We start from the raw sequence: 72,089 nt of genomic DNA, 5'->3' as shown, positions 1-72,089 counted from the left end.
CCATATAAGTTTGACATGGTTATGGTAAGATATTGCTTTCTTGTATAATGAACATTTCTAATGTGCTATTTCCATACACATTCCATCAAGGTCTTGGTGTCTGATGTTGGTTCTGGTGGTAGCCTAGTGGGTTAGACACTCGCCTACGAACCAGAAGTCACGGGTTCACAGGGACACAGGTACCATTGTGTCCCTGAGCAAGACATTTAACCTTGAGTGTCTCCAGGGGGACTGTCCCTGTAACTACTGACTGTAAGTCGCTCTGGATAAGGGCGTCTGGTAAATGCTATAAGTATAAATGTAATGTAATAGTGTCATTTATTATGAAACCTTTTAGTTATCTCAACCCCCAGTCTTATTTTTCTATTTTCTACAATAATGTGATAAATATTGTGAACATCTCTGAAAGTGTCAACATATCAAGTTTGTTTAGCCCTTGTGTGTTCATTCTAGTCTGTAATCCCTGTCTCGGCTTTGGCTTTAAACAGCCACCAGATCAAAAACTGCCGAAAGACATACACTGTTTAATACAGACATATTAAACAGTGTGTGGGTGCAGATTATTCAGTCATTCCTGCATGCAAATCTCAAAACATGCATATCATGTTTAAATCATGAGTGGCCTGAACTAATTTTTTTCTCTGGTATAAATGCAGTGGAGAGATGCCATCCAACCATATCTGTTTTCTCAAAGGCCACATTTTTAGATTCACCAGGAAACGTAAGAAGCTCACACTACTGCACGGGAGAAAAGTGGTAAATCCCCTGTAATTACTCAGAACAAAAGGTATACACATATTTCAATAGTACAGCCTCTGTGAATGCTGTTGCCATGGCAACAACGATGTCAGACCTGTTTTTTCTTTCCTTTCCGAATGTGTATGAAACAAAACGTGAATGTGTGTGTTTCACACTGTGTGAATGTACGAGTCTATTCTTTATTTCTAGCTCTTATCGATGCAACATCTGCATAACCCACCTCAGGACTATAGAACAGCTAATTTTCCAGAGCCACCACAGTGTTGGGTTTTGGGATCTTGTTTCTATGAGCTTTTCAGGTTCCTTGTAACTGTAGACTTATTAAGTTAAGTTATTAAGCAAACTATATATTAAATCTGTCTGTCAGCAGAGTTTGGGAGGTGCTCTGGTTCCATGTTCCGGACCGGAATTTTTGTATTGTGTGCGTGTGTCTTCCTAATTACCAAGTGTTTTCACCTTTTCTGCCCGGGATAAAGGGACCTTGTTTTGCCCACGTCTGTGACCTCTGACTGTATGTACCTGTGTATCTATGTGGCAGTGTATTTGTCCAATGTGTTGTGTTTGTAACCTGTGATGTATTAAATCCCCAGTGTTGTGTCCTCCATCTCTGGCATGTAGCCTGCAGTGTGACATTGTAAAATACACTTGCGATCATTTGCAGCCATATTCAGTATAATGAAACTAATAGTTTACAAGACTGAAATCCAAATCACATTCTATATAATAAACTTAATTGTAGATCTTCTGTATCATCATGCCTTGAGAATATTTACAGAAAATGTTTTTGTCAAGTTTCTTGAAGATCTTTGCTCACATTTCCATTTGGTAAAGCTTATAACAATCTATTATTTTACTGCCTGAAACCCACACAGTCTTCAAAGCAGCAGTCAGCTCTAAAGCCATTTAGCTCAAATGTATGTGAAATCTGGCAGTAAACTGCCCTTAATCTTCAAATGCTGCCACAGTTTCACTAACAGGGAACATTTTCATGGTCCACTAACCAAAGACTCCTGCTTTTCCTAGAAAGGTCACATGGTTCTTTCTCCTTGTGTCCTGAGCCCTTGAATAAAAGAACAGCAAACACAAACAGCAGTCAGACAATGGCCTCTGTTCATGTCTGCTACTGGAATCAGCCCACAGATGCATGTCTGTGTGTGAATGTGTGTGTAAGACAGTGTGTGTGTGTGTGTGTGTGTGTGTGTGTGTCTGTGCTAATGGCCACAGATTTCAGAACATGTACATCATGCAGTGCTTGAGAAAATTAGCCAGGACCCTGGTCACCCCAGTAATAGACTTTCAGGCAGGCGGTACTGTAGCATCATCCTGGGCAATCAAACTGAAATAGATATGCAGATACTTAACCACTCACACAACACATGATGCATGTTATTGTAATTTAACTCTGTAAAAAAAATACATTTATATTTCTTTATGTTTAGGTCTGGTCATCCTAATTGTTCATGGTTTGGAACTGCTAATACCACCACCAAATCGATAATGGGTAAAGACACAGGCGCACGACATGCTAAACATAAAGTGGGGTTTTAATAAATTAAAATGAAATGGCTCAGTGGCCAATAAAACCTAAACAAAAAAGGCAACACTCAGCATAACAGTACACATATACATGCAGGTATATGCAAACAATGCTCGACAAGGGAGAGTGAGCATTCCCCTGATTTAAAGGGTCCTAACTGTTGTCCCATATTTTCTTAGGGAAAATCCTTCCAGAACTGGGGTTCTTTAACTGTCTCTTTAACTGACTGCCGGTATAAATCGAGGAAGACTGAATGCTGTAAATATATTTATATATTTTTTCAATAGAATTTTGAACTGATACATTTTGATGAAAATGTTGAATAAAAAAAAAGCTACTATATATTATATATCTCCTTCCAAAATAAAGCTTGTGATAGTGTTTGTGTAATGTGAATGAACTAATTATTAATTATATTAGTAGTAGTAATAGTAATAGTAGAAGTAAATAATATTTACCTGTTTGGGTTGTCAAGTATTCTAATCTCTGTGAGAACATTTAGACCTTCTACCATCATACATCTGCCATCAGCTAAACATGCTCTTCAAGAAGTTACTAAAAGACTCCAACGCATGTTATTGTGTGTTTGTGTGTGTAAAGAGATGGGGCTTTGATTGAGTCTGATTGGGTTATACTCCTCAACCTGATCAGGGCTAAGCCTGATGGCTCCGGAAAGTAAATTGCTGCAGGAGGCAAACACACACACACACACACTTGTAGTAATCGATGTACATACAACACACACATTTTTCATTTGCACACACATTACACACTGTACCTAAAATGTCATATTTGAGCACACACACAGGCAACAAGTTCATTTTGATATAAGACATTTATTCTCGGCATAAATGCATTCAGCAGACAGCTGGTCTGGGAACTGAGGGAGGGAGAGAGGGTCTGTCCATAAAAGCTCAGGGGTCATGTTGCGCTTTTGGAAGTGCTCCAGAAGTCCAACCTCTTGTCCAAATCTGTCCAGTCAAGTGAGCATGTACGGGGTCATACAGGGTGTAGAGACTCCCCCTCCTCCCAGACCCTCTGCCTCTCGTCAGCACTAAAAGGCTTATCTGTGTCACATGCATAAGCAGCGTGGCAGTGTGGGCCTTCCCCGGCGAGTAGGAATCACATCCACTGATTCCTTCTCACCCCACCTTCCGTATTTCCATTTCCCTCTTGTACCTTGGTCTCCTTCACACAGACACAGCGTACTATTTGGTGGCTCTCCTCAAATGGGCACGGTACTTGAGAAGAACTGCTGGAGTTGCAAGATTGCACTAGCGGCCCACACTGCTGTGTATGTCTGAGTGGCAGGAACAAAGGGTCAAAACCCCAAGCCTGACTGAACTCTCCCCTTTGACCTGCATGGCACATACAAGAGCCAAAACAGGCCTTTGTGGGCAGGGGGGAACAATGGCGTACACAGACACACACATTTCATCACTGCCACATGACAGCATTTGAGGACTGAGCTCAATGTCACATTGGCTTTTTCCTTTGCTAGGTATGAACAATCATGAGCTTTTTTTTTTTAGATTTTATATTAGAAGTTAATCAGTTATATGAGATTAAATCCAACCAACGTACCTACAGAATCCTCATTTCCATAAAGAATAATGGCAGACAACGTGAGCAAATAATGGGTCACCACAGATCCCTCCACTGACACTTATGATTTCCAATTCTGGCTGTGTCCTCCTTGTTGATGTAAAAGCAGCATAGAAATGCAGCATTTGTGTCACTGCCACAAATGCCAAGATTCATTGCACACCGGACCCAACAAACAAGATCGTCCAATTGAAGAATATTCAAGGCCACAGTGTCTAAATTAGCTTTTTATACTTACAGTATGAATTTAATTGAGTGCAAATAATGTGTGCAAAAACTGTTTGAATTTGCAAATAGTTATTTATTTGAATCATGATTCAGTAGTTTTCCTGCTCCATCAAGAGGTTTCATACCTGCTATTTTATTAAACATATTTCCAACTAGCTGCACATTTGAACTGGACTCCCCGGATTTTTAGAAATTTTTGCCAGAGACGCATTTGAGACACACTGTTACTTGTGGCAACAAAAAAATGGGACAACACACAACTGTGATTAGCTAGGTTATGAAAATATATGCCTCAGAGGGCACACACATAATATTTCAGAGAAAAAGAAGTCATTTATCATAATTCTTCAAATTTTCCTGCGTGGTAATGACAATTATTTATCTTCAGGCATTTAAATTACAATTATTGCACAGATGCCTTTAACAAACATTTACTACCAGTGCTGTTACAAGAGTGATTCGGAAACTCGAAATGTAAATGTGGAAATGCTGGAAATACAGCCCAAACGTCCCTGCTGTCATGCCCCGACATGCTCCTGCTTTCTCTAGAGTTAAGCACCTGGTCACCCAAACAAACAAATAGCTGGTCACGTGACATGGGGACACACCCAGCCTGCTGAGCACAGTCAGAGAAGTGCGTTTCCAGTTTACCCTCATTCGATGATTGGAGACGCGTGGGACTTTACTCTCATGACTTTAATCTCTTATTGGGCTCCCATCCATTTTGTTGGAATTGCCTGTTGTACGTCACCCACTCAACATCATAAAAAATGTGGACCATGGGTGGTAGTAGCCTAGTGGGTAACACGCTCGTCTGTGAACCAGAAGACCCAGGTTCAAATCCCGCTTACATCCATTGTGTCCCGGAGCAAGACACTTAACCCTACGTTTCTCCAGGGGGGGGGGACTGTCCCTGAACTACTGGTTGTAAGTCGCACTGGATAAGGGCATCTGATAAATGCTGTAAATATAATGTAAATGGACTGAAATGCCTACCTACCTTGTCTTTTCTGCAAGTATGTCTTCACATCTGGGCTCCTTTCAACAACACAAAGACCAATTAACTGGCATTCATCTGTCAGCTACCTGTTTATGGAATAATAAACAGTGCAGAATGCACAGTGGAGGTGGTTAGGTCCTCATTATCTTCACCAGGCCCAGAGCGAAGATGAAAAAAGACCCAAATGAGCCTTTTGAAAGTAATCAGAAGCAGTGTGTTATGAGGTAAATGCATGATTGCAGGGTTAGATCACTCGAGGGAACTGATGAATACTGACTGCACTGAAATGCGCCATCAGATTTTTTTGTGAACTTAGAAGTGTCTGCTTTACAATAGTGCTGGTACATTGCAGCAAGATATAGAACAAAGGACTACTTTAGAATATGTTCCAAGGTTTAATAAATGAATTGGTTGAAGGACCTGATGCTGTTCTTTCTTTCTATTTGGACTACATGGACTTGCTTTAGATCTGCGTTTTTTCAGATGGTTTAGATGATCACATATGTCTGCACGGAGCTGACTCAATAAAAAAATATCTTAAAAAATAGAACACAGTACATCCCATATGTGCTCCATATGGAACACATCTGTTAGTTTCCAAATACTTCATTTTTTATGAGATGGTTGGCAACAACCAGCTAGAAATGTAGCGTAGTAGCTCAGCTTTTTCTTTTTTTTCATCTGCAGACATGACATGATCCAACACATCTTTGGTCTTTTGGTCTATATTTGACTGAAACTGTACAGATGTGTGTTAACAATATGCCAGCATTACAGTACTCGAACCTTTAATCTATAGGATTAAAGGGAAATACCCTAAAAAGTCATTTTAGCCTAAATTGCATGAAGTGGATGGTGTGTACATTTTTTTCTCCTCCTACCTGTTGTTTCCTGAGAGAACAAACTTGGCTTGCTGTGTAACGGTCATGTGTTGGGCAGCAGTGTAATCCTAATTCCCAAAAACCGAGCCCAGACTGATTCTATTTCCTGCCCGTTGCAATGAGAACGTTCAGCCATCAAATATCTTTAATTATATCTGATGCTGTTATGTGGTTTACCAGAAGAATTTATTTTCAGAAGACTTATATCTCAATGTGTGCATGCTGGTTCTTTATCGACGTCCCCAATGTCACAGAAATCCATAGTTGAAACCACAGTCTAACCAGTAAACTCCAGTTGGTAAACTGGAACTGGAATTTCTTCAGTGCTACATTTACCAGTAATTTGTCGGTCATGGCTCTGTGGGCCTCTGTGGCCGTTCCCTCTTCATGCCTGTCTTTGTTCGGACTCCACATCCTGCTTGACGGATCATAACTAAAAGTCTTGACACATACTCTTGCAGGCCTAGACTCACAAACAATTTTATGTTCAAGTTAATATTTCATGCGAGTATAAATAGTGCCTCACAATCTGATGACCATTGTCCTGCAACATACAAAACATAAATCAACAACATGCATTACTTTCGTTCTAGTCTTTCAATTAATTCAATTAAATTAAATTTTAGAAAGGGCCCAGTCATTGGATAACACATTTGAAGGGTGGGTTTGGATTGGATGTTATGTGCCGATTGCACCCAATTCAATATATAGAAATGTATGCATTAAGTGAATTATGTATACAGTTGTCAAGTTGTAATGCAAATTATGTACCATTATAAATGGCTTCACACGGCCAACACAATGCAGGCATGTTGATTGTTCTGGTTGTAGCACGTTTTGTTATACTTTGCAATTTGCAATTCACAAAGCATGCAAATGTTCCTTTCGTTATATAGAAAAAAATTATAAAGAATTTGATTACAGTTAATGCCCAAATAGATTGTGAAGCATTGTTACTAATACTGCATCCCATATAACATAGCAGCAGGCAGAGTGAGAAATGCAAACACAGCAAAAAAATAGGTTAAAACCCGTCAGTTGGGTAACTGCCTCCTGCTCCAGTTTCGACATTTTTTTTTTTTTTTGCGCAATACTGTTTGTGAGAAGCTTGTCGCTGTTTCCCCTCAGCTCACCTCAGCTCTGTAGGTCTCCCGGCCACCCACATGCCATGACATGTCCCTCAACCCCCAGCTGCCAGCAGAAGGCCTTCCTTTACCGCCCATTATAAATAGAGCTCCGAGGGGAGGAGCACTGTGAGGGATGTGATTGCAGTTGGGCCTGGGGGGATTTGGGTGGCTTCTAGTGTTTGGGGAAGCAAAACAAAACCCAACCCCCCCCCCAAAAAAAAATCCCACAAAGCTGTAGTGAAGAACGTCTCCTTTGTGTATAAGGCTAAAGGTTAATCACACAGTGCAAAGGAACGCTAACCCATCTGAGGACGTCACGACTGTGACCAGCTGAAACTGGCTGATATCCAATCAGGAGAGAGAGAGAGAGCGAGAGTTGTGGGTTAGACACTTCCAGGTCCCATTGGACATTTTGTTTGATTTGTTTTCTCATATTGCCACGCGGCAGGGCGTTTAAAGTCGATGCAGCGCTTTGCTTCTTTAAAAGCGCACTGCCCTCCAGCTGAACAAAAAGGCCTGCGCTGTGCACATATCGGCTGATGATAAAACTTTCTCCACCGCTGTAGTTAATGTGTCCGTTCATACCATCTGACGCAGAGGAGAAACACTTTCCGTTTTCTTGCATAAGCAGATACTGCGATTGGTAGGCGGTAACTTGTAAGCTGTTCATTTTGCAATTTGCAGAATATACTGGTTTACATTTACAGCATTTATCAGACGCACTTATCCAGAGCGACTTACAATCAGTAGTTACAGGGACAGTCCCCCTGGAGACACTCAGGGTTAAGTGTCATGCTCAGGGACACAATGGTAGTAAGTGGGGTTTGAACCTGGGACTTCTGGTTCATAGGCGACTGTGTTACCCACTAGGCTACTACCACCTGTTTTATTTTGCAATATACAGAAATGCTTGAGAGAAATATGTAAAAATATGAAGCAATAATATTCATTATTTACATGATAATCATAAAGATATTATTATTAACATTTAACACTTATTTTCAGAAGAATTTGCTGTGAACGAGGTTGTATTTGTGTGTGTGTGTGTGTTGAGTCTGCTTGGTAGGCAGGCATGTACGGGTATTATGTCTCTATGACTTCTCTTCTATCTGGACAGCAGCTGCCTTATCTGTGTGTATACGTGCATGCACATGTGTGTGTGTGTTCATGTAAGAGCCTGTTCAAAGACTCTTGTCATTTGTTCCGCCATGACTCACGTTAGAGCTGTAAATCTTTGCCAAACCAGGTTTGGGCTCAGTTTTTAACATTTGGCTCAGGTCGGGTGTTGCATGTCGTAAATTCTTTTTATTAAACATTCATTTTTAAATAAAATGCTCATTTGATTAGCAATTCTCGGTGACTGTTTTAATCCTAGTGAGAGAGATGTGAAAAGGAGGTTAGCCATCATAGCGCACAGGCTTGGGTCAGGTTGGGCCTAACTTTTGACACTCGAATACAGCTCTAACTCACGTGGTTTTTGTAGATGTATGGTTTTTAGGGTGAAGAAATGGACACACACACACACACACACACACACACACACACAGACATGTACTAGCCAAAGGTTTTGACAAATACTGGTTTCAGTGTTTTTAGATTTTTCTGTCGGTTGTTTCTGTGGTCTATTGAAGTATAATTACAAGCATTTACTCCCCCAGACACTTAGTTCTCACTGTGGCCTTATGGCACACTGCTCCATCATGCTGTAAAAGGCATTGTTCTTCACCAACTGCTCTTTGCTGCCCTTCTTGACCAGGCCATCCTCCAAAGGTCTTCACTGTGTGTGCAGGGGCACTCACTCCTGCCTGCTGCCATTCCTCAGCAAGCTCTGCACTGGTGGCACCCCAATCATGAAGCCCTAGGGCTTGCGGTACTTTCTTGGGCACCTTGAAGCTTCCTTCTTAACACTTTGAAGTTTTTGATGATCTGATAAATGGTTGATTTAGGTGAAATCTTAGTAGCAGCAATATTGTAAGTTTTACTGATTGTAAGTCGCTCTGGGCATCTGATAAATGCTGTAAATATTCTGCCTGTGAAGCCCTTTTTATGCACAATGATGAATGCACGTGTTTCCTTGCTGTCATGATCCGGCCCGGCAGGGGTTGACTCCGGATCCGGAGTCCGGACCGGAGTTTCATGTTTGTCCTGTGTAATGTTCCCTGAACGTGTTCACCTGTTGTCTATTTATATAATTGTATAAAACTATCCTGTTCGTGTCTGTTCGCTGTCGGGTCATTGTGCGTGTTCATGTTCCCCTGTCTCGTGTATTTTGTATTAAACCCCTGTCTGTGAAATCGTGCGAATGCGTCCTCCTTCACCGCCATGTCCAGCCCACCCGTGACACTTGCAGGTAACCATGGTTAACAGAGGACGAACAATGATTTCAAGCATCCAGGCAGCTATTCTACCACAATCAGCATGACAGAATGATCTCCATTTTTGCTCCTCAACACTCTCACTTGTGTTAATGAGAGAATCGCTGAAATAATCTCAGCAGGTCCTTTTGCGGCAGGGCTGAAATGCAGTGGAAATTGATTTTTTTTTGTGATTAAGTTCATTTTCATAGCAAAGAGGGACTTTGCAATTCATCTGATCACTCTTCATAACATTCTGGAGTACATGCAAATAGCATAATAAAAACGGAAGCAAACCACTGGTGAAAACCAGTATTTGTGTCATTCTTTTGGCTACGACTGTTTACACACATACAGACATGTAGTCATGCAGCGTTGAGGAGTGATGCTGTGATGAAATCAGTCGAAGTTTGATTAGCCCATGATTAGTGGGGGGCCCGAGGCCTGTGACGCATAGCCCTGCTTCCTGATTGGTCAGAAAGGGGTGAGGTGATGATGTGGGTCAGTAGTTACCCCTTAATTATATCAATCACACCTGCGCATTACACACACCAAAGTATGGTGTTCACAAGCCCTGCATGAGACACACAAGGTACACTAGACAGATTTTCAACAACAAAAAAAAGAAAACCATATAGCCAAAAAATACAAATAAAAATATAAAAGTGTACAAATTCAACCTTCAAATTTAACAAATGGAGACGCCGACCCAACTTGCATGTTCTTTGATCTAATTTGTTCCTTAGACACATTGTTCGTGGTAAAATATAAAAATGAATTTAAATGGCAATTAATACTAACCATTTAATAGTGATTTTTTAAAAATAAAAACCCTGTTTGGTGCCTGTCCAGTTAGAATCTGGTTCATACCTGGCTGGATGGAGTGACACAGGCTGCAGAACGTGCGGGCGCACCCACCCACCCACAAAATAAATATTTTAGCCTTGAATCAGCAGTGGGATGTGACTGCAACGATGGTCCGTCATGGCAGAGCGTGTTGAGATCATAGCCACTCTCCGGTCTGGGAGCCAAATGTCACCTCTATAAATACTCAACAGGTCCAAGCAAGAGCTTGTATACACACACAGGCACACGTATAAGAATATTTTACAGTGGACACTACATTGACACACTGGCTAAAATACTTTTGCCTCAGAAGGCATCAGCTTTTAGCTGAGAATTCTGCACACCATCACTTTTATATTTAATGTAGCTAAGGCTCATTCTTTGTTGTAGGTATGGCTCTCCCTTAAAAGAGGTTATTGAAATGGCATGTCATTTCACAGATCACAGATCATGAGGCTAGCTCGTTGTTTTATAACATTGTTTTATAACGTATCTATAATATTTAATAGCTTGGTTGTGTTGCCTCATGACGGTTGTTCCACCTGTTCTTGATATGCTTCTCTTCCAGCATGTGCCTTTTGGCACATTCAGATGCACATTCTTACAACCATTAACATTCCAAAGGATTCTTTAAAGCTGAAACATGATTACAGGCACATTTCAATGTCAATTAATTCCAAAAACGTAGGGTTCTATCGCCAGACAAAAGAGGGAACCACATGGAGTAAAAGAGACTTTCCTGAATGGTGTGGGAATGTTCAGGTTTGATCTGGGCAGGTTAGAGCTGGGCCCAAGGTTACGGGACAGTGATGGTCTAGGGGGTAAAGAAGCGGACCCGTAATCGGAAAGTTGCCGGTTCGGATCCCAAACTGCCGTCCCCACACTGCTCTCCGGGCGCCTTTCGTAGCTGCCCGCTGCTCACTGAGGGTGCTGAGTTAAAAGCAGATGAGTGCTGTGGTTTGTCATATGACAACTAATCGGTTTTAGTTTCAGAGCATTTGGCGAATGAAAAGCTTTCGACAAAGATGAGACATTTACATTTACTATTACATTTAAATACAACGTTTACCAGATGCTCTTATCCAGAGTGAGTTACAATCAGGACAGACCCCCTGGAGACACTCAGGGTTGAGTTTCTTGGTAGTGAGTGAGGTTTGAACCTGTGACTTTGTGGTCTTCTGGTTCATAACCGAGCGCATTACCAACTAAGCTACTACCAACCCTCTTCAAGAGGTTCTTTAGGATGAAAGGGGGACGTTCTTATTCTGCTACCCTTTGTTAGCTTGATGAATCATGCCAAGGAACTGCAGATAGGAACATTCTGGATCGGGATTGCCCTGTGTGAAAAGATAGCAGATCCAGCTCTTTCTTCTGACACCTTGACTACACCTTCATTATAAGTATTAATTATGCCAATGAGAAGAGAACCACAGATGAAAGAAACCATTCATCAGTGCGACCAGTTCAGGGATATTATGGGCCACACCCTGTCAACATCTGGAGATGGGCTTTGACCCTCCTACATACACCGCACACGGTCATTTTCTCATGCGCACTCTTTTTCCTCTACCTCTTGCTTATAAAGTATATTTTTTTCCGAAACTCAAGCTATACACAGTGGGCAGCGCTTTTGCTTTCCTTTTTTAACGGGGAATATCCCAACATTCCTACCACAACGAAAGGGAAAGCGAGAAAGAGGAACAAAAACATAAAAAAATGGAATAACATATTTTTATCTCTCACAATTCCAGAAATGGAAGTTTCTAATTCCTGGCAGTAGAAGCCCACCATGCCCATAAACTGTGCGGCTCAGCTCTGTGTCTCCATTCGAACTCTGTTTTCACACACATGCAGACTTTTCACATGTAAAAACCTCTGGATTCCCCTCCACTGACCTTCACCCCTCTGGGCCATCAGCAGCGTTTGATGGCACAACTCTGAGTGATGAGTGAGAAGCCAGCATGTGGCTGATCAGGGAAAGTGGAGGAGCCGGACCATCAGGCCTGGGCCATACTTGATGTTCCCCTTAGATGCTATTCACACACACACACACACACACACACACACACACACACACAAACCTCAGCGCTAATGAAGGAAATCAAGGTCAGCTGCTCTTCATCTTCCTCCACCAAAGTCCTTTTTATGGACAAACAAAACAACTTCAACCTTCTTGATGAACAGGTCCAGCTCTGTGCTCTCCAGATATCTCCCAGGGGATTAAGAATAGTTTTCCTTTTAGTTTCTAACTAAACACTTCAAATATTTGCACATTTAAATTGCTCCAGGTATTATTTATTCATGTCAACATAAGCTGAAAAACACATTTTGTGGTAAAAGAACATCCGAGAGAACCTGCTAGATCTATGTACCTAATTAGACACATTAGACACGATGCATTGGCCTGTGTACCACGCGTGGATTTCTTTAAGACCTATTACTGCAGGCATTAAGGGAGCTATCAATTATTCAAAGCCTCTTTTAACGTTATGATGTCATTGTTGCTTAAAATCGTGTTCCCACGGGGCCACGTTAAGCGTCCATTTTGGTTCGAAACAGTAACAAAATGAACAAATGGGAGCTGAGTGGGGATGTTTTCTCTCTCGTATGCTCTGTTTATTTCAAGAACCGTGACGTCACCAAGACAACGCCTCCTAAGGCAGCGCGCCTCGGATTGGTGCGCTGCTGCCGCTGCCGCTGGTGACGTCATGCCGGGCTGGGCGGAGCCGCTACATAAGCCGATTCCGAGCACAGCTCGTTCCACTGTAGAGGAGGAAGAAGGCGGCTCAGGGTCGGACGCGCCCACCTTCCCCCCTCGAACTATTGACAACAGGGTCCCGCTTGCCCTCGAGTTCCGGACCGGGTCCTCACCTCGACTAATAAATGCCCAGCACCGGCCTGACGGAACCCGAACTCGACAGACACAAGGATCGGCGTCCGCACGCAGGAAGACGCGCCGCCGCGGCACCGCACGGAGCCCCGTCGCCTCCTCGATGCATACCCTCCGCGCACGCGCCACGATGAAGCCAGAGATCAGCGCGGCCGTCGGCTTTCTCTCCCGGTTCCTGCGGGTGAAGGGCCACGTGAACGACAGGCAGCTCCAGACCTTCAGCCAGAGCCTGCAGGACATCCTGGCCGGTACGGTTTTTGTGACCGAAACCCCGCGCTATTGTTTTGAGGGGAAGGGGGGGGGGGGGGGTCCCCGGAGACGCGCGCGGGCTGCATTACGCAATGCGCGCGGCGCGTCCGTAAATACGCGTTATTTCTTACATAACGGAGCCGACACGCACGAACACAAAGGCAAAGACGCCCCAGCTAGCTGCTAGTTAATACCTCCGATATAGGCGTTACAACGCAACGGCGGGTATTAGTCTATTCGTCTAATTAATGGCGTGGTACGGAAAAGAAAACATGGCCAAATCCCCCCCCATAAAGTACGCATTGCTTTATCGATTCTCGAGTGTGGACTTTAATGATGACAAATAATGACACGCAGCCCCCGTCAGAGATAATAGTTCACTTATGAAGACGAACGACCGTGGGCGGTTTCTCCTTCATATTTAATCCAAGAAATGCATCATTTATTCCAGGACAAAATTGGCTTATGCCTTGCCTGGCGCGTCCAGGACTAATTCAAGTGAGTGGAATTTGCGCAAATTGAATCTGTCATCAGCCAGATTTGGCAGATCTGTCGTGGCAGGAAAGAGAAGTAAAAGGCGCGGGTTCTGGCGTCCAGGGCCCGGTGTTTGTAAACAGCCGGCGGGACAGGATGTGGCCGGACGGGGTGGGGGGGTGGGGGCGGAGAAGGAGGGAGAGAGAGAGAGAGAGAGAGATCCCTGCAGGGCCCGCGGCGAAGTAGGCCGGTTCAGGCCCGGCCGGATTATTCACCCGCTCGGGCGGATTAACGGCTGCAAGTGTTGTTTATAAGAACCACGATTAGACGCTGGTGCTGGGACACTGTCTACATCGAAAACATTCACCAGTAATACTTGTATCTGGAATTTAAATGTTTTATCTCTGTTTACCGTTCCACAAAGAGCCTTTGTTGCTAAAAGCGGCCGCCTTTTCAGCCCTCGTTCTGAGTTCAGACGTGCCAAACCCTCCCGGCTGAGACAGAGTCCATTATTTGAGAAGACAGGTGCCCTCCGGGTCCTGCCCTCCCCCCCCGGGCCGTCTCTTGTTTCGCGGTGAAAGGCGAGAGTCGGCCAGTTTTTACCATGACTCACGTCAAGCGGGGCTGACATGGACATTAACGCCCTGCACTCGGCCGGAATTGAGCTGGGCGCCCAGGAAGGATCGGGCACGAACGCTGGCCAGGCTGTGGGACGGGATTTGTTTTGAAGTCCGTGCGCGGTGCAGCGCCGCCGGTCGAGGACTTTGTAACACGGGGCCAGCGGGGGATTGTGCAACCAGCCAGCGCCTCCCCTCCCCCGTCCGGGCACTCTCGCTCTGTCACGTAGTCCCGTACCGACTTTATCTCACAACAGGCCCTCTGGCTTTCTCGCCCTGCTGTCCTCCGGTCTTTCGCGCTTTTTGGGGATTTGCTTTGGTTTATAGTCCCAGAAACCCAAGGTCCAGTTTAAATTCACTCGCACCAAAACAAAGTCATTGTCCAGAAATACCAGTTTGGCAATAGTCTCAATATTTTCCAGGCAACCCTTAAAATTCTAAATCTAAAGGTACCAAACAATTAAGTGAATTGTTAAATGTAGAAAGGAAGCACGGTCACCCTTTCAACTTTTTCCCTTTGATTGCGGAATCTTTCAGAAAACGTAACGGGCCGTATAAAGGTCCTGTAAGCTAAGTCACTTTGCTCCCTCGCCATGCTGGGTAGTGTGACCGGGGGTAACCTGGCATAACCTGAAGTAACCAGCTCGCGTGCTCATCATGTGGCAAAGACGCAGCATGCAACAGCGTGTTTTAATTTGAGCCGTTCCTTCGCAGCTTAAAAACGGTCAAGCACGCCCCTTTTTACCAAATAAACAAGCTTTGTCACTTTTATGGCATGCTAATTAACATATTTATTCATCTGAAGCTATAAAAGGTAAAAGTTTTCTAAGTGGGATAAGTTCCTTGGGTAATAATGCAGTAATAACGGTGTGGACGTTGTTTTAACGTTTGGGGCCACTCTGTTCTCTCTCTCGGCAGAACAATACCAGCACCACTGGTTCCCTGACCGCCCCTTTAAGGGCTCGGGCTACCGCTGCATCCGCATTAACCACAAGATGGACCCCCTGGTGGGCCAGGCCGGCCAGCGCATTGGCCTGACCATCCAGCAGCTCTACCTGCTCCTGCCCAGCGAGCTGACGCTGTGGGTGGACCCCTTCGAGGTGTCTTACCGGATCGGCGAGGACGGCTCCATCTGCGTGCTGTACGAGTCTCAGCCCAGCGCCGCCGCCGGCGGACCGGTCACCGCGGGGACCGGCCATGCCGCCAACTCGCTGGTGGACAGTCACATCAGCTGCAAGGAGGAGCTGCTTCTGGGCCGGACCAGTCCCTCCAAAAGCTACAGCATGATGACTGTGTCCAGCTAAAGCCGAGCGAAGCACAGACAGGCCAGGCGTGGTTTTTTTTTCCAGATAATAATGAAATACAGAAAAGAGAAAAAAAAAACGTAAAAAAAAGAAAAGAAATTAAAATATGAAAAACAGAGGATGTGGCCTATCGTCCAGGTGATGGAAACCTTGTGGGTTTAAATCTCACTTGTCTATTAGGTTGTGTTGGATCTGCCAGAAAGCTCCATTGTGAGGGGCCGTGACGGGATGCACCTTGGGGAGGGGCGGTGTCAGTTTAGACCACGCCCGTCCCACCCCCTAACCCCGCCCAGGAGAAGGGAAACCAGGAACCAGGGTCTTTTTAAAAAGTTTTGATCCATGTTGAATTTGCACTTTTCCCTACACACACACACACACACACTTTTCTTTGGTTTTAAACACCACGGCCACAGCAAACCTCTATAAGTGTCAAAAAGCTACTGTCCCCAAGCTAAAGTATGATTCATCTCAGAAAGAAAAGAAACTATTTTATTTATTGCTATTTTTATTGAGTTTTGGTGAGATCTGGGGTGTGCGAAGTCGAGTTAGCGCCCGTGTCTGTTCCAACCCGGGTCATGTGCCCATCAGCGAACCTCTTAAAAAAAACATTTGCTTGGACCACAGGGCACATTTTAAAATTTTAATTAAAATGTTTTGTTTTCGTTTTTGAGATGTTTTATTGCTCAGGGCTACGAAATTGTCTCCCTCCTGGATTCCGGACAGCTCACAGTAGAGTTGCCCCGCCCCCCGACCGCACGTGTGCCGTCCCGTTAACGAATCACATTAATAGTTGATTGCCGTTTATTTATTCCGACCAGCCCCCTGTAGCACCGCGCTCCTGTCACTGTGACAGGGTGTGAGATGGGTGACCCCGTCAAATGCCGTTGATTGCACACTGACCTTTAACCCTGTATGGTTTCTGTTCTTCACTGGGATCCGCAGCATTCCAACCCATGTGGTGTCAGTAGGGTTTCTGACCATTTCTCTTTTTTTTTTTATAGCTTTTACGGCAACATTTCAAATTTGTTGTTTCGGTGCCATGTAGCTTCCTCGAGGCGTCATTCGAACGTTCCACGTTCTCTGCCGCTCTCCGGAGCAAGCGCAGAGTTTCCTGGTGTGGTCGCCTGAACGCTCAGGGTTCTGAGGAGTGGAGCAGATAGGTACAGGCAGGAGGACTGACCCAATGCCCCCTTCCCAGCACAGGCGCGGGGGGGTCGGGGACCGCAGCCGTCCCACGTCTCTTCCCCTCGTCCGGAGCGTGCAGTGACACATATCACCGTTCCCCCCGGTGGGCAGTGCAGGGGGACGAGCCGGACATCCGGTCCAGGGCAGCTACTCTTTCTCCCCCACAACTCCGGACCCCTCCCTCTGCACGGGACGCCCAGCCGGCGGCGGGGCAAAGCCAGCACACACACACTGAGCACGCTCCGTCCTTAATGAGCCTTACCCAGAGACCTTGTGGAGACGCTGCTGGGACTATTCTGGGATGTCGTTTTTTGGGGAGGACGTGCCGAGAATTTGTTTACATGAGTTTACTTTTTTTTTTTTGAGTGAGGCGATCCAACGTTTTCATCGGGGCAGATTTTAGCGGGTGGGTGTGTGTCCGTGCCAAGGGTGTTTGCGACCGGCCTTTAGCTGATAAGCTGCTGAGCATGGACGTACCAGTCAGAACTATATCTGTGCTAAAGCCTCTCACTCGGAGGATTATGGGTAATGGAGCCAGGCTGCTGTGCTGTTTTTGAGTCCGACAGAGCCGGGATGGCCGTCCGCGGGAGCCAGATGGACAGAGGGAACCCCCCCCCCCCCCCTCTGGCTCTCACCGGTGTAATACACACTGGCGGTCTAACCAAATTCCGAATAGACAAGGTTTTTTTTTTTTTTTTTTTTTTTTTTTTTTTTTTTTTTTTTTTTTAAACCTTCACACTGAAATCGTCCCCTCCCTCCCCAGTACTGGTACCCAGCGCTAGTGCACAAAGGTTTCAGGAGCGTAGCATGGTTTGCAAGCAGCGTGGCGCGATAGCACATAAAATGCACTAAACACGTTCAGAGTTGAAGTTGTGTGACGGGGAGATGTGAGCGTCTCTCCAGGAATGTATTGCCAAACTCAGGCCTCACACATTCGAGTCGAACCCTTACAGAAGAGCCGTGCATGTTGGAATGTGAAACATGGAAGGGAATTAGCCAGTTTTGGTTTTGTCGATTAGGTTTTTGATGAGTTGAAATTATTGCCACTTTCACATTTGGGATGTTTTGTTTTAAAAAAAAAAAAAAAGTTTTTTTTTTTTTTGCATAGTTTTGTAGAATGTACCGTAATTGTTAAACATACATTAGGCTACATGACATGACACATGGGAAGTGCCAATAATTTTTTCTTCTGTGTATTTCTTTTTTGTATTTCATATTTTAACACAGATAACTGTTTCCAAGGTGAAGCCTTTCATGTTGGGAGTGTTGGCAAGGACCAAAGTACTTTTGGTTAAGAAAAATAATAATGAAAAAGATCCGTTTCCATTCTCTGTGCTGATAGACTTCTTTGTTTTTTTTCAATTTTTTTCTTTTCTTTTTTTTCTTTTTCTTATGAAATGGTAAAAAAAAAGCGCTACCCAAGACGAAAACCTGTATCTATCTTGTGATTTCTTGTCAGTACATTTTTATTGTGTTCATTTTCTTTTTCTTGGGTATGTTGTGATGAACTGCTGTAAATTTGTACAGTTCATGTAAATTGATTGTGCGGAAGTTGTACAGATTTCTATATTTTGGAAGAAAAAGTTTTTTTTTTTTCTCTGTAATAAAATATTTCCTATCTTGAAAAGTTCTCCTGTGCACGTTTGCCAGTTTTTTTGTTTGCCGTGAGCCTGCATCTGAGCTGTCGTGTAAAGTGGGACCCCTTGTTTCGGCTGGAGGAAATGCCTGGGCTGGTCCCGTCGCTTAGACTAATCGAGTTGGGCAGAAAAGTTCGGGATTGGGAGGCACTAAGAAGATCATCTGACCAGCCGGCAGCTGTGCGGTGTGGGGACGGATTTAGAGGGCGGATTTGAGCGACGGCGTGGGTGGAGGACAACAGATGCTCATATTCTTATACTTTGGTGAGTGCATCATAAAGTCTCCCGGTGATGGTTAATGTAGTCTTTATAAAATACATCCGTCTCAGATCTGTTACCTACATACGGTAATAATCTTAATATAAATAATAATGTTAAACTAAAAAATTCTTATTGATACAGCGACACATACTATGCAACAAACGTTAGTACATGAGAAAGTACACTGATCTTAATAATATTTAAGTATTTTAAAATATTTGAATATAATTTAATATTGACATATTTAATGATATGTAACAACGCTTCTGTACTATAGTTACTATAATTTGTCATTTTTCTTCTAATGCCAATAAGAAGGTAGCACAAGCTGTGGCAACATGAGGACCAGAAGTGGCGCGTTGTGAGTGAGGGAGAGATTGCAGTTGGCACACAATGTAGTGTCCCTGCAAAGAGCTGACTACAGAGAAACAGACTGATTATAGGAAGCAGTGTTCCCAAACCCCCGCAAATCCTCAGGTTGCCTAGCAGCTCAAAAAAAAAAAAAAAGAGAGAGAGAGAACATCATTTTGCGTTATAATGCAGAAAATGCATCTTCTATTCACTTTGTTACCAGTTTATTTGAAGCTTCAATTTTGAAATGAGACACAGATTGTAGCTGGTCAGACATCTACTACCCTGCTCATCAATGGTCTGTTTCTGACCAAAATCTGTCAGAGACATCTCATTACTGTTTCCAGTTCCACGGCACAGATCAAGACTGGTGGTCCACCATCCATAAATATCCACCCACCGGTCATCCAACATACAATTAGTGAAGGTCTGAAACACACACTACACACTGTAGTCTCTTTACTCTGAACAGACGCTATACACACACCTTTTACAGAGAATACACATGGACCTTATCTAGGCTGAGCCATTCTGATCTGAGTTAATTAACCCATGAAGTAACAGAAATCCATGAATCAACTACATAACGTGGTGCCCATCAGTTATATCGCTGGGCGATAACAAGTACAGAAAAAAATGTGCAGGACTGGTGCCCTCCAGGACCAGGATTGGTGACCCCCTGACCTAGAAGAACCAGCATATGATGCAGCTGGGTGCAGTGAGCAAGTAACTCCCTAACCCAGACACAGCTACAATTCATATAGTTATGAATATTACAGATTTATTTTGTGTTATGTGTATTTTTTGTCTTATTTTTATTGCTGTGCTACCTTTTTATTTTCTCTTTCTCTATTATATTTTTTTACACTGAGGAGTAGTGGGCAGGACCACAATCTTGTTTTACTCTTGTCCTAAGTACAATAAAGTCTTTAATCTTAGCTCTGTCTTCAAAAGGGTTGCTTTTTGTTTCACGGTTGTTACAAGGATGAAGGATTTATACATTTTGTTCTGAAAGTTTTTTTTTACGAAATGCAGACTTTGTGGGATTTGTAACGTTTTGTAATGTACTATTCAGCCATCAGATTACAGCTCAGTTCAGCATAACCTGGTGACTCTGACTTGTTTTCCAGATCACAGCCGTCACAGAGTGTCACGCCAAAGCAAACAGCCATCTGCAAACACCTGTGGCAGGTCAAAGGGCGTGAAAAAAAAAAAAGAGTTCCTCTTTCAGTCATCTGTCCTGGCTAACAGCACTCAGCCCTGTATAACCAGGCCTTATAACCAGGATGGCCGAGAGGTTAAGGCGTGGACTTAAGATCCAATGGACGCATGTATTCGTGGGTTCGAACCCCACTCCTGGTAGCTTTATTATGGGGCAGTGGTGGCCTAGCGGTTAAGGAAGTGTATGTGTGTGTGTGTGTGTGTGTGTGTGTGTGAAAAAACAAACTATTTTTTTTTTTTACATTTTTACTACATTAGACCAGTACAATGAAGCTATAAATATAGTTAATGAAACATAAAAACAGACGAGGGAATTCAATGTTGATTGAGCTCCAAAATGCAGAATTTGTGAGAGACTGTGTTTAAAAAAAATCCACACAATGTCCAGTGGTGGCCTAGCGGTTAAGGAAGCGGCCCCGTAATCAGAAGGTTGCCGGTTCGAATCCCGATCTACCAAGGTGCTGAAATGCCACTGAGCAAAGCACCGTCCCCACACACTGCTCCCCGGGCGCCTGTCATGGCTGCCCACTGCTCACTCAGGGTGATGGGTTAAATGCAGAGGACAAATTTCACTGTGTGCACCGTGTGCTGTGCTGCTGTGTATCACATGTGACAATCACTTCACTTTTTTTTTTTAAGACCTGACAGCAAACCACGCTGCATGTTGTTCACTGTTCCTGAGTATTTAACCCCATCACACTCCCAACTATCCAGAATGCAGACAGCCCATCTTTATTGTTCCATAATTACATGTTAATAACGCAGTAAATATGTAGAATAATCACTTTGATTGCTATGTGTTTGTCAGTCTTCCCCAAAAACTTTCCAGAACATTCTGAACATGCGTGGTTGCACATCTGCATGTGTGTTTCCGTGTGCGTAGTTCTGGATGTGGCTTTGTGTGCTTTCTGTTGAAATAAAAAAAAAAAAGTGTGTTATGAGTCAGTAAACACATGCGCTTGGTGCCAAACAGCCCTTTAAAAAAACCCCAGCTGATGTGGGCGACGCCCACGGCTGCAGGCGAGGCAGGGCTTCCTCTTTCCTGTAACATCTGCTCGGTGTAGCGGTCGTTTCTTCGCCCGCACGCAGAAAAAGAGAGCAGTGGGGGAAAAGCAGTAGGAGTGAAGCGTGTGTGTGGTGTGTGTGTGTGTGCGCCTGTAGGAAATGCATCTTAGTTCTCCGGTTGAAACAGCTGCCGTGTAGGCCATGTGGGCTCTTTGTCTGGCTTTTTTTTTTTTTTTTTTTTAACGTGCCGGCCTACGCGCGGAATAACAGGTGGAGCTCAGAATGCCGGTGGCCGAACAGCATAGCACACATCTCCGGCAGCCGTTGGGCAATCAGACCTACGCCCTGGGCAGGCGGCATGAAGCTCCGTGGAAACCCACAGCCCCAGAGCGAACGATTTTAAACCATAAAAAGAAAACAAGGAAGCAGTAGGCTGTTATATTCCTCGAAGATGTTTTCATGACCATTTAGATTGGTGGATTCTCACTGGAGGCATCAAAACACATGTATGAACACGTGTGGAGTTATGTAATGTAATCGAAGGTAGTAATAGTGGTTTGCAGAATCCCTGTTACTGACCTTGTTATCTCTGGGTTCACACGTGTCTGTCTCGGATGGGTTGTGTTGTCCCCCGAAAGTGTATTTGCGCAAATATTGCAAATGCAAATATTTCTGTGGGTCAAATGGGGAAGTGACCCGTAACGTTAGTAGGTACCGTTCCGCATTGACCCTGTTTATGTATAAATAATGTGCCCCGTGAAGTCGGTTCTACAGAGTGTTCTCAGAATGAATAAAATGCAGTTTACAGCTGAGAGGAACACTAAAACAAGCTCTGAATAAATCTGCCTGATGTTGTCTCGTGCAATTTGTGAGGGAAATTTTGGAGATATCTGTCTGAAACAGATCTTTCTTGGAATATAACATTTGTTCATATTTGATCAATTTCTGGTAATTTAATAAAAGTACTATTTGTGCAGAAAGTCCAAATACAAAACACTCTTTGCGTCTTCAACAGTAAAAACACCAAACATTCCAACAACGTTAAGACGACTAGACGTCACCACAGCTTTCTTGTTTTTGGTGTCTTATCTTTTCCGGAGTGGACTTCAGCTTGATGGGAGCTGGACAATATCAGAGGCAGGCATGTCTCCCTGGAGTGGAGGGGTGTGTTTGTCTGTGTGTGTGTTTGGGTGTGTGTGTCTGATTAAGCCAGGCGCAGTAAGGGTTTGAATGAAAGGAAAAGATTATCGAGTTGCTGTTTGAAACTTCCAGGTGAATAAGAACCGTCCTCTACCAATCTGTTGACCTTCAAAGATGTGGTCAAGCCACTCTGACCTTATTCACACTCTCTTCCAAATATCACATTGGTAAGGTTGTCGTCATTCATGCCATTTACAGCGGTGCACAGTCAATGTACTGCAACACAGGCCTGTGGTGCAATACAAAAATCAGATCATCACACAACTGTGTACAGGACCATACAGTATATATGGCAAAAGCATTTAAGGTCAATTCTAACAACAGTAAATTAGCGTGTTTTGTTAGAGAATTCTAGACATGTCTACGAATCCAGAGTTACAGTGCAATGAAACTGCAATTCCATTTTACAGAGACACTCACTCACATACACACACACACACACACACACTTACACTTCACTTTTACTCTCACTTCAGATACGCAATATGATTTATATCTGAATTACCATAAACTGTTTACAAGTTGCATTATGTAGCTACTTTTATTAAAAATATTTCCAAGCCTATACCTGAGTAATCTAATCTCAGTAACCGAAGGTACTGAAGGTACTGAACTCTTTCAGTGTTTGAAATATTTAGTAAATTTTTAACCTGTGCTATTGGTGGTTTACCAGCAGTGGATGACAGTCAATAATACACAATAGTCTTGTGTCTAACAGTCTACTGTACACTGAAATCAGCATGTGTCCTTGCTGTTATTGAAGTGCCCCGTGTTTCTGTTTTTGTTCAGGACAAGGACAGAAATGCACACAAACACACATGGCTCCTTGGCCCTGATGTCGGAAGGCCACCGGTCTGTGGTGTCTCATCGAGACGCTGGCTCTAGAAACCAAAACGTTCATTTCACTCCAAACATGACGTCAACAGAATTACCCCAAGGTCCCACTCTCTGCTGCGCTCTTGCCCACTGTGAAAGTGTGCAGTTCCACTACACATTGTCCTCTGCAGGGTGTGTATTTCAGCAGGCAGATGTATGCAGTATGCAGGTAAACACACACACACACGCCACATTTAAAGCCCACTGCTTGTAAACACATACCACGTGTCTCTATGTGAAGTGAAGAAAGTGATCTGTCATTTTTTTTCTCTTTCGTTCCTGCTCCTGTTTCTGAGAAATGGTTGCAAACCAACACATGAGTGTGTCAGGCGCGTCAGCTGTTTCCTGTTTTCGGTTTAAAAGAACACCACAAACCTGCAAGAGCACCAAGATAGGCCCGCTGCACAAAGGTGACGACTGAGGCAGCACAAAACTATAAAGTATATGTATATTTTCAAGTGAAATCATACAAAAACCGAAACAATAAGCTCTGAATCCTTAGTGACTCTTCCATATTTGTGTTACTGAGTGAGAACACGACATGTTGACTCTGACACTCAAGTGCAAATATTGTTTTATCTCTAAATTGAAATAGGATTGACTGAACGAATTCAGTGGAAAGAGTTCATTTCTTAATAACCTGCTTGTGTTGATGGCCTTGTTCATGTCCATTTTTTTCCCTCCCTGTGTGGTTTCATATTTTTGTTTTACTGTAATTCTGTGAATTCTATGAATTTGTAAAAGATGTGAAATATTGCACAACCAGCAGACAACAAAGGGTCACTCTGCAGGGGGGATGAACCGAAAATGTCTCAAATATTTCCCCTCTAAATATTAACCTTTGCCTAATTAAGTCCAGAATGGATTAACGCATGGCTTTGTTCTCTGGCGCACTCTGGTTACTCATTGATGCCTGCGGTGCAAATTTGGGTTTGGTAGTTCAGTGATTAGTAAGGACTTGGAGAAATGAAGCATACAAATGATCATGTAAGATGGGACATCACAGGACCATGGCCTTTCTACGCTTTTGTTTTGCATAGCAGCCTTCTGTAAGAAGAGATGTCGCGGAGCCGTGACATTCCTGTGCCTTTGTTGTGCATGAAGATTCAACACCTCCGTTTTACATGTCTTTTGTCGGACGACATTACAACATTTGCCAGTCCTCCCCCGAGCCAAACGTGTGAGGTGCCGGCCATCGGGACCGCCCACTCTCTTTGTCCTCCCCAGGCGGGAGGCACCGGGGGCGTGACGTCAGAAACAACAGGTTCTGATTGGTCTGTGACAGCTTCCTGTAGGCCAGGGGTATAAAGATCTGTCCACATGTGGGGAAGGGAAAAACTTTCTTTCCCAGCTGCCTTTCCATCGAAGCCGGATTTTCCGGTTTTCGAGTCTGCTCTATCGTCTCATTTTTTCTCTCTCTCTCCCTTTACACTTTCTTCTCATTTTTGTTTTCTCTGTAACATTGGTACATTTTACACACAGTATTCACATGTAACTGCAATAATAATTTACCCGTGTTAATAAATTAGAAATTGTTAATTTTTTTACCTCTGTTTCTGCCAGGTAACATCAAGTTGGAGTGGTTTGAATGCAGTGCTTTTGTGTGTATAGAGAGATTTTACTCTGTTCTCACTTTTTACAATCATAATATATTAAAAAAAAGAAAGTGAAGTGACTGCCATTGTGAAACACTGCAGCACAGCACATGGTGAAACAATGAAATGTGTCCTCTGCTTTTAACCATCACCCTTGGTGAGCAGTGGGCAGCCATGTCAGGCGCCCGGGGAGCAGTGTGTGGGGATGGTGCTTTGCTCACTGGCACCTCAATGGCACCTTCGCGGAACAGGATTTGAACCGGCAACCTTCTGATTATGCTTCCTTAACCTTTAGGCAAACCACTGCCCCCCAAACATCACAGGGTCACTCTTGAACACTCTTGCAATGGGCAAATTCCGATTCCCAATGCCTGCCTGACTCACAAATATGAGCAAATATCAAGAATCTGTATGAATGTGCGATCTTCACACAGTTAGAAGCCATGAAGTTGCCGTTATTTTGTGTGACAAATATGTTGGGTTGGGAGGCTGGGAGCTTGTTGTAGGATGTGAGTGTGTGTGTGTGTGTGTGTGTGTGTGTGTGTGTTTTGTGAAGGTGTGTCTGGTATGTTGTACTTTAGTGGGTGTGTCTAATGTTACCATGTGAGTCATTGTATCAAGTTGACACATGGAGAAAATGCAAAAGTATCTGCAGTACTCCACATTGACACACGTATAGTTGAGATACAGACACACACAGACACCTAGTGATACACATACTTACACTGTGTAAATAAAATATTAAGATGTTAACTATTAACTTGTACATAAAAACACTGCACAACACAATGTCTGCCACATTAGTGAAAGTGAAGTGATGGTCATTGTGATACACAGCAGCACAACACATGGTGCACACAGTGAAATTTGTCCTCTGCATTTAACTCATCACCCTGAGTGAGCAGTGGGCAGCCATGACAGGCGCCCGGGGAGCAGTGTGTGGGCACCTCAGTGGCACCTTGGCGGATCGGGATTCGAACCGGCAACCTTCTGATTACGGGGCCGCTTCCTTAACCGCTAGGCCACCACTGGACATTGTGTGGATTTTTTTTAACACAGTCTCTCACAAATTCTGCATTTTGGAGCTCAATCAACATTGAATTCCCTCGTCTGTTTTTATGTTTCATTAACTATATTTATAGCTTCATTGTACTTGTCTAATGTAGTAAAAATGTAAAAAAAAACACATACACACACACACGCACACACACACACACACACACACACACAGATAGAGTTCAGTGCAGATATATTGTGGGAAACACACCATAGCCTGTGGGATTTTGGGCTGAAAATGTTTTTTTTTTTTAAATCTCCCTTTCATCCTGTTCTCTTCCGTCTGAACTTTCTCATCTTCCTCCATGTTCCCGTGGCCGCAGGATTGAGATGCAATATTTCATCCTGGGCTGTGGTGGCTGCAGCTCTGCTTTCTTTTGTAGCCAGGACCACAAAACTACAAAACACAGAGTGCTTTACTCCCAAGAGCACACCGCTCACCCCCCAGGACGGGCCTTGAGCGAAGAGCCTGTCCTTGTGCAGACAGGCCACCTGCTATTTGGTAAAAGTGGGGGATATTTCACTGGTCCAGATAAAAAAAAAAAAACATAATAATACTCTACAATAAATAAAAATGTGTGTATGAAGTAAACACTAGTGCAAGCAGTGTGCACATGTACAGTACAGGCCAAAAGTTTGGACACACCTTAAGTGCATAACTCCACTTTAACTGTATATATGAATAGTTTGTGTACAGCTGCCGTCTAAAAACCCTCTCAAGGACACAACAGAACCGTAGAAGCCAAACAGCGTGTCCTTCATTCAAGAAAAAGAAAACAGAAAAGCGGAAGGGAAATTCTTTTCCTCCGTTTGTTGTTCTGCGGGCCTTCGGACGAGTGTGAGTGTGTGTGTGTTCTGTGTATGTGTGTGGGTGTGTTTGAAATTCCAATCCCACCAGTTGCTGCCAGGATGGGGGGTTGTGAATTACGTTACAAAGGAGGGTGTGAGGCGTTTCTCAGAGAACAGGAGAGGAGAGGAGAGGAGAGGAGAGGAGAGGGGGAGCACGGCAGCCAGATGGCAGACAGACAATGGAGGAGATCCTCAAAATATAGCAGTGTGTCCTTACATCCCCAAAACAACAGCAGATCTCTTCTCTTCTCTCCACTGCACCTTTGCAGCACTGCAGCCGTATTTATGTCTGTCTGTTCATAGTTCATGGCAGCTAATACGCAAAACATAAATGTCTAAAAATGATTCATTAGAGTGCTGGGTTGTGTGTGTGTGTGTGTGTGTGTGTGTTTGTGTGTCTGTCTTCTCTATAGACTCTGGATCTGGAGGCTTGTAAAACTTGAGCAACACTTTCCTCCCTCAAGCTTTCTTTCTGCTTTTTTTTTTGTGAAAAGGACATATTAAAAGTTTGAACACACACACACACACAAACACACACACACACACACACTTTTAGCTCAACAAAACCTTGAGTCAGGAAATGTGTGTATTCTTGTACTTATATCTTATTGAGAACAAGTCTTAGCAAGTATCAGATGTCTACAAACAGACAGGAATACATGACAAGGATACAATTATTATAAATTATTATAGACTAAAAGAAAATAAAAAGAAGTTTAAAAAAGCTGGTTTTAGATTTGAAGATTCTTTTTACTCAGATTCTGTGCATTTACCCTGTTATTACACTGTGTGTGTGTGTGTGTGTGTGTGTGTGCATGTGCACATACGGGTGTGTTTGAACCGAGGAGATCTTCAATTCCCCCACAAATAGTATAATGCATTATTTGTTTCGGATGTCACTGCTTGACTGTTGCCATGTCGACTGTCCTATGCATCATTTACTGAAGTGATGCATTAGCAAGGTTTAACTCAAACAATGAAATGACGTTTGAGACACTCCTTTCTGACGAACTCAGTGACTCCGTGTGTGTGTGTGTGAGTCTTGATGGACGGTTGTTATAGAAGCGCACTGAAATGGTACAACTCTTCCTCTCAGGGAAAGGTCACATGCTCAACAGCATCTGATTATTCATTAGGTGCGAGTGTGTGTGTGTGAGATATATGTGTGTGTTTGGGGTGAATGCAGTAGAAAACGTAGAATACGACTGACTCAGTAGTTGGCAGACATCTGGGTGTGCTTGATGGCGAGTGTCGTGTGTGTGTGTTTTCGAGTCACTTCAGGTCTTATGCAATGCTAGTGTTAAACAATGTATAGATCGCTGTGTGGCCGCCTGTCTCTCCTGCCCTCTGTGTGAACAGCTGTTCAGCTCCACAGAAATAGATTCTCCTGTGAACAGCCAGCACATGCCCCCACATAACAGAGTGGCCAAGTTGGGCAGGGCCGAAGCAACATGCTTGTGTACTACTGGAAACATTGTACTGTGCACATGGATGGTCAAACATTCATTATCTAACAAATCTATCTAATGAGTTTTGGAGAAGTCTTTTTTTTTTAAAGCACATTTCACAGCACAGGTAATGCCTGATCTCGGATAAATAAGACCATCCATTTGACATCTTTTTTTTTTCACGGGGTGTGTCTTCTGGCACGGTTGTTAAACAGAGGTATTAACTGCATCTGATTAAAGATTAAATTGCCTACTGAAACATTTTAATAATTGCAGTAATTATCCAATCAACGCTAAAGTCTATTTAAAGCCACATAGTAGTAATTTTGTGATGGTGGTCAATTACTGTTATTATGCCACATTTGACCTTTTATCTATGGCTATTGCAGTAATAAAGTCTTCAGAAATAGTGTCTCATGGACACCTTATAATATGTCTTCCATGGTGAAATAGTTATCCTCTGATCCAGCTGTTCCTAAGCAACACCGGTGTCCATAAGCAAAAGTCTGCAAATGGAATACAAAATAGTTTCGATCATTTTATAAAATGACCTCAAGAAAACAGGGCAATGCTCAGAATGTTTTGTCTTTATTTATTTCTATATTCATTTATTTTTTGGTTACTACCCGGATCATTTGCTTCTATTGTATGCTGTGTACAGTGATTGATATGACTAACATTAGTATAAATCACTGCCACACGTGTGAGGGTCCATTTAATTTTGTCCCAGAAGATAAATCTAATAGATAAACAGACCGGTGACATCTGTGCATTCACACCAGGCACAACCATTTATAACCAAAGTAGGATTTTTCAGTACGCTGCAGGTTAAAGGGATGCGATGCAAATCACTCACAAAACACCCAACTTAACCGTGTTTCTTTGTTCATGTGTTGATGTTTGGGGTCCTTTTTGTGGAGATTTCAGGAAGTGGTAGAAAATTTTTATGTAAGGTCATCTCCCTTGTTCTGCAAATAATCTCAGACGGGAGTTTTATCACAGCAAAAGCAAAAGTGTCAAACTTGTAATGATTGGCCTCAATAAAGGAAGTAAAGATTCAGGGATATTTGTAACGCTGGGATTAACCCAATGTCACTGTGCCTGTCCCATCTGGATTTCCCTTTAATGGGAAAGAACCTGGTTACAAGCCATGTTGCTCATTACAGTGGGTTTTGTTCGCTAACATGCACATCAGAACTTGAGCCACATGGGCAAAGGTCTTCACAAAGTCAGCAGATCAGATGTCTGTCAATCATTTCTCGCAATGGTGGCAATTCACAAACAACGTAAACTCTTGGCTCATTCATACACCACCACCTGCAAAACACTCATATAATAAATTTGCTGAATAAATGTGTGTAAGTATGCTTTTCAAATTGGTGGATACTTAGCCCCTTGATACAGAACAAGTTTACATAAATTATAATAACGTCGTGGTGCACATAGTGCATTATAGAGTTCAGGGGGCAGGCGATAGAGGAGCCTTCAGGCATGGATCGGCAACAGCGAGGTCCAAAACACAGAAGGGCTGAGCAGAGGTGGCGTTTGTGAGCAAGCAAATGGTCGGTAGCATTGGGATCCAAGACAGACGGCAGACAAGGGCAAATCCAAAAGAGTCGGGTGAACCACAATGAAGAGTGGGCGTGGAATCAACATGGCGGCCAGATGTGTATAGAGGACACTGACCTCTCACACTGACCGTCTACATTCGGGTTGTCAACGTGACATATAATGCTTTAAAACTATTCTGAATACAACTACATTTTTATATACAACAGCACTTTAATGACGATTTTTTAACTTTACTGAAGCCATAGTGCAACTGTAAATATCTTCTATACATCAATAGACTAATACATAATCTTAGAGGAACATCGAAGGCAAAAAAACAGAAGTAGTAATCCACATAACCAACCAGGTGACATAAATCTACATCCAGTAATGATCCCATTAAAAGGCAAACAGCTTGATACCTGCTGTCTTGCTCCTATACGAAAGAGACAAACACATGCCTATGCATTGCTGACATTGTCTTAAATCATTAGAGTGCAGACTGTCCTGTTGGACGGGCCCAACCCAAAATGTAACTGCATTGAAGTAAATTAGCCTCTGTTTAGTAAAATAGCTCAAAATGGCAGCCTTTCTGCTCTACTGTCTCCTTTCGTGCTCAAAACAACGTAACGGGAGGAAGACTAGAGGATGAAGAGGATCTGAGGTTATGGCGTGGTTGTCATGTCTAGAGGAGGTCAGATGAGTGAGGAACTGAGGAGAGCTTGATGAGAGTACCGGAGGTAGGCCAGATGTTTGCTGACATCATGGAAACTTTCCTTTATTTATCTGAGGGAGCTGCTTGCTGCCTTTCCTGGATATGCCCCATTTTCACTGTGTTTTGATTATGAGGGTGGTAGTAGCCTCGTTGATCCAGATCAGTACAAAGTCACAGGTTCCAACCATTGTGTCCCTGAGCAAGACACTTAACCCTGAGTGTCTCCAGGGGGACTGTCCCTGTTACTACTGGTTGTACATAACTCTAGATAAAGATATCTGATAAAGCCCATATATTTAGATATATTGGATATATATTTTATCCTTAAAAATAAAACATAGTTTTAGTGTAATTATCACTGACTCATATTTCTTGTCTGTCAGAGACACATTTACAGTTAAAGAACAATAGCTGGTTGAAGAATGATAACCTTGGGTTGGTTTCCTGTCATTCAGGCTTCTGTATCCTTACATACACAGATAGACACACACACACACACACACACACACACACACACACACATGAATCACAGTGTTTGTTAATAGCATCAGTCAAGATGTAACACATGGCTGACTGATGAGGATGGAAACAATAAGATCTGCCAAGGTGCCACTGAGGGGCCACCGAGCAAAGCACCGTTCCCACACACTGCTCCCCGGGTGCCTGTCAGGGCTGCACGCTGCTCACCAAGAGTGATAGTTAAATACAGAGGACACATTTCGTTGTGTCACGTATGCTGTGCTGTGTATCACAATAACAATTACTTCACTTTCATTAAGGCTCAGACACAAAGAGCCTCTTTGTATTGATGTTTTGGTGACTGTTGAATATTTTTGGAATGTTTACAAAAGATTCTTGTTATGTTGTTAAATTATTTCTGACTATGATCCGATCAATAATCTTGTTAAAAGTAGATAGAGAAAATGTTTGTGTAGGTGTGTGCCTGTGTGTGTGCATCCACTGCTGTTCATGCTATTCAGTGAACACCACTTGTTTTTGATTTACATTTACATTTACAGCATTTATCAGACGCCCTTATCCAGAGCGACTTACAATCAGTAGTTACAGGGACAGTCCCCCCTGGAGCAATTTAGGGTTAAGTGTCTTGCTCAGGGACACAATGGTAGTAAGTGGGATTCGAACCCGGGTCTTCTGGTTCATAGGCGAGTGTGTTACCCACTAGGCTACTACCACCCTTTGATGAACTCAGAACTGAACCAAACCTAAAAAAAAAAAAGATGAACCACCACTCCCATTTAATTTGTTGTAAGTAGACACAGACCCGACCCGTGTCATTTGGCTTATCCGCTCTGCTCATCCTCATTCCAAAATGACCTGGAGCAAATCGGCCATGGGGTGCAGAATGAGAACCGAGTCCTTGCACCAGGTCTGGGCAGCCAGTACAGACTGTGCACTGACACCCTGTATGTCTGACATTCACAATACACACACACCTACTGAATGCAGTTTGTTTGAGCTTTTTGATTCAGTTTAATGTATAAACAAGTGTATTCCCAGCGGAAAAGAGTACTGAGCCATTTATGGACATATGTATAACACTAGTCTGTTCTTTCACAATAAGCATGCGGCCACTATTTCAACACACTCTGACGAAGAGGAAAACACAACAGGGAGTAAATCCTTGCTCTGTGTGGCAGGGGTAACAATACAGGAGTTTGTCTCTCTCCGTTGCTCTCTCTCTCTCTCTCTCTCTCTCTCTCTCTCTCTCTCTCACTGCTGCTCCTTTGTGTGCCCGGGTGTAGACGGGTCCTGTTTCCAAAAGCACTCTTTACCCACGGACACTGGGGGTGGCTGGATCGGCGCCTGAGAAAGAAGGGCCATGTGCTGTGCGCCTGTTTTGAGCTTTTGGGTCCTGTTTACAAGGTCAGCTTGGCAGAGCGTTAATGGTTCTCTGGCCACAGACTGGCTCTCCCCTTCCCCCCAAAATGAGAAAACTCAACATGCTCCGACATATTATCCTCTAGACACCCAACCCCAAAAGGATCATTACTGAAAATATAACAAAATCTTATAATACAATGTAATATAATTTGTGGTTTCAGTCCCCTGCACCTAGTGCACATGGTTTTGGACCTTAAGAGGAAATTAAAGAACTTGGAGGAAGCCCTCTGCAACGTGGGGACAGCATGCAAAAGGTGCAAACACAAGCTGTGTTGCATATTTATAGATTAATAACAGCAATTAGTACATTAATTTTGACAGCCCTTATTAGATTGTATTGTAATATATTTCTTGTGTATGCCAGAGGAGACATGACCTACTGTAGGTGTGTGTGTGCATGTGTTAACATGCCCATGCTGATTTTGCATCTGCCCAGGTTTGTCAATGCCGGTGAATGTGCCAAACTCCTCCTGAGGCTGCTGGTGTGTCTGCCCAGCCCAGCTCAGCTCAGCTCAGCTCAGCTCAGGGGGTGTGTTTAGTAGCATCTCATCCAGGTGGCCAAAAGGAGAGGGACGCAAGCATCAGCAGATTGAAGTGCAACGGAGGTGACAGTCTGTGCCCTGCCAGATTTACACATTACAGTGACCGTGTTGGGTTCATCAGACATATGGGCCTCAGCGTGTCACCTGAGACAAACACACACATACACGCACTGTGTATAAGGCAGAATAGGCGTAGTATAGCACAGTACACAAGTTTTACACACTAGAAATGGTAAGTACAACATGAAATATTCAGACACACACACATTGGGTACATATCTCCCACTGCAGTGCTGTAGAATTGAAGGCACTGGAATTGAAGTTGAGCTTTATTGTCATTTCAGCTATATACATGATAACCAGTACATAGTGGAATGAAGCAACATTTCTCCAGAGCCTGGTCTTACTTGTAACCTTTCAAACAATTAAAGTTACTTACTGACATAAAGTGCACGTGTGCCACACATATAAACTGAGCAACATAAAGTGCAAACAGGGGACACAGGCAGTGTCCCCTGGAATAACATTAAACAAAATGTAGACAACAATGAGACAAACAGCGCTGAACAGGTGAAATTAATAATAAATGTGCGAAGTAAAATAGTGCAAATATTGCTGTGCAAAATGGAACAGTAAATAGATCATAATCATAAATGGATGATATTACAGATAATCATGCAATATAACAGAGGTAGTGTGAGTGTGTGTGTGTGTGTGTGTGTGTGTGTGTGTGTGTGTGTGTGTACGAGTGTGTAGTCCCTGAGTGTTCAGGTGTCTGATGAAGCTGTTGCAGAGTCTGGCAGTGAGGGCCCGAATATCTTTAAGGAGATATGTATGGTCAATAAAGCTTTCTGATTAATCAGGGCTACCATGGTGAGCACTTGTGGATGCCATCTTTATCATCAGTGTAATTTGTCCATGAGTGTAGCAGCAGGTAGCGCTTTGTTAATGGGGCAGCAGCCGGCGGGTGGTGCTGGGCCAGGACAGTAGGCGTACCTGTTGGAGGAATAAACGTCTCTGTCACATGGTGCAAAGAGAGCCAGAAAATCCAGCTGAGCTGCATTACTCAACGAGCTGATAGATGACTCTCCATCTATCAAAACTGACTGAAGATAATGCTTGGGATGGTAGTAGCCTAGTAGGTAACACATTCGCATATGAACCAGGGTGACTGTCCCTGTAACTACTGATTGTAAGTCGCTCTGGATAAGGGCGTCTGATAAATGCTATAAATGTAAATGTAAAAAAGATATGACCTTACACATGTGAAGAGAACACACACACAATGGAATGTATGTGTGTGGATCTTTCTATGGCAATAGCCATAACCTGAGATGACATTTCCTTAAACCCATCACTGATTAATATAATGTGGATTTTTGTAATCAAGTTGTAAAATGTCAAAATGTCAACAACAAAAAAAAGAGCGAGAACAAATAGAAAGTATTAAATGTATTGGAACCTGCATTGAAACTTATCTGCTGATCAAATGTTTAAAATCATAGAAATACACATTTTATTTTGTTAAAAAAATACATCCCCAAATGTTCTCAATGCTATAAGATCAGGGGAACATGCAGGATGGGCCAAAAGAGTGATGCCTGTCACCCGGAAGCTGTGGGCATGAAATGCAGTGTTGTCCTTTTGAAAGACCCAGTCATTACCACAGAGACGAGGGCACTCAGTCAAAAGGGATTCCTGCTGGAACATCATGATATAGCCCATTTGCCATTTGATGCCCCTGCATAACCTGCAGCTCCTCCATGGTGCCATGTAGAAAACATCTCTGGTGGGATCTTCTTGTAACGCCATTAATGACCAACTTGGTCATCATGAAAGCCACTTCATGACATGACATGAAAGCTATTTTTGTAGTTCCCCTCAATTTTAAGATTTTGTTCAACAGTGTATATGTGACTCATTAAGAAGAGTACTGCATGGATGGAAACAGACAGTCACACACACACACACACACACACACACCACACACACACAGGGATCAATCCTATATTTGTGACAAAGCAGCATGCTACTTACTCCCAATTGCATCAGATGTTGTCACACAGCCGTGCCTTACACATTAGCTAATAAGCTGCCATGCGTGTAAGTGTGTGTGCATGTGTGTGTGTGTGTTTGAGCTGTGCTGTGGTTGTTTCATTGTATTATTTATGGTAGAATTGCAGACTAGCTGTGAGCTGTGTGTCTGCTTTGAGTAGATACAACATTGCACACTAATTGTGTGTGTGGCTGTGAATGTGTGTGACAAAGAAATAAGAATGGCCTTAAAATGGGTCTGTATTTACCCCAGTTATTCAGGTGTTTTATTTAAATGTACCGTATTTTGTGCAAATTATGAAGGTGTAATAAGATTTTGAGAAGATGAGATAAGGCTTTTACCCTTAAATGACTTAAATGTTTCTGCTCACACACATACACACTTGTTGTGCCCCGTAGTGCTTTTTGAGGCTTCTGTCTGATCCTCTTCGGAACTTATCTTTACTGTCTCACGTGCTTCTGTCTTGTCAGGTGTTAGACCCCCCCCCCCCATTCACACACAAACACACTCACACACCCCCACAAAAGAACACCCATGGGGTCTATAACACCTGCATCCTACACACCACGGACACACACTATTGACGTTAGTGCTGCCTCTCTTCCTCTCCCCGTCCTTCTCTCCTTGTCTTTTCTCCTCTCCTACGCTTCAATAGGCTTTTGAAGAGCTCCCCTTTTCGAAAAGGTTGTGCTCTTTCTGCAGCTGAGGGCGTCTTTTATCTGTGCCACACATTTGGCTGGCAGACAAAAGGCAGCCCAAATGCCAGGCTGCGAGTGTGTGTTTCCACTGAGAGGATCTTAACACACACACATATATCCAAAAAAAAAAAGGGGGGTTTGACATTCAGTCCTCCATCCCTGGCATAGTGTACAGTGCAGACACTGATAGAAACACACAAAGGAAGCTCAGCTTTCTAGCGTGTAACTTAAGATCCAGGATCCTGACAGGCGCAACTCTCTTAAAATGGCCAATTCATCTATTATATTATGGTGTTGTATAGATGATTCATAATATTCTCTGCATGATCAGGTGAAGTAATGCAATTTTTTTACTACTTAAGAACTACGCGTTGTTTATATGAGTTTAATAGTGTTAGTACTATCATGCTATGTACCTCGTGCATGATCTCACTGTCCTCTAAGGCCACACATTCACAATCATTGTGAGGTTTAACACAGCTGCCATGTTTACCAATGTGTACAGTTTACACAGATGAATATGAATTTTAGTTATTATTGACTGTTAACCACAGCCATAACTGTACTTGAATGAACTGCATGGCATTAAATTACTGACAGTAGAGGCAGATATAAACTTTACTGCATTGAGAATACTACAAAAATGCAGAATGCGAGGATATTGACTTTAATTAATATTTAATAATGAATTATTGATATTTAATCTTTTTCACATTCAACAGTTTGAGAACAAATTCTTGTTTTTGCCTGGGCTGATTTGATGGCCAGTGCTCACCTGCAGACTGAAATCCTGGACAGATGCCTTTTTTGCATTTTCCTCACTCCCGTGTGTCCGGCCCCTACCTTCCACTTATCACAATGATGTAATGCAGATCCACACTTTATCCCTGCCGTCTGGCTCATCCTTGACCTTGTAGGCTGCAAAATATCCCAATGACAAGCGGTCCACAGACGGTTTAAAAAAAAGCCTGACAACAGATTATTAAAATTCCTGTGTGTCGGAAGATAACATTGTGCTAATGCCTTCCTTTGTTAGCACGGCCTATTCGTTCAGTGATTACTGGAAATATATCTTTAATTTTCATGACGTAGCAAATAATGAATTTTGGTCAAAATACCAGCAAAATGTAAAACAATTCAGTTTCTTGTCATGGATTTTCTATAATCTCTTAGATCGGCAGTCGTGTTGGAAATTGCGTTCATGTCCCAATGATTTTAGTAGAGCGCATCAGTTCCAAACACACATTAAAAACAGATAGTGTGTGTGTCTCCCGTCCAGCTGACCAGAGCAGGCAGCTGCGTAGATATCGCATCTCCTGACCTCTGATCTGACTGTAAAATGAGATGTCATCCGGGTTCTCTGCAGCATTGTTCTCTCTCTCTCGTCCCTTTCATCCATCTCTAGTCCTTCCCCCTCCTTGCCGTCTAATTCAAAAGCCCATTTGTGAAAAAGCAGAGGGTCGCTGTTTATTAATAGGAGCCCTTCTGAATAAATCCAAGACACAAAATCAATAGTCCCAGATGAGCGGCAACTCAGCCAGGGCGAATGCTAATGTGCGCCGCGCGCCATGCCACGCGTTGCCACAGTTACCCAAGGGCACCTGAAGGGCGTAGTGCTAGGCTTGCCGTCAAAGCAAATGTATGCTAATGCGAATGGACAAGGGAGCACCTGACAGGGGAGGGGAGAGAGAGAGAGAGAAAGAGAGAGCGAGAGAGAAAGGAGGTGAATTCACAGTGCAGATGGAAGCTGCATGCACACTCGCACACTGTCCCCGAGGAACCGACACAAGCCTTTCAGTCTTTTCTGAAGAGGCTCAGTGTGTGTGTGTGTGTGTGTGTGTGTTAAAAGCTCCCTGACAGCCTGTCCAGAAAGCACGAGTGAGCACAGTCTGATATGCGACGCTGTACGGTTTCAGCTTGAGCAGGCAGGGATTTCAATATTCCTGACATCCCGTAGTAATCTCTCCGCGGCTCATGAGTCCTCCACTCACTCCAAAGAGAGCAGCACACGCTGTGGGTCAAAATAATGCAGCACATCTGGTCCTAAAATTCATTTGTGAATAAGGAGGATAGAGAGATTTTGAATACTGTGGCAGGCCCATTCAACAAATACAGAACCCAGTGGTTCTGTATTTGGTAATTCCACATGATAAGGTATTTATAATAGGGAGACACGTTTAATCTATTAGTTCATTCATACTTGACCTTTCACACCAAGCGCCAGTGCTGATTGACATGGTCAAGTGTTGTTGGACAAAAAAAAAATTGAGGAAAACCATTAATGACCAGGAAAATGACACTGAAGATTTTGACCAACCACACAGAAAAATATAGCACACATTACATTAAGGCTCTTTCGATGCTAACGAACAGCTTAGGAAGATCATTTGATCAAGAAAGATCTAGTCAGTTCCAATAAATGCTGTTCAATTCAGCAGCACACCATTAACATGGCCTAATGTTATTTAGCTCACGCTGTGAGATCTGATCCCAGAACACAGTTATGTTATATCAGTAATGCATGAGTGTCTGATTAGTGTGTGACATAAACGCACACACACACATTCAGAGACAGAGGAGGCAGACTATTCACAGCTCATGGCCTCATTTCTGCATGTGTGTGACTCTCTGTCTAGGCATGATTCTCTCTCATCTTTTTTTTATAAAACCCCACACGTGAAACCTATTCACATACAATGAGATGGCCATTCTGAGATCTGAATTCTGTGTAATCAGTTGACATTTGGCAAAGTACACGCTGCCAAAATAACACAGTAAGATGACTAAAACTGAAACTGAACTACTTCAAACTGAAAAGAAATATATAAACAGATCAGTCACAACATTGAAAGTGACTGCATGATAAGTTTCATGCCACCAGAATAGTTCAGGCTCCCTGAAGAATGAACTCTTCAAGGTTTCTCAGCAGCTTTACACTGTGTCTGTAGGCTTACAGATGTTTTCCTGCACATCAACTTCATCCATGTCACCTGAAAGTGAAAAAAAGTGAAAGTGAAGTGATTGTCATTGCGAAACTCTGCAGCACAGCACACGGTGACACAACGAAATGTGTCCACTGCTTTTAATCCATCACTTTTAGTAAGCAGTGGGCAGCCGTGATGGGCACCCAGGGAACAGTGTGAGGGGCACCTTCCTTTCCCGCTAGGCCACTGCTGCCCCTGTTAGTTGTTTTAATGTTATGGCTGATCATAACAAAACCACAATGTCTGCAATGTCAGGATTTCAAGACAGTTGGAATTAAGATTTAAAAAATGGAGACTCGTTTTTACATTATGAGCTCTGGTTTCTATGGTTCTTCACTATCTTGGCAAGTCCACAGAGCGTGCAGTAATGTGGGACCATCTGACCCTGTGAAACATTCCAACAACCCATTGCTATGCAGTATTTACAGTAGTGTACTACTGTCGGTGGGTGTGTTCTGAATGTATTATGGGTCAGCCAGGCTATCCATATGAGCATGAAGATCTTTGCAAGGCCACAAAAAAACAGAGCATAGCTCCCACCTGCAAGAACTGCTTGTCTTTGTTCTGTTTTGTACCAAAAACAGAACGTCCTCTCTCCACAGCCACTGTGGCCTGAGATTTTTTTGCCCTGTGACGTCCACAGGAGACAAGTCCCGTTTGAGGAATGCTGAAGTCTGTTCCTATCACCCGACCTTCCGTCTCTGCACAACTGGCTGCTCTGAACCGGGCGACACTTGTCTGCGGAGAATGATCGTCTTGACAGCTCGGCTGTCTGGCTATGGATCTTGGTGTGAGACAGTAGGTCAAAGCGGAGCCCCGGGGGTCACCATGCTCCCGCCTCAAGTCACTCAGCAAGCCCTCTCAATGCTACAGATTATATGAGCTGCTCAGGACTAATGTCTTCAGCCTTTTAAGCACTATTGTCTGCAGGGGGCTAATGGCCAGGGTGATTTTCATTTGTATAAAGTCAGAGGAAGCTGTTAATGGTTAATTGCACACCGAGGACCGCATTCATGCGCAAACCCCCTAAACACACGCACTGCACGTCCCTGACAGGCATTCTCTCTCTCAAAAAAAAAAAAAAAACTTTAAAAGCCAACGTATATGAGTGGATTTTAGCCTTGGAGATCACACTGATTCAATTTATTTGTGCACAGCATGACCATTTTTTTTCATGCTAGCTTGAAGCCTCAAATATAAAAAAATAACAAAGGACATGGTCGTAAAAATTTGCAGGCAGCAGGCAAATAAACTGCATGTTGTGCAACCAAGAGAAACTATTACAAATGGAACAAAGTACATACACTAGCAATCAGGTTAGGGTGCACTAACTTTCTGGTGACTAAGATTGAGGCTGATTTTGAAGAGTCCAACACAAGACACATATTTCATATTTGTTGTATCAGGAGAAAGTGAAGTATGTTTGATGAATTTGTGTTTTTACCTTCATTGCCGCTTAGTTCACTGTTGTCATCATCAAAACCTGCTTGATGAAATGTTCATTAACATGAGTGAACGATAAGAAAGTGTTCTGCAAAAACCTTCAGGGCTGTTGGAAACCGTCCCCGTTGTCTAACGGTGAAGAGTGTGCAATGCTGCAATCACAGCAAAAGCGCCCTGCTTTGGAGAGACTTTGTTTGCTATCTGTTTATTACATAACCTATTGTGCATTATTTCATAGTCCCATGTGTTTTGTTTTGTTCTATAATGTAAAAATTATGCAAGTTCCATGAACGAGTAGGTGCAACCAGACCTTTACTGGTGCTGTACATAGAGGGAAGGACCGGAAATAAGGCGTAGCTGAGGATAATGAGCATAATGGGTTCAGACTAAACTGAAGATAACTGAAGGTGATGACCACAAACAAGGTAGTCTCACAATATGAACATAAATTCACCGATGGTGTATTTTCTAAGGCAAGATTCGTAAAATGTTATATAATGTAATATAAGTCTTTTGTTAGGATTTAAAGGATTTACTGTGTCTTGGAGAGGAGGAAATAATATCCCCCTTTATTTTCCCCTGATTTTTTCCCCCCTGTAACATTATCCTCTGTCTTAACATTTAACTTTAGATTTAAGTCTGGCTTTTACAGAAGAAGACCATACACCAGATCCTGCTGTTTGGTGCCAAGGTCATTCTTCTGCCCTATGCAAAGCAGGGCTTGGGTGATCTGAGAGGTGAGAATGAACCCCAGTGCCATGCAGAAACCCCCTGAGGGGATTTGGGGTAATCCAAGCCCTGAAACAACAACCCAGAGAGATTTGAAACAGAGGGGGGGCAAGAGCCGGAGCAACAGAAAAGGTGGAGGAAATCTGAGTGATATTGCTCTGCGTGTGTGTGTGAGAGAGAGAGAGAGAGAGAGAGAGAGAGAGAGAGAGAGACGCATACTAATTCTTCAGGATTATTTCCACACGTACTTGGCATGCGACTGAGCGTGCCCAGCAGAAATGAGCATGTTCTGATTAGCTTTGCCTTTCCCCATCATCTCCTAAAAACTTCCTGTTCTACCTCACCCTTCCCTTCTCGATTGGGGAACAGTGTGTTTAGAGATTAGGCTTTCGAATGTGTCCTTCTGTTAAAAGAGTTATCCACAAATCAGTTTGTAATTATAAACTGGAAAACATGCAATACTTTCCAGATGATCTTAAACCTGATGGTTTAAACACAAGCTACTCTTGTGTTATTTGCATGCGAGCATGGGTTCTCTGCCTGTCATGATTGTAAGATTCAAAATACTGATGCTGGCCTACAAAGCCAAACATGGAGTAGTACCATCCTACCTCACAGCCCTTATTACACCTCGCACTGCACCTCGTATACTCCGAGCCTCCAGTACTGCTCACCTGGTCCCTCCATCTCTGAAGGTACGAGAAAGACATTCATCTAGACTCTTCTCCCTCTTGGCCCCTCGGTGGTGGAATGAACTTCCCTTCAAGGTCAGAACAGCTCAGTCACTGAGCACCTTCAAACAGCAACTCAAGACCTTCCTCTTTAGAGAATATTTAATTAAATTGTAACCTTCATATTGTCTGGCTTATGTGTAGAAACTATAACCGAGTGAATAAAAAAATTGTATTCATAGTTGGGGGTCCTAGTCAACCAGAACTGATCACTTTGATATCACTTTGATTGTAATATGGAAGCACGTTGTAAGTCGCTCTGGATAAGGGCGTCTGCCAAATGCCTTAAATGTAAATGTTGTAAGATTGTAAGATGCTGATTGGACAGTTCATATATGGTTGCTGTATGGATTACTTTGCTGGGGTCATGTAAAAAAGCAATGGCGACAGCTGCTGCTCTTGAGACATGACACTTGTGTGACAGAGGGAAAGCAAGACTGGGCCCAACTCTATTTTCAGAGCCAGGGACTGTTGACGTATGCAGTGGTCATTAACCACTGAATTGCACAATCATGTTGCGCGCGTGTGTGTGTGTGTTCCTTCCTCGGCTTCATAAGGACTCCGAAATGTTTCATCATATGGTTTCAAGCTTCAGCGATTTGATACTGAGTCACTAGAGAAGTGGAAGAGAGTGAACGTTATGTAAAAAGGAAAGAGCGGCAGTAAGTAAACGATAAGAAATGTCTTTCTATTGTGGAAAGCAACAAAACGTTTCAGCAAAAGGATTTCATTGTGCAACTATTATAATTCCGTTTGTCTTTTTGAGGCCTTTTGGTGGGGCTGACCTCAATAGCTTCTCCTCGGATGCAGTCATGTGGTAGGAATTGTGCTAAATCCATCTTAGCGGAAAGCTTTGGAAGTGGAGGTCAGGATTACACAATGGCTGCATTGTGACTTTTCGACCGAGAGGGATGATTTGTATGGAAAATGCAAAGGAGCAAAAATTCATCACAAAATAGTACAGGCTGATCGCAAAACTAAAACAACAAAATATCAACTGGAAATGGTCATGGTGTACCACCATCTAAGAGAACATCTTGTTCAAAATGTTGTGATACTGCCCATTATCCACAAAATCCTTGTCTGAATGTGAACCACTGATGTTTAATTATATTTAGTTAGATTTAATCCTGTTATGTATATTGTCTTTGTCATTGTTACCCATTTTCATATTCAATACTTGGTTGGGGCCAAAGGGATGGAATTTAAATTAAAAGAAAAGGATCTTTTTCATGATATTCTTTTCTTTATTTTTTAGATTCACAAGTGTAGTGATTCCTTCTAGCAAATTTGAATATAAATGGACAGATGTTGGCACCCTCTGTCATGCCATACCATGAGGTGAGGATGGCACATGCGCTTGGCATTGTGAAAAAAGGGTTTTAAACAAATGAAAATGGCACAATGGCTAAAAACGTAAAAAGAAAACAAAACACATAGCAGGGCACATGGTGTTGTGGGAGAAACAGTTAAACATTTAAAGGGTCCTAATCACCCCTACCTAACTGGCAGAACCTGTGGGTTATCTGGGCAGCAGTTGGTGGGTCTTCTAAAATTAAACAAAATTGATTTTTAAATAATTTTACCCACTGCAGTAATATTAAATTATTTCGTTTTTTTGTTTCTAATTACATAGTTTTGAGGTACACGTGGATGTACCAACCGGCACAGTCAGAAAACGAACAACAAACTGAACTGAACTGGACTAAACTGAGCAGACACACCCTGTATTTTCTGATCTCTGGCCTCTGAAACACCCATCCAGCGGTGATGGCAGAGGACACAATGTTTCGGAGGAGTCTAAACAAGCACAGACCATTTGTATTATTTTTTGCATTGTTGCTTTGATAAACTGCTGCAAGGGTCTGAAATCATGACAATGTGAACACTGACTAAAAACAATGAAGAACTTATACACATTGATCAAGCAATGGGGATAACCTGCAAATGAAATTGGAATGGTGTTGTTGATGCACAGCTTTGCTCTTTTGGTGGTTGTTCTAGACTTCAGCCTCAGCAATTTAACGTTTTTGAATTGAAATCAGATGATGAAACTGCACTGGGTTGGTCATGGGTTGGTGTGGGCAACCACGGGCTCAATGACGTTACATAACAAAAGGAGCGTTAGAGGGCAGGGATGTTCTTTATGCCATTACATAACAAATGTTTACATTTACATTTACGTCATTTATCCTGAGCGACTTAAAATCAGTAGCTACAAAATTCTGGACAATTCCAAAAATGCTGCCGGAGGCATGTTAATGTCCTTGGAATGAGAGTCCTGCTGACAGACTGCCAAATTATGAGGGGGAAATGCAGACTTCAGAACAACACAGCCTGAAACTCTAGAACTGCCTACTGATCCACGTCTTACTTGCTTTCAACTCTAGTTTGTTGGATCAAGCGTGTACAATGTTTTAAACGTTTCATATTCTTGGCTTTAACCTGTGTTCCGTACTAATATTTTAATCCTGAATTTGTGGTGTGATTCGCTTCTGCTATTTGATCTCTACAATCAAATCAAATACCACTGTCCAGTTTAAATACTGAATGACTGATGGGAAGGAACGATGGCCATACCGCACCACAAATGTGGCATTTAGGTGTTCCCTCTGAGGCCGTGGTGATTAAGTGGAAGAAAACCAACTCCCCGTGTCTCACTTTTCATCCCCTGTCATTTTCATGTGGTCTCCACATGTCCCATCAGTCACAAGAACCTAGATCCATATGACAGACCCAGAAACCATTGATCCATACAGCAGAAACGAGACACAGAGTGTGGAGCTGCGATGAAGGCATCTTCTCTAAAGGCTTCCTGGAGGAAAAACGATTTGTATGAAGCGTTTGGCAGTAAGATGCGGTTTGGCAGCTGCAATGTTTTCAATTTATCAGTGATGGGCTCTAATTTATGTCTTACTTATTAATTTATCCCAGAGTTGTGGATGCCAGGGTATTTTTGTTTTTCATCCTTTTGATGATTCATCTCAGCAATCGCCCAGTAGCATTCTGTCCATTCATTTACATTACATTTACATTTAAGGCATTTGGCAGACGCCCTTATCCAGAGCGACTTACAACGTGCTTTCAAGTTACCATCGATGAAGTGATCAGTTCTGGCTCATTAGGACCCCAACTATGAATACAATCATTTTATTCAATCTTGTTGTAGATTCTGTACACAAGTTAGACAAGTTAGGGGCAGTGGTGGCCTAGCCACTGAGGTGCCACTGAGCAAAGCACCGTCCCCACACACTGCTCCCCGGGTGCCTGTCATGGCTGCCCACTGCTCACTGAGGGTGATGGGTTAAATGCAGAGGACAAATTTCACTGTGTGCACCGTGTGCTGTTCTGCTGTGTATCACATGTGACAATCACTTCACTTTAAACTTAAACTTATAAGAAGTTTACTAGTTAATCTAAGTATTTTCTAAAGAGGAAGGTCTTGAGATTCAACTAAAGGACGGTCTGCACAGCTATCATGGTGGGCCGCTGACTGCTGAGGAACCCGTTTAAAAAAAATACACATGATGCAAATGTAGTTTCTTCAGTATTCTAAACTAGGGAGTGAGGTTGAGGCTACAGTTGATGATGTATCTGCTTTGAGTGACATCGCAGGCCTACACATATACACTGAAAAAAGTAAACCACAGCAGTTGTTTGTTTAATGTGTTTTTTTCTCATTACACTATTTATTGCTCTTTTAAACTAAGCTGTCTAATTTATTTTTCAGTGTACTATATAATACATCTAATCAGATATGCCAATTGTTTTGAAAATATCATGCAATTTCATAAAATAATTTGAACAAATGGTGTTTAAAGGCCTGGGCTGGGGGGATGGAACCAAACTACAAAACTGTGAGTAAAATAGCTAGGTGTGGCATGTGAAGGTTGATCAAGAAAGAGAAATTGTGTATTAATATATTATAGATATGCATTGGAACAAATGTATGCACACTTTATTTTAGTGTAATATTTAGTATAGGGCAGTAGAACAGTCACTGCCTGACACATATCCTGACCCAGGGGAAACAGACAGATGTTCAGGTACAGGGTAAGACGGCTTGGGTAACCCCACTGGGATATGGTGAGTGGTGAGCATCAGTAAACCAGGTAAGAAAGGTGTCTCACCAGCATCACGATGCATTCGACCCTACCAGACAGCAAAATCTACTGTATCTTTCAAATCCAGTTTAAAGAAACCACTGTCCCCTGTCTGCATGTGTATTTGTGTTTGTACAACAGAGCAGGTTATGTGAGCAAATGATTATGACATTCAGAATGACTTATGTAAACATTGAGCCTGGCTGGCCTGGTAAGAGGTTTTACTAGTTTGTGCCATTACAGATCACATAGACTTAACTGTAAAGCTGTGCGAGACTCTGCCCAGAGCAGCCTTCCTGCAATAGAGATGTTACCCCATCTGAAAGTGAAAATGAAGTGATTGTCATTGTGATACGCTGTTGCACAGCCCACCATGCACACAATGAAATCCTCTGCTTTTAACCATCACGCTTGGTGAGCAGAGTGCACCCATGACAGGCACCCGGCGAGCAGTATGTGGGGACGGTGCTTTGCTCAGTGGCACCTTGGCAGATTGGGATTCGAACCAGCAACCTTCTGATTACGAGAACCACTAGGTCACCTCTGACCCATCTGCCTAACCGCCTGTGGCATGTCCCAACAGGATAAGTTAAATATAAAAAAAAACTTTCAGTTTCCTTCATATACACAGGTGATAAAAGGTGAGGGGCTGTAAGGGTTTTTTGTGTGAGATTAATCAATTGTTATCACATAGTGTCATGACCCATGTCAGTCATCCATATGGAGCATAAAGAGCAGCAGGATAAATGTATTGTAACATTAGCCAACAAGGACATCTTCAGTTCAGTCAAGGCTTATTGTGTGATAGCTACCTAGCTACATGAATTGTGTTTTATCTTAACAGTAGCTGGATGCTCCCTTACAATAGAAATGCCTATTGTCAATATTCTTAGAGCTTTGAGAATTTAAGATGCTACTGCTATTTTCAATGTTTAAGCTACACAGGCGCTTTCCTGTGTGCTGTTGTATTGTATGCAAGGTACTAAATCTCCTTTATTCGTCCTGTGCTAAACAAGACACACCTCAATATCAGTGTGACGCCCTAGAGCCATCGGGCTGCCACAGCTTGTGCCCAGATTATGGAGTCCTGATCCATCCCAACTGACATCAATTAGGCTTAATGAATCAGGACTCCATAAAACACCTGAAGCAGCATGCAGACATCGCTGCTGCATTGATGTGTTCTGGACACTTAGTGCATGTGGTTTGTTTTTAGTTCTGGCAATCGCCTCTATCCTGTGGGTTTGTTTTTTTCTTGTTCCCAATTTTCCTTGGCTTTTGGCCCTCGTGCCATGTATTTTGTGTTTCTTTAATAAATCCCATTATTCCCGATGTCCCGTTTGTGCGTTTCCTTCCCCATCAGCCCGTGGTCTTGACAATCAGGTTATTTTTAAGGCTGTAGGGTAAACAATGTATCAGCTCTGTTATCAGCAATTTTCATTTCATACAGCCATTATATATAAGTATTATACAATACACTTCCATTCAAAAGCTTTAGGTCATATATAATTTACCTTGACTTTCCATGAATAAAATATAAAACAATTATTAAAATTAGTCATTGACAAAAATTGAAATAATTATGTGGTTGATTTCATATTTGTTGATACACTAGCTATTGTACTGGTGTGAAGAAGGTCAGATATATAGTTTTTTTAATCAGTGCAATTGTATTCAGCTTTACTAAAATTATTTTCAAATCACAAATGAAACTTGACAGACTTTGGACAGATATTTAACAAAGACAGCATCCTATTGGACTTATTTTTACTGATAGTACAGCTGTACATGTATGCAGATATTTTCCATTCATTAACACCATGTGATACAACATGAGTTTTGACCTACATGACCCTAAACCTTGAAATGTATAGTCTGCAGTAAGTGGTTGTGCTTAGGGCTCTGTAAAACCTTGGGTTCTAATACAATTATTGAAAAACTATTCAGACAACAAAGTCGAACTGAGAACATTACACTTATCTTGGCAAGAGTCACTGAGAAGCTGGAGCCCATCCCAGTAGATGAAAAAATAGAACCTGAACACAACGCACATCCATTAAATAATGCACACACACCGATTCACATAATCAATCACCAGAGCTGTGATCTATGGTCCGTCCTGTTGTGCCATCTACCTAACCGGCCCAAGAGAATGTCAGATACCTCTCCAACAAACACACCATCCTCAACATGCCAATGTTTTACCGACTAGAAACCATACATTTATCTGTACATTCTTCATTACTGCCTTGTGCCTCCACTGAAAAGAAGCAGAATGACAAGCCCAACATTCTCGCAGTGCACAAAAAAAGTTCCAACAGGGGAACCAGCTTTTCATGTTCTGAAATATTTTGAGTATACTAGGAACCACCAGGCCAGGACCAATGTCTGCTTGACCTCCAGTATGATGTGTTGTGTCACCTGCTATGTGAGAGTGGCCAACACTTTAGCATGTGTGTGTGTGTGTATGTATGTTTACAGTCTGTAATCTGGATATCCTATCCTGATTCTCTTCTCTGTCCTCATGCTGAGTGGAGCACAATGTTCTCATTAAATTAATAGTCTTTTACTAGTTCTCACTAAAAACGGGTATTATGTAAAATCTTACATTCTTCACATTCTCTCTGACTGCTCAAGGAAGAAATCAGAAATGTCACTCAGTATTGTGAGTGACATTTTTGTGTGAGTACATTATAGAGAGTACAATATTATGCAATACTAGAGTAGATACTGTACAGGGAGTGCAGAATTATTAGGCAAGTTGTATTTTTGAGGAATACTTTTATTATTGAACAACAACCATGTTCTCAATGAACCCAAAAAACTCATTAATATCAAAGCTGAATGTTTTTGGAAGTAGTTTTTAGCTATTTTAGGGGGATACCTGTGTGTGCAGGTGACTATTACTGTGCATAATTATTAGGCAACTTAACAAAAAACAAATATATACCCATTTCAATTATTTATTTTTACCAGTGAAACCAATATAACATCTCCACATTCACAAATATACATTTCTGACATTCAAAAACAAATCAGCAACCAATATAGCCACCTTTCTTTGCAAGGACACTCAATAGCCTGCCATCCATGGATTCTGTCAGTGTTTTGATCTGTTCACCATCAACATTGCGTGCAGCAGCAACCACAGCCTCCCAGACACTGTTCAGAGAGGTGTACTGTTTTCCCTCCTTGTAAATCTCACATTTGATGATGGACCACAGGTTCTCAATGGGGTTCAGATCAGGTGAACAAGGAGGCCATGTCATTAGTTTTTCTTCTTTTATACCCTTTTCTTGCCAGCCACGCTGTGGAGTACTTGGACGCGTGTGATGGAGCATTGTCCTGCATGAAAATCATGTTTTTCTTGAAGGATGCAGACTTCTTCCTGTACCACTGTCTTCCAGAAACTGGCAGTAGGACTGGGAGTTGAGCTTGACTCCATCCTCAACCCGAAAAGGCCCCACAAGCTCATCTTTGATGATACCAGCCCAAACCAGTGCTCCACCTCCACCTTGCTGGCGTCTGAGTCGGACTGGAGCTCTCTGCCCTTTACCAATCCAGCCACGGGCCCACCCATCTGGCCCATCAAGACTCACTCTCATTTCATCAGTCCATAAAACCTTAGAAAAATCAGTCTTGAGATATTTCTTGGCCCAGTCTTGACGTTTCAGCTTGTGTGTCTTGTTCAGTGGTGGTCGTCTTTCAGCCTTTCTTACCTTGGCCATGTCTCTGAGTGTTGCACACCTTGTGCTTTTGGGCACTCCAGTGATGTTGCAGCTCTGAAATATGGCCAAACTGGTGGCAAGTGGCATCTTGGCAGCTGCACGCTTGACTTTTCTCAGTTCATGGGCAGTTATTTTGCTCCTTGGTTTTTTTCCACACGCTTCTTGCGACCCTGTTGACTATTTTGAATGAAACGCTTGATTGTTCGATGATCACGCTTCAGAAGCTTTGCAATTTTAAGAGTGCTGCATCCCTCGGCAAGATATCTCACTATTTTTGACTTTTCTTAGCCTGTCTAGTCCTTCTTTTGACCCATTTTGCCAAAGGAAAGGAAGTTGCCTAATAATTATGCACACCTGATATAGGGTGTTGATGTCATTAGACCACACCCCTTCTCATTACAGAGATGCACATCACCTAATATGCTTAATTGGTAGTAGGCATTCGAGCCTATACAGCTTGGAGTAAGACAACATGCATGAAAAGGATGATGTGGACAAAATACTAATTTGCCTAATAATTCTGCACTCCCTGTATTGTTTCTGATTAATATGATATGATATTTTTGTGGAGCTGGAGTGTTTTAAAGGCTCCTGTGGTGACTATGGCTGTGGTGGAGGGGTTTGGTTGGGGGTTTTATTCGGAGGGCCTGAGTTTGCAGTTGGACTCTCCAGCCAGGGTTCATTCAGAAACCACATTAATGGTGCTTCACTCTTCTATGGCTAGAGAGTAAAAATAAACTGAAACGAAGAGCTGGACTTCTCCCTGCAATTTGTATGAATGTGAAACAGAAGGATTGTAAGGGGGGGGGGTCATGAAGAAACAGAAGGGCAGGAGGTCCTCATGGGTTGCTTTCTCTTGTTCCCACTGAAAATATAGGAAAAAAAAAATTCTGTTAAAAAGAGTGTGTATATGTGTGGTCATGCATTGTAAGCATTTTGTTTATCTCTACACTAACTATGAGGACAACAGGGCCCTGATCTGATCGATTCCAGTCTGCAGAGAAAGGGGTTGAGGGGTAGAGAAGATTTCGGTTTTAGTCCATTCCCAGACAATCCACTCTGATCTACTCAGGCAACTGGATTACTTTGTCTGCAGCACACAAACACACACACATACAGAGCATTATGGAAATGACTCAGATTAATTTTGTTTTTGACACAAACTCCTGGATCAGTGCCGGTCGAAGGGCCAGGCCTGGTTCACTTGGCACAGTGAGCCTCAGCCACGCCCGAAGAGATGAAGTCGGCCTCGGACCCTGCGGTTTATCTGCCGTCCGCCGGGTACACAACTAACAAATCAACAAGTGCTGATCTGAGAGCGATTGTCGCGGAGCACAGCATGACATTGCAGCTTAGGTCTCAGGGCACTGTAATCGGGTTCTTCTCTGGCAAGCACCTGTTGCCTTGGTGACCTAAATTGTGGATTTGCACGTATGTGCTGGTTTGAAAAAAATAAAGAAGCCTTCAGAGAAATTCACTTTTAGTCAGTTTACATTCTTTATCTTGCATTCTTCATGTATTTATATATGCATACTGTACATACATATGCATCAATAAGTAGACAAATGTCCTCATAATTATCAATATATATCATTTCAAAGAGAAATAAATACATTTATAGAATAAACCTTAATTATACAAAGGTCTAGAGACTTATTGTTATTCATTGTTACATACAGAATCACCATTGCTTAAAAGTTTTCTGGTGTTCTTTGTTTACAAGCCTATGGACTTAATATTGCCCCCTTGTGGTCTCCAAAAGAAAACCATCCAAATGATATTAAGATGGAGGCCACCAAATTAATTTGAAAACCTGCAAAGTATAACTGAGAATATGTCTAATATTAATACCGCAACAATCTACCGATCACAAATCTACACATGAACATTTCTGGAATAAATGTGTCATGTTGTTGCTGTTATTGCAACCTCAGCTCCCTTATCAGTGACCTGTCATGTATGTGATAAAATCCTGCAACAGTTCTGTGTCTGTTTATATTGTGTGCTGTTTTTTCCCCTGTCATTTGAAGATAGACAACTATTTAAATATCAGACTAAAGCTTTTGAAGAACCTGTGTGTGTAATACTGTGTTTTTTCACGGGTGGCATTAAGGCCCCTGAACAGTTTCCACACACACACACGTACACAGATAGGGCTTTAGCTTAATGGCGAGACCACAGCTCCCACAGCTCTGTGTTTATGTCTGCTGGGGGGGCTGTCGGGGGGGTAAGGCTGGCGAGACAGGCTATTACCTCCTTACAGGCCTCAGTAGCACAGCTGTGTGGGTGGTGGTGTGTGCGTGTGCGTGTGCAAGCCAGAGAGACGGGGCCCTCACTCCAAACACAGCACAGACTGCCTGACAACTGGCGTCCCATTGGCTCACTTAGAGGCCGCTTTAACCAATCAGAGGATCCCATGCGGAGAGGGGAAAAAAACAGCAAGTAATTTTGCTCTCCAGGAAGTGAAAGGAGAGCAAAAAGTTCGGAACATGGCGTCGTTTAGGAGGACCTCATGTAAGACTACAGACGTTTCTGTTTTTTTCTTTTAAAAATCTATTTCTTTGGTACAATTATGTCAAATTATATATATATATATATATTGTCAGATATATAATTTTCTGGAAAACTTTTAAGCAATTTCCAGAAATGCCATCTTTGTGAGGACATTTCACATAAATAGAAAACATACACACACCCACATACTCACACACACACACACACACACACACACAGATAAGTAGTGTCAGTTGCATCAAAGATTTGCCTCTGACAAGCGTCACACGACATATGTTGCACAGTTGAGGAGATCAATAACCATTGTCCCAAACAGCACACACACACACACACACTCACACACAAAGGAGAACAAAGTGAATATGGTACTGGGACCACTTTCTTTTCATTCTTTCTATCTTTCACTATGGGCGTGTTGTGTTGTTCGTCTGTACATGCTCCAGCCTCAAACTGAGAAAGTTCACGCTGCATCCTGACCCCTGCAGGCTACACTAACACTCGTTTTTAACACAGGAATCTGTTCGCACCGGGTGTCCGCCCGCAGGTTTGACCCTGGGCCCCCTGACCCCTGTGCTGGATGGATATGAAACAAAATGTTAGAGTAAAGTTGCAGCCAAGGTTTGGGGATTCCTTGTCATTAACCGACTCACTTCCCATTTTGTTCCCTCCATGCTCTCTGGCTGGCTGCTCTGGCAGCTCATTTATTCTGTTTTTTTTTTTTTTTTTTTATTGATAATAAGAGCTGTTCTGAGATTTGCATAATGAGTGAGGAGAGAATTATGTTTCAGCTTATTCTGTAGTACGATAACACAGTTATTCTGTGAATTATACGTATGTATATGCTAATATGTCACCCTGTAATATTCCTGAAATGTATTCACCATAGAACGTCCACTTAAATGTCTCTGCAAATGGAGTGCTAAAGGTGCACTTTTGGGTGCACTTTTAAAAAAAAAAAACATTGAATGATCGAATAGAATTAAAGTGATGAGCATGAGTGTCTGTAATATTGGTGGGAAAAAAGATCTTAACCACATTGCCTCAACAAACTGGAAGTGATCCACTTGTTTCTCAATGTTTTCATCTCTGAGGTATTTTGTCTAACACATGTCGGTTTTACATGATGATGCTTTGCAGGCAAAGGAATTGAAATCTTCTCCATTTTTGTTTGTCCTGTGCGCTACTGGTGCACATTTTCCTGGCATTTGCATGTTTGGCGGGCTGTGAACTGGGATTCACAAAGTGTAGAGTCACTACATACATATATAGATGAAACGTTTAATTTATGTCCTAATAATTTACCTGCAACCACATATACGTTCAGCAGTGACCCTGCCTTTTACAGGTATGATGTAAATATTGAACGTTTTCTCAGTTAAGCCTAAAATTCAAACTGGGAAATTAATATGAATCTATTTATGGAGAAAATTACAACTTATAATGTTGCTATACACTGAATTAAAATAGTATATTTTATTTTAAATGACAAGATTACATTTGAAATGTATTAGTTGTTCTCAGACCTTTCTTCACTGTCTCATCACCCGGGATGGGCGACATAGAAACATAAAACCCAAATTTAACACAATTCTCCTTTTTTTCCATCCTTATGCATAAATCCACAACCAGCCATTGTAGAAGTGAGTCTCGAAGATTAGTGTGTTCTTATGCTTTTGGGATTTTACTGCAGCGTGTTCCGTGGAGATTAGTGCCTGATCAGACGCAGCCTTGTTAAGTGCGTCTGTTCATGCAGGGAATCCAGTGCTGTAGTTTTCCATTACTTTGTGCCAGCCTTGCACCAGACACTCAGAAATGCATGAATATTTACTCCCAGTTCTCAGGGTCACAGACAGTAGACTGTTAAAAATTACCCTGTGGAAAGTACCGAGGTTTTTACCTGCATGTGTGTGTGTTTGCAAACCGATGTAAAAGATTAATTTTGCTCATATATTGATAAGAAAGGAGCAAAGTACAAGACAAAGCGTAAAGCTGAGACGCCCACAATGGAAAAACACACACATTCACACGTTTCCTAAGTAAATTGATTTCTGTCTGCTGTCTTTCACCTTTGACCCCAAGCAGACAGGTTTAGGCTTATGGGGGTTTCCCAGTTCTCTGTTATACACCATCACCAACCCCCATCCTCACAAAAATATTGATTAGGCCAAGGATTAACAAGACCCAATCAGTGACAACTGAAACATTGAATTATTTTTTGTCTTGTATAGAACATTAACCCCCAACATGACCCTGACTGGAGGCCCAGGGGGGTCTTGGGGGTCCAATTCAAAGCCCACTTTGTATTGAATGTATAGTTTTTGATGGTAGAATATAAAAGATAAAGAATCACATACTTATATGAATTAAATCCCATTACACCAAAAACATACAATATGCTGCACAAATCCAACCACAAAAACCTGAGTCACATATACCTTCAACTGCAGATTCTTCTTCATTGACTTCACCGTGTCAGCAAAGGTCACCCAGCAACCTCCAGAGACCAGAATGCACAACTAGGAAGCAGCGAGCCAAGGGTAGAGTCAGCCTGAAATCTCCGGACAACAAGAGTGTGTCTGTTCATGGTGGAAACAGCATCTGTCTGACCTCCTCAGTCCCCAGGCTGGTTCCATCACACCGAGACTGTCCCGGGATGACTCTAAAAAAATCACCTTACAAGAAGAAAACGAGGGCAGAGAACAGTCCAAGTGTGGTGTGCTCTGCACACAGTTGATAGTGTTCAATTTTGTGCAAATGGGGAGTTATTGTGCTCCCAGAAGCGTGGAAAGGGGTCAGCAGGGTCACTCTTGGCCGGTTTGCACACCACTGCACCTTAAGCAACAAAACTGGCTGGACATGAAAGGAACTATGCGCACCCAATCATGATGCCCTGAATGATTTCAGATGACTTCACACCATGAAAATGTTTTCTGTCTTGCATTGTTCTATAAAATATGGGTATATGAGATTTGTAAATCATTGGTGGAAGTAGCCTAGGGTAAAACACTGACCAGAAGTCCAGAAAATCACAGGTTCAAACCCCATTTAATACCTTTATGACCCTTCACAAAACACTTAACCCTCCAGGGGGACTGCCCAAGTTTTTTTAATGGCACTTCTTCAATTACAGATACTATATATGCCTTATTTCTCTCCCTTCACTGTTACAGTGTATATATTCTTAAGTCTTATTGGTTTGTACATGTCATATTACATTAATAATATAAGTATTATGTTTTTTGCAGTGGTGACCTAGCGGTATGGATGCGGCCCTGTAATCAGAAGGTTGCCGGTTCGAATCCCGATCCACCGAGGTGCCACTGAGCAAAGTACCGCTCTCCGGGCGCCTGTCATGACTTAAAAGCAGAGGACACTGTTTTGATCATTGTTTTTGTCACTTTTGATGGCACTTCTGACTGCTGTTTCATAGTGGACATAGTTCCACTTTAAGCACATTGGTGACAGCACTACTTAGGGATTTATTAGCCTGCATCCATAAAACAGTTTCAAATGTAGTTCAAATCCTGATTATTATGCAACTACAGTACATTTCTTATGGGGTCTGTATACACGTTTTAAATTAAGCAGCATTCCTTTCTCTCTTGGTCTTGTGATCTATAAATTGCTTTGGATAAAAGCATCTGCTTAATGATAATGTAACGTAAAGGATGTCTTGAGAACATGTGATGATGAAAATGCACATCGTCCTCAAGGTGGCAGCATTGCACTTTTTGAAATAAGATTAGCTACTTTTTATTACCATGCAGCGTGTGTTTAGGACAGTGTTGATTAAGTCCTTTCCAGTGTGTGTGTGTGTGTGTGTGTGTGTGTGTGTGTGTGTGTGTGTGTTCGACGGGTAATGAATTGTGAGTTTGCTACTTGCTTTTTGACCTTTTTAGCTGAGGCTTATTGTCATTTGCCTGTGAGTATTTCAACAATGTCTGGGAACAGCCGCAGCCAAGAGATCACATGAAGAATACAGCAATTCTTCATTTATTTTTGTTTTTCAAAAAGACCAGTCCCAAATGTAAACTTTAAACTTTAAATTGAAATGGTATTTTTTTTTTGTTGTTGCAATAATTCAGTTTATCAGTCTAGAAGGACAAAATATCTTGTTACTCCAATTCTAAAGAAAAGAAAAGTATCTGCTGGGGCAGGGTCTGTGGATTATCCACAATGTCAACATATTTTCTCAGCATTCCTATTACAATACAATACTTGAATTTCAACAACTGTAAATTCCATGAATTAGTGTTCTGCCAACATTGAAAGCATTAATGGCCCAAATACTCTGATATTCTTGGCTGGATTACTGATGGAAACTTTCAGGGTAGCTGGAATTTAGAGCAGCATGAATCCTCCCAAGATGACATGTTTTAAACATAAAAGGAAGACATATCTTGCATTTTTTACTGTTGGATTAAAATATATATTACAAACATTTAACAAAACAATAAAAATGCCTTTCCTTCCATTTTACTGATGAGAAATATAGTCTCTGGTAATATGCTGTTAAATTGACTTTAAATGTCTCAACAGTCAGGTCAAAGTTCAAATCTCTTCTCTTAGATCATTCTGTATACTTTTTGTAATCTCTAGGTCTTTATTGATCTTTTGGATTCCTCTGGTCTTGTTGTGTGTGTGTGTGAGGCCATTCCCTTCCAAACAAACGACTTCTTTAACAACCCCATTATCCAGATGCAGCTAATGCCGTAGAGCTGGTGTGTGAAATTTCTAATGCAGGAATCGGAGACTTTAAATGATCACTCTGACCTGCATGGGTGCAGTGGACGGTCACAGAGAAGATGAAGGGCTGATGAGACACGCATGTCACCCATAGGACAACAGCATCCAAGGAAACCACACACCACACACTCTGGGTAAGCTACATCTGTGTGCTTTATTTTAAATATTATTGAAATATGCTTTGCTGCAAATCCTACTTAGAACTGGGCTGAGAACCACAGACATGTATTGTGCATTGGGCATTTATATTCATTTATTTAGTCTGGTTTTCCAAGTGGATAAAAATGGAGCTACACACCACCCTGCTCCTTCTCAGCTTTGTGCATCGTCTTCATTGTCACGTATTGCAGCCGGGTAAGTAGTCATGTCCCTATATGCCTGTCTGACTGTGTCTGGTGTTAAGTGGAGTAGCCTAAGGTGATCGTGATGTGTTTGACAGGTTTAAACATCACAGTGCTGCAGGGCTGGGTATATCCAGGAGAAATGTTGCCTGAAGCAGCAACAAAGCAAACACTGCAAGAGGAATGGGAGGGGGTTCTTAAAGAAAAGTTTCCAGGAGAGTTAAACATCTATGAAGATCCCAAAGAGGGACATTTGACATCCAAGAGGGTGGAGGAACACACAAAACTGAACCCAGAAGCAGAAAGCCTAACAACACAAGACAACCAAGAACCTGAAAGAAGGAACAACAGCGAGAACAAGGAGAGGGAAAATGTAGGAGGGAAGGACGGAAAAGAGAAAAAGAAAACAATAAAGGAGAGCAGAGGTGACAAAACGTCCCAAGAGGAAGAAGTGAAAGAGAAGGTGGCGAAAGATCATAAAGCAGTGACGCAAAACTCTCACCCCACTCAGGAAATCCCTGCTGTTCTGACGCAAATAGACATCAGTCACTTCATTCCTGATGCCACGCCCCCTCCTACTCTGTTTACCACTGTGTCACCATCCCAAACTTTAAATAAGGTCTCTCAGGATGTGACTCCACCAGCCCTCCCCCCAACCTTCTCTTTATCTGCTATATCAGAAACAGCCAACAAGGGCATAGTTCAGAATGCCCCTCCCTCAACCACGCAGTCTCCAGGATCACTGGAGAGATTTGAGGACTCAACACCACTGGCTACGTCACTCAGCTTAAATTACCCAAATGAGGTTATTGTCAGAGTGCAGAACATGACTGACAGCCTTTATAAGGGGGAAGACAGAGCTACCACAGAGAGAGAGGTCAGAACGGGCCACAAAGACATCACCAAGAGTGTCACTCCAAACGCTCCTAACGCTAAAGATAAATTCAGTATCACGTTCACTAAAAAGCTCCAAAATGCCAAAAAGGAGGCACAAAAGCTTAAAATGAAAAACACGAAAGGACATGACAGTTCACCTAGCAGAGCAGTCCATCAGAACAAAACTGGACCAACACAACTTATCCGCAAAAGTCCTAAAAGTCCTCAATCTAACACAAGCGTGGCTACACAAAAAACCATTCTAGCACAGAGACCAACTGTCCAGTCTAAACCCAACCCAACAAGACAAGAGCCAAAGTCTCAAGACAAGGCCAAACCTCGAACACGAGATATGCATTCCACCAAGGCAACGTCAAATAAGCAACAAAAGACGCAAGATGAGAAGGCCAAATCACTGGGAAATACCAAAAGAAGTAAGCATCAGAAGAAGAAGGCCATCCTGCTGCCTACTCCATTTTTCCCTTATTTTAAAGATGACTACTGTCCAACCAAGTGTGCCTGTTATGGGAGGTAAGATTAAAATGGATAATCAGGCAATTTTTCTGGCCTTAATACCATGATTCCTTAAAGCTTTAAACCAGAATTAAGTTTTTGGATTGTGCAAAACTAAAATGATTGGCTCATATTAGCCAATCATATTTTGTTACTTGTACTAACCCCCTTGTAAAAACATAGTAAACACTCAACTCCTTAAAAACTCCAGTATTTAGCAGTGTACATAGTCAAATTTACATTAAGGACTTAAAATTAAGTAGTACCAAAAACATTAACATTAATTAAATCAAAACTGATCAGGACTGGAATTATATGAACAGGATTTATATATTTGATGAGGTGCGTACTAATTCACTCTAGAAATCTCTATAAAATGTGTGTGAACACTTGTCATTGTTTCTGCTTACAGGGTTGTCCAGTGTTCTGATAAAGGAGTTGACAGCATCCCCTACGGCATCCCCTATAACGCTCTGTATGTTCTCCTCATGAACAACCACATAGAGGGAATTCAGATGGACTTGCTTGCTGAATATGTCTCCATGGAGCTCCTGGTGCTCAGCAACAACCGTTTGACGGATGGCTCCATTGAGGGCTCCTTTGAGGGCATTCAGAACCTCAAGCGGCTCTACTTGGACCGGAACCTCCTGCAGAGCGTCCCGGCTGACTTGCCAGCGTCCTTAGAGGAGCTGCATTTGGATGGGAACAACATGAGCGTTGTGTCAGATTCTGTCTGGTCTCGTTGTCCTGGTCTACTGATCCTGAGTCTGAACAACAACAGCCTGGGCGTGAGGTCCGATTCGCTGGCCAAGGGTGTCTTTTCTCCACTGGCCACCCTCAAGACGCTCAGTCTCAACCACAACCAGATCCGGGCCGTGCCCTCCCAGCTTCCACTCAGCCTCCGGGAGCTGTACCTGCGTGGCAACCTTATCAAGAAGTTTGGAGCCAGCACTTTTACGGGCAAGTCCGAGTTGCTGATTCTAGACCTCAGTGCCAACCAGCTAACAAACAAAGGTCTGGGGAAGGGGGCACTGCTTAACACCGACAGGCTAGAGAGTCTCAACCTGGAGGGGAACCTTTTGACCCAGGTGCCACGTCACCTGCCGCCATCACTCAAAACTCTCAATTTGGAGGGCAACACCATCAAGATATTGGGCAAGACCACCTTCAAAAGGTTCCCTCACCTGGAGCATCTGGGTCTGTCTGGAAACAAGATTATCACGGTGGTGCCAGGGGCATTTCACGCCCTTCCCGTGCTTCATCAGCTGGATCTCTCCCACAATGACCTGCAGCAGGTGCCCAGGCAGCTCCCGGCATCCCTCCACGTCGCAGTTCTGACGCACAACAGGATCAGCTCTGTGCCGAGGGACGCATTCTGTCCCAGGGGCTCCAAGGTGTCCTTCAGCCGGCTGGTCCGAGTTCAGCTGGAGAACAACCTGATTGACATGGCGCAACTGGACACTCAAGCCTTCGCTTGTCTCAGGGGCTTTCAGGTGGTCCACTTCTACTGAAGCAGCAGCAAGCAGAGAATCAGAGATGAATATGCAGGACACGAACGATCATATCACAATGATGTACAATATTTAACTTGGTGTTAAAACAAAATTGAATTCAATATTTATATTTAATAATTATAACAATTAAATAAGGCCAATATTTAGTCTATTTAATATTTGTATTTAATGGTTTTATTGTCCAGTTTTTGTGACCAGGTATTACAATTAAAATTTGATAAAATAATGTAATTCATTACCCAGGGTGGGGCACCAGCCCACCGCATGCCACACACACACACACATACAGACAATTCAGAGTACCTGGTGAACATGATTTTGGACAACAGGAAGAAACTGGAGAACCTGGAGGACCTGGAGAGAACCTGCACCAACAAGGGGAGAGCATGCAAACTCCACACAGTAAAAGGTCCAAGTCGAACTCACAAGGTGTGTGAACACGCCGCCAACCGCCATGTCCACGTAGGGCCCAACATGAATGAAATAACTGTGCATTTCTAAACATACATACTGAACTCAAGTTTCTCAGGTCAAGTTTCTGATAAGAAATCAATTTATTAAAATATATTTTCTGATTTTGCTTATGTCCTGCTTTTGTGAATTAGTAGTTTAATTCTTGTACAAGCTGATTTGCGTTACTTATAAAACTACAAAATACCTGGAAATATGGGTTTTGTTTGGGCCTTGGACATTGGATTTTGTAAGTCAAACCATAAAGCATACCAAAAAGTAAACATGACCGTAAACTTTGCAAATATTTGGTGTCAGTTTAGTCATCCCAATAAACGGCATCATGTGGGTCTCCTGATTCCCTTAGCGTTCTTGTCCACCAGGTTGCAGTAAAGCTCCGCAGAATAATCCGCCTTTCAAAGCCGTGGAAGCTCCTGAAGTGAGACATATGAGGGCAGAGCACAGCACAACCCTTTCACACAGTAGCCTGATATGTTTTTATTTAAGTGCACTGCACTGTGTGGGAATGCTGGGCGAGACGTGGACCGAGAGAGAGAGAGAGAGAGAGAGAGAGAGAGAGAGAGAGAGAGAGAGAACGAATCTCCACATATTGACCTGGTGAGAGGTTCGGGGGAATTTCATCAGTGTAATAATGCAGCACAGCTACGTGGCACCTCAGTCCAGCTGGCCGAGGGAGAGAGAGTGAGAGAGAGAGAGAGGTGGGGGGTGAAGAGAGGAGGGGTGGATAGCTCTGTGCGCCATGTGGCTGGGTCAGAGAGAGCTCACCATTAAATCCCTACAGTCCAACTGGACCCTGACCTTTCTTCTCTCATAGAACTGTCTACCTGTCCACCGCAAAGCCACCCCGCGACCTTTAAAAAAAAAACAGCATCTTCACAATCACTTTCAGTCTTTTCTCTCTATATATATTTCAAATTTCTGCCTGAATGAATGCTACTACATTGTAAAGTACTCCTCTGTAAAGAAGACTGAATGCATGGATGACAGCCATGTGAGGTCTCAATGACATAATCCTCTGAGGCATCAGCGGCAGGTTAGAATCAGGATTAGCAAAAATAGCAAAGACCCCGAGCCAGAGTGACATAAAAGCTCTGAACGTGTCCGAGACATAGCAGGACGCATCAGCTGCCCATGCTGAGCAGAACAAACCCTGTGACTTCAGCCTGCGTGGCAGCCACAGGGCATCAGCGGCCACTGTGTCTCTTCAGGCGCAGCTCAGATCCCTGGCACGGCTGACATGCAGGAAGTGCCATGGGAAGGGAAATGAAATTCCATCCAGTTTTCTGTTGTTCCAGAGCCTTCTGGCAAAGCACAGTGCTTGAATGAGAGTACCGAGGATGCATTATGTGTTTAATGTGCAGACAAACGTTGTCTTTTTCTGTTGCATTTTTAAAACTATGCAGCTCCTACACTGACAGATAGGTGGTGCTTTTCATCAACAAAGACGGGAGGTGGAGGATGGAGCAAGAGAGAGAGAAAGGTATGGGAGAATGTGTAAGGAAGGAGAAGAGGGAGGTTACAGAGAGCAGGAGGGAGGAGACACAGTGAGAGAGGACCATGGGAGCCAGGCGGACCCCTACACACACTTTAAGGCTGCGTCAGGGAAACACATCCTCATGCATATGCACACTCGCACACGCACATATACAGTTTTGTTTTCCATTGGGAGCCTCCGCCGACAGAATGCACACAAATACGCATTATGCAGGTATACACACATGTACACATACCACCATTCGTCTATGTATAGAAGCCCATGCGTCCACACACACACACTTACAGACTTACTGGCGGGTTGGGGCTCCACAAGGGGGCCACTGTGTTTAATTTTTTAAGGTGGGAAGAACCGATTCCTCTCACTCTGCAGTAAATTCCTGTATACGCATGCATGTCTAGATCCGTAAACGAATGAAGTGCATCATCCGCCTGGCCTGTGCGTCTGTGTGTGTGTGTGTGTGTGTTTATTGTGCACAATTCATTAACTTCTGTCACTGAACTTATCAGGCAGTCTAACGCTCCCAGGCTATGAGTTTGTGGACCTGGTCTGCGGGGATCCAGGCTTCCAGGTGAAGAGAGATCTCTCACGTCTGACTTTAGCACTGCCTCTTTTCTGTGTGTGGGCCTGTCTGCACAGGATCCTGAGCTCATTGGTGGTAGACTGTGTGGATTTGTGCAAAGGTTATCAGAAGGCTTCCTTTGAAGAACTGGAGGGGCAGATTGGCATAAGATACACTGACCTAACCAGGTCAGAGGTCAACGCTCTTGTGAAGGTTTGTGAAAATTGCCCACAGCTTGAAGTAGGGGTGGGAGTCCAGAGGGCAATGAAAAATAACTAATAATGTTTTCCTTATAAACATTAGCCATACACTGGTAAACAGTTCTGGGGGTTCATTTGTGCTCTTTAACTTCTGTGCAAGAATTTATTTAGCAGCGATACAGAAGGCGTAACTGAATGCAATCTTCACCAAATACTTCTATATTACAGCTTCTAGCAGGAAAAATAAATAAGATAATTAATACTATCATAGGGAAGTGTCCTGCAATAGACTCATCATTACTGGAAACTTCAATAGCACATCTGAGTATTATTTTTGGAACCCTCTACATAATAATGTGGACTCTTATTGAACTTAGAACTGACCCAAGTGCTACATTTGCAGTGTTCTGAGTTTGTCAAAAAAGAGATGAATCATTCAGGACAAATATGTCCCCAAATATGTCCCCACTTTCTCAGTTGTCAATTAAAACTATGACCTAAAATATGGAAAGTCTTATTGGACTGATAAAACCATACATGTTCAAACCTCTGAGGCAGAAACTATTTGATTCCAGACCAGAGCACAATGACCTGACAATCAACTTCGTTCCAGCGAGTCTTCCGACATTCCCAGAGTATTGCTGACAAGTATGTCATTGTTGCCCTTCTGACCAGTAACAGTGGATTATCTGTGGAGACATCTGATGAAGGTGGTCTGCTCCTCTCAATGTCACCGCTGTCATGAGTTCACTATGCAGCAGGAGAAACACTGATGTGGCTAAAATAGTCTGTCATGCTGATAAAGTATCTTTTGCACTCGAAAAACATACGGGACTGATCAGCCGAGGCAGAATGTGAATGGATTCTGTTCATGCACTAGTGTTTGGAGAGTGGACTGGGCATCAGGTATGGATTGTGCAACCACGCCCAATGCAGCTGGTGCAAATGAATGATGATTTAATAAATACACACACACACACACACATATGTGGTCTCTTTATTTAAAAAGAGCAAACGAACATCATTTGAACTTTTGGGGAGAACTGCAACGTAAAGAACTAATTTACCTGACTCCTCTATGTTAATGAGAGCTGCTGCCAATGCATTTCCTGTCTTCCGTGATGACTGCTGCAAAGCGCGGCCCTGCCTCTCTGTCTAGGAAGCAGTCAGATGGCACTTCCTGTTGCCATGGCTTCTGTGGCCAGAAGGGTCTAGACAGGCCTGACGTGGGAACCTTTAACAAGGAGGAACCTTAAGAAGGCCATAGTTAATTGCATTAAACACATACTTGTTTTATTTGTGTGTGTGTGTGTGTTCACTTAAAAAGCATTTTACGCCACAGCAGACGTTACCTAAGCTGCTCTGATCCAGTCGGTGCTTAATACGGGCGTGTGCCCAAACTGTCGGAAGGGGGACAGATGGCGAGAGCGAGCGACCAAGAGAGAGAGAGAGAGCACCGGTTTCTGCATAAATTAAGTAAAACATCCCATCATGAGTTGTTTCCTCTGGGGAGGCTTGATTAGGGGCCATTTTCATTTGACCTTCCTTGAACGTCTCTTTCTTTATGGCTGCAAAAAAAAGTATACGCAGAGCTTTTTATGGGACTGTAAATCTTTCACATACTATTTGCATATGTGCACAGGAATTTAACTATGTCTGAGAGTTATTGTATATAATGCACTTGATGTAAATTGTGGGACTTTTGTGGATTTGTGGATAACCACAAAAACCAGGTAATAAAGTTAATGATATTATCTGCCACGTGTCCCTATAAAAAACATATAGGGTTATATTGGGTTCTCTCAGCATCAGATGGCCGTTTTTGTGCGGCCACTTCCTGAACTGTCCCTGTAATTTATAAGCCATGTGACAGATGCGGCTTCCTTAACTCCAGAGAAATGAAAGGTGGTGCCTCAACAAGAGGCATTTAAAGCCTGATTTCAAAGCCTCCCCTGAGGTGCGCCTCTTAAAGAGGATCTGGATGTGATGGAACTTTGTGTTGGGTGCTACTTTGAAGAGAGATCAGGACTTGTTCAAGCATAGTAAGACAGAATGAGCAAAGGCATGTGTTACTGTGGCTGTACAATTTACAGGGAGTAGGCAGCTCATGTGTGTTTACAGTGTATACATACAGTGTATGAATGTATACAGTGTGTGTGTATATGCTTGCCGTGTGCTTTGAAAGTGGGCACAAATGTGTGTTTTGGTGCTAAATATGGATGTGAGTGAGCATTAGAGTGTGTAGAATCACTTTCTGATTGTGTTTGCATACGCACGTGTGTGAGTGCATAGTTGAATTTGCATGTGTGTGCTTCTGGCTGATGTGTGTATAGGCATAGGGTTGAGATTATGATGTGAATTTTGTGGTCTGTGGTTTGTCTGCATGTTTGTGGCCTCTGTGTGTGCATGTTAAATGTATGTCACTCTGGTGGTCTGCTCCTTTGATGGTGAATTTGGTATTTAGCTTGGATTTAAATACTGGCCTACATACCTCCCGGCACCTTCATTTCCAACATCTGTCCATCTTCTGCCTTCCCATCCTTTCGTAGCCTCACCTCATATCCCTCACTCTGATACTCTGGACTGCTGCAGCAGAAAAAGCCCATGAACTGCATTGCAGCCATATGTAGTGTAGTTGCACGTAACACAAACTGCGAAGGTTTTTGTCCCAGCTCCATATTTTATGTAAAATTGTGCATATCAGTACATTACAGCAGAAGGGTTCATTGTATTACACAGGCTGCATACTGTTTTCAGTTGAGTGAATAGGCAACAGGTCTAGGTAATACTCCTTTTACTAATTTTATACGGCAGCATATTACTGCAACGCCAGGTCTGCAGCTACACAGCCCCAAACTCACAAATCAGTCTGTATAGCTTCTCTTCTACTAAATCAGACAACACAGGCCAGTCTGTGCTCCCTACATTCATCAGTGAGCCTTGACAACCTGTAGACCCTGTTAATGTTACCGTGGACAACTTTTATTAAGACCTGGCCACAGTAGACATGGAACATCTTCTAAGTGCAAGTGTATTCCTGTGAACTGGCACTCAAATCCTTACACTTGATCATGCATCCAACACATCAAAAAGTTCATTTGCTGCGTAATATGTCCCACACACTCAAGGAGATGACGAACTAGACGAGGAAGAAGGACGCATTCTCATGACGTCACGAAACCGGGGATTAATGGGTGAAGAACAGGACAGGGGAGACATCCGGTAACTTGTGAACATGTAACATAACAAAGACCCGATGGAGAACAGAAACTAACAGGGCAGCGTTATACAATTAAACAGGTGAAAACAATTAGGGAACATTTCACATGACAAACATGAAACTCCGGTCCGAATTCCGGACCGGAGTAAACCCTTCCGGACCGGATCATGACAATTATACATTTTTCAAATTGTAAAGTATTAAGTAACTATAATTTATTACCTTATACCAAGGTACACAGGGTTGTTAACAATACTGCATTATGCAGTAATATATGTTCACATATATGTGTTCATTCCTACTTCAATGAATTAAGGCTTAATAGGTTATTTTTCCTGGATAGCTTGAGGGAATTCACTCTGCTGAAATGTTCATCATGGCGTTTTTCATTTTTCATACTTTCTTTTTCTTTTCAATAAAGAAACCATAGAATTTGACAACCTGAGTGTCACAGGTCACCTACCCTGCATGGGTCCATCCTTTACACTGTAACAGATACTGTAACTTCCTAAATGAGGAAAGTGTAAAAAAAATAAAAATGTGGCTTGTAGTGGAAGAAATGTTAACATGACAGAGGGGAACTGAGTGCAACATAATAACACACACACACCTGAGTGTTATTACTGTTTTCAACATCAAGTTCAAAGCTTATCATGTGTTAGCTAACGCATGGTGGCCTAGTGGCCAAGGAAGCAAACTCGTGATGGGTTAAATGCAGAAGACACAAAAAAGCACTCTATCTTGACTAGTCTCCCAGTTGCTGCAGCTGAAAAGCTACCCTACAGCATGATCTGAGAGTCCTTCAGGTTTCCGTTTGGCCAACACCCGGTGGCCTGCCAAGTGCCACATGCTTCCGTCTTGCCACTCTACCATACAGATTGGTGGATTGCTGCAGAGATACCCGGCTATATGGAAATGAGTGACGTTTAAGACTTTTTATTTTTGGTCTGTTTCCCTGTGAACACCGGTTTTTCGTCTCCACCAATACGCGCTCTTCTTTTCTGTCTCCATCTGCCGCCTGTGCACGCGTGACAGAAGGATCCGGATGTTTAAGGACCTGTGCGGTAGTGAAACGATGACAGGTTGTCCTTCAAAAAGGTTCTCCTCGGTCCACAGAGGACCTCTGGATCTCTGGTAAAGTTACCATTGGGTTCATGGGTGCTCATTTGGACCTGATCAGGGGATGATCAGGGGAAATAGGATGCAACTGAGCTCAATTTTGAGCCATGAAAACATACAGGAGTTAAGTCACAGATTCCGGTTTTATGGGAGTCCCGATCCATTAAGCCCAATTGGTGCTAGGTGCAATGGATCGAGACCTCCAAATCAGGTGCATGGGCAACTCCTGTGACAGCCCCATGGTCCTGGTTTGTAACAACTTGTATATACATATTTTTCTCTTTTTTTTTTAAGTAAAAGTGCCAAAAACCACAAGTGACGCTTTTTTCACGTTGTCATTGTGGTTAAGTGTAGACTTCTGAGGAAAAAAAAAATTATCCATTTTGGAATACAGTTGTAATATAACAAAAATGCAAAAAGTGATGCGCTGTGTGGAACTACCAGCCCCTCTACTCTGGTATATGAGTGTTATCATCATACCAACACTCTAGGAAAGAAGGCCATTCAGGGGACTTTCACCTGCCCCAGAGGGTGCTTAAGAACTTTTACACCTGCACCACTGAGAGCACCCTGCTGGGAAACATCTGCACCTGGTTGGGGAACAGCATCAATCAGGACAGACAAGCTCTTCAAGGAGTGGTGCACTCGGCCCAACGAATCACTAAGTACGTCAGTGTGTCTACACCAAGTATTGGTGAACTAAAGCCAGGAAGATTCTGAAAGATCACTGTCATCTCGACAATGGACTGTTTTCTCTTTTGAGGTCAGAGAAGTGTTTCTGCTCACATTACACCCAGTATAATTATGCATTGCAATTTAACATCTGCAAATATGACTCTATCCATATCACATTTATTGCTGCAATACTCCACCGCCATATTGTTCTTATATGTATGTCTTGTTGGTAATGCACCTGCAAGTTATCCTTACATTCACACTGTTTCCACTGTTTTGCTGATCTGGACATTGTAATTACACACAGTATAATTAAACACTGTACCGTAATACCTGCAACTGTGACCATCGATACTGTATTCATATTTATACAAGACTTTTGAAAATGTACTTGAGTAAAAGTAAAATAACATATTTCAAAAACAACTGAGCTTTCCCCAGCTATCCAGCCACAACTGTGAAATCTGATCAAAAGGGTGAATGCAAAAAAAATTCCTGCGAGATTTGGCCAAAATCCCTGCATCAGTCAGACGGGTCATTGTTCTGCTACCTGTAGAAGAACAAAGCCAAAAGTATGGCGAAATCGTCTCATCACTGACCTCCATTGATTGAAGTGAAGTGTCAAATGAAAGGTGTTGCATCCTCACCAGGAACATTGCATATGAATATATGAATGTGAGTTCTCATGGAACTGCTCAAAACCTTCAAACCTGCAGGAGGCAAAAAGAACATATGCACATTGGAAGATTGTAAATAAGCATATGAGCATATGCTCTTTGTGAGCAAATAAAGAAAAAAGGGGCCCTCAGCTCGTAATCAACACGCAAATAGCTGGACAATAAGCCTGAGAGATGTATATATAAATTCTGAAATTCTTAAATTAGTTCATTTAATTATGACTAAAAGTTAGTTTGCTCAGCCTGTCTAACGGATTGTTTACTGGTTTTGTTGAAAGCTTATTGCATACTTTGTTTACTTAAGTTGATCCGCATATCACTTTAGTTTGAAGATATGTTTGACTTTTAGTTCAAACCCACAATGACAGTGATGATGATGATTTAGTTTAACACAACGCTTTTTTTGTTGTTGTTCATTTTAAATGGTACTTGTACTTGGCATGAACTGGCATGAGGACAACTGAACACTAATACACTCCAGCACTTTCAAACAACTTCTGGTCTCTATCGCCCCAATCATTTTTCACTTCACACATTTGCACACCTTCGCCCTACTCTTTACATATAATTTATGTTTAAAAACATAAATTTATGTTTATATTTGCAATATTTGCATATTTCTAACACTTTCGTAATTACTTGCCATATTTGTAATATTGAGGTCAATAGCCATTGCACAAGCATTTCACTGCATATCATTCTGTGTATGACTGTGTAAGTAACAAATACAATTTGAATTTGAAAATTTGAATTTGACTGACTCACAGGAAAATCTAATTCACACTGACGACCACAATTAAATGCCTGTTTGATTTACATAACACACTGGAGATCTTGATCCAGGTAGTTTTCCTCTCATTCTCATTGAACATACATGCATAAGGATCAGATCTGTACATCTGTTAGCACTTACAGAAAGAGGCATACTGGTCACTCCCTGGTCAAGCAGTTTTCCTCACAGGTTCAATGACTAAGTGCTAAAACTCAGCTACTTATGTCTGGAAAGCATTTCAGGCCTGTCTGATTATCTTCAGCACATCCCAGATGTCAAGGGTGAAAAGGTAAGTCTGACTATAATTCTCCATACCTACTGCATTTCTGCTCCAGTGTGTATTATTTTAGAGCTGGGACCATTCGTCCCAAGCCATATAATCCTGGTAATGAAAATGTGAAATATTTTGGAAAGAACTGGAGCAGACTCTTGGGTAAACGACTAGGTTGTCCAAAAGAAACAGTTTTTCGCTTCAGGGGAAGACAAGCATCCTTGAATGGTACTGGATGGGAGATTGTGGGCCCTGACATCCACACAGCTGAAAATTCCTCACAACCACAAAACCAGACAGATGTTACAGGTCAGCATTACAAAGACAGAGACAAAAGGATGGAGTCCATGTGATATTTATATATAAATTCCACATCTGACCACACCTATTCCCTTCAAACATGATCTACACAAACGAGAAAAGGTCCTTACGACTGAAAGGTTGTATGTATGTATTTGGTTGCCAAGAGGGCAACCTAACGTGTCATGGCGGTGACGACATTCCACGGATGAAGGACGCAAATGCACGACCTCACAGGACAGGGTTTACTGACGAAACATAGTACAAAGACATAACAGAGTAATATATGGCACAAGGTACAGCAACATGAATAAGATAATACATACAATGACCTGGTAGCGACACGGTGAAAACAAGGTACATTTATCCTAGAGATAGCACACAGGCGCACAGGTAGTACCAGTGAGTAACACACTCGCCGATGAACCAGAAGACCCAGGTTCAAATCCCACTTACTACCATTGTGTCCCTGAGCAAGACACTTAACCCTGAGTGTCTCCACTGATTCCCTACTGATTGTAAGTCGCTCTGGATAAGGGCGTCTGATAAATGCTGTAAATGTAAATGCAATCCAAATGTCAAAATAAAATGTGCCGAGAACAAAATTGATCTTGACATGGTGACTACCAAAAAAAAGCAATAAAGCAAATACATTCTAAAACATCTGAAGACAACAACAAACCTTGTGCTAAAAAAATATGTAATTGTAATGTGTATATTTAATTGCCCTAAGAGTACTTTTTTTTTTTTTGCTAGTGAAAACCCAGTGTCATGGAATGGGGTCTTGGTAAGTGTTAAATATCTTAGCCCAGAAGATAGAGTTGCTCTGGCAGCAGACCTCACAGAACACAAAGAAACGGATTTCCCTCGCAATCAGTTTCAACCAGCACTGTGGGAGGCCATCACATCCATGGACATGCACCCACAAAGTGCATGGGAGAAACTTTTCTTTCCAGAATGCACTTTTAGAAACTCTTCTAGGTGCCTGGCAGTCAATAATGTACAAAATATATTAAGAAAAAAACATTACCCAATGATTAGGGAAGCTTTTGGCTGAACAACATATGAGATGTAAGAGAAACGACTTTTGCCTTAGGTACAGTCTGACTCACAACCACAGCATGATAGATAAAAAACAACCTCACAACACTTGCATTTGCACAGGTAACTTAAAAGCCAAAATAAAATAAAAATAATTAAATATCTGTTTTTCAAAATATACAAAAATTTTAAGCTTTCAGACATGAGAACCTGGTCCCTGTCCTAAATTTAACTGCTGCTTACAAATCATCATTTGAACTGGACAAACTGTTTTGGGAGTAGGCTGTGTATTGTGTGATTTAATTTTGTCCCACACAATTTAAAGCATTTATTGCTGGCTAAGAGGACCTAGAGCTCCCAACATCACCCAGCTACCCTTTTCCAGCCCCCTTTCCCTTTCTTTGACCCTGAAGAGTTTATCCCTTGTCTAAATTCATGCATTCTTCCATAATTGCCTCATTCTTTCCCTGATCAGGGAGGTGCAAATCCTTGTTTTTGTGTCTGTGTGTGTGTGTGTGTGTGTGTGTGTGTGTGTGTGTGTGTGTGTGTGTGAGTGCATATGTGTGTATAAACTCATTTGGGGGTTTTCTGAACACGCATGAGTGTCCACATTTTTGCTTAGACATGCAGACTGAAACAACACAATGTGTTTATGTGGGAAGTAACTTCGGTCTGCATTGTTATCATTGACAATCTTTAAAAGCATAACAAAGCTTTCATAATTTAAACCCTTAATGTTCATGCTTAGACTAACAGCTCTTACTTCAGTTCATAGTCAGGGCTCAATGGTCACAGTGGTGCAGAAAAGTTGCCTATAATCAGAAGGTTGCCAGTTCAAATCCTGATCCGCCAAGGTGCCACTGAAGTGCCACTGAGCAAAGCACCGTCCCCACACACTGCTCCCCGGGCGCCTGTCATGACTGCCTACTGCTCACTAAGGTTAAATGGTTAAAAGCAGAGGACATATTTTGTTGTGTGCTGTGCTGCAGTGTATCACAATGACAATCACTTCACCTTCACTCAAAATAAGTATTTATTTTGCTAG

At 42.6% G+C, this 72,089-nt stretch overlaps 2 protein-coding genes and 1 long non-coding RNA gene across 5 annotated transcripts; 2 read left to right on the top strand and 1 right to left on the bottom strand.

Annotated features, from left to right (window-relative positions):
* Positions 1-13,106: 13,106 nt before the first annotated feature.
* On the top strand, positions 13,107-15,950 carry btg1 (B-cell translocation gene 1, anti-proliferative). The gene is made up of 2 exons (XM_028955533.1): positions 13,107-13,475; positions 15,486-15,950. Exons 1-2 carry the CDS (start codon positions 13,331-13,333, stop codon positions 15,869-15,871), a joined length of 531 nt encoding a protein of 176 aa, XP_028811366.1. The 5' UTR covers positions 13,107-13,330; the 3' UTR covers positions 15,872-15,950.
* A 24,167-nt stretch (positions 15,951-40,117) lies between these two features.
* On the bottom strand, positions 40,118-41,908 carry LOC114764317 (uncharacterized). Its single transcript, XR_003742492.1, has 3 exons — positions 41,850-41,908; positions 40,983-41,244; positions 40,118-40,486 (listed from the first exon to the last, which is right to left on the bottom strand). It is a non-coding gene; the product is annotated as an uncharacterized LOC114764317 (long non-coding RNA).
* Positions 41,909-42,421: 513 nt separating this feature from the next.
* Positions 42,422-60,768, top strand: LOC114764314 (extracellular matrix protein 2). 3 transcript variants are annotated; one of them, XM_028953845.1, is made up of 6 exons: positions 51,338-52,251; positions 55,497-55,509; positions 56,995-57,131; positions 57,259-57,351; positions 57,437-58,745; positions 59,140-60,768. In XM_028953845.1, the coding sequence occupies exons 4-6, from the start codon at positions 57,282-57,284 to the stop codon at positions 60,236-60,238; spliced, it is 2,478 nt and encodes an 825-aa protein (XP_028809678.1). In that variant the 5' UTR covers positions 51,338-52,251; positions 55,497-55,509; positions 56,995-57,131; positions 57,259-57,281; the 3' UTR covers positions 60,239-60,768. The 3 variants fall into 3 exon arrangements, with proteins under 3 accessions (XP_028809676.1, XP_028809678.1, XP_028809677.1); XM_028953843.1 differs by lacking the exons at positions 51,338-52,251; positions 55,497-55,509 and adding an exon at positions 42,422-42,568; XM_028953844.1 differs by lacking the exon at positions 55,497-55,509.
* Positions 60,769-72,089: the final 11,321 nt, after the last annotated feature.

This window comes from Denticeps clupeoides, chromosome 15 (assembly GCF_900700375.1).
Source record: "Denticeps clupeoides chromosome 15, fDenClu1.1, whole genome shotgun sequence".
NCBI lineage: Eukaryota > Metazoa > Chordata > Actinopteri > Clupeiformes > Denticipitidae > Denticeps > Denticeps clupeoides.
Note: the sequence above shows the minus strand (reverse complement) of the source record. Positions and strands in the feature narration are given on the sequence as shown.

Excerpts from the sequence above, each read along its gene's own strand:
- btg1 (XM_028955533.1), top strand. The coding sequence starts at position 13,331 with ATGCATACCCTCCGCGCACGCGCCACGATGAAGCCAGAGATCAGCGCG. Across the intron at positions 13,476-15,485 it reads CCTGCAGGACATCCTGGCCG|AACAATACCAGCACCACTGG; the intron begins GTACGGTTTTTG and ends CTCTCTCGGCAG.
- LOC114764314 (XM_028953843.1), top strand. The coding sequence starts at position 57,282 with ATGGAGCTACACACCACCCTGCTCCTTCTCAGCTTTGTGCATCGTCTT. Across the intron at positions 57,352-57,436 it reads TTGTCACGTATTGCAGCCGG|GTTTAAACATCACAGTGCTG; the intron begins GTAAGTAGTCAT and ends TGTGTTTGACAG. Across the intron at positions 58,746-59,139 it reads AAGTGTGCCTGTTATGGGAG|GGTTGTCCAGTGTTCTGATA; the intron begins GTAAGATTAAAA and ends TTCTGCTTACAG.